At 42.1% G+C, this 72,089-nt stretch overlaps 1 protein-coding gene across 1 annotated transcript; it reads left to right on the forward strand.

Annotated features, from left to right (window-relative positions):
- The first annotated feature begins 2,972 nt into the window (after positions 1–2,972).
- EPYC (epiphycan) lies at positions 2,973–52,038 on the forward strand. Its single transcript, XM_048499189.1, has 7 exons — positions 2,973–3,072; positions 10,723–10,904; positions 38,574–38,727; positions 43,991–44,149; positions 44,418–44,620; positions 49,458–49,553; positions 51,175–52,038. Exons 2-7 carry the CDS (start codon positions 10,737–10,739, stop codon positions 51,343–51,345), a joined length of 951 nt encoding a protein of 316 aa, XP_048355146.1. The 5' UTR covers positions 2,973–3,072; positions 10,723–10,736; the 3' UTR covers positions 51,346–52,038.
- Positions 52,039–72,089: the final 20,051 nt, after the last annotated feature.

Here is a 72,089-nt window from a genome sequence, read left to right on the forward strand (position 1 = left end):
ATCACACATACCACACTCCGTGGCACCGCAGTTAAGCAAAGACCTGCTTAAAAAGCATGGATTCCCATGGATCCTCCTAGTTTTTTCACTTGGTCACCCAAAATCACTAGCGCATCACAGATCAATCCCCTTGACACCTGTCTGAACACCACAATCACTCCTCCCACGCTCCGGATCCATGACTTAGAGCAAAAACCAGGTGAATCCATGAGGATTCATGTTTTTCAAGCAGGTTTTTGGGCCAGTTCTGCACCACAGAGCGTGGGAGGAGTGATTGTTGTGTTCAGACAGGTGTCAAAGGGCTTGATCTGTGATGTGCTGGTGATTTTGGGTGACCAAGTGGAAAAAACCATTTAAAATCCATTTAAAATCATCTGGATTTTGCTGGTGTGCATGGTTGCTGTGTTCAGAAATGTGGCTAAGGGCTTGAGCTGTGATTTGCTGGTAGTTTTGGGGTGATTAAGTGAGGAAATCAGGAGGATCCATGAGAATCCATGTTTTTCAAGCATGTTTTTGTGCCACTGTGTCGCCATGGTTCAGGGGATGAGTAATTGTTTTGTGCAGACATGTGTCTAAGGACTTGCACTATGATGTGGTGGTGATTTGGGGGTGACAAAGTGAAAAAATCATGAGAATACATGAGGATACATGTTTTTCAAGCATGTTTTTGTGCCACTGCAGTGTCACAGAGCGTGGGATGCATGATTGTTTTGGTGCTCCCTGTAGACTAAGACATGTTCTATAGTTTCATGGTGGTTTCATTTCATCCCAATGAAAAAATCATATGAATTCATGAGGATTCGTTGAACTTCAGGGAGATTCTTGGGCAAAGTGGGGGAAGAGAAACTCCCAGGAAGGGGGGATTCATTAGTTAAAGTTATTGTTAGTAAAGTTAAGTTATGATTGTTAAAAAGTTTAGTGCAAGTGTTGTTTTGCAACCTTTTAAACTTTTTTGGGGGGATTCTGTGTTTTGTTTCTTTTTTTGCCGCAATTTTACAGCAGCAGCAGCAGCAGCAGCTGGCAGCCAGCCAGTCCAGCAGCAGCATCAAGCCACCGATGAGAGCGACTGTGGGTGAGTGGGGTATGTTTTTTGGGGGGGTTGTTTTGGGGGGGTGGGAAACTGAGTGGGAAGCATGGCTAGGGCGGAGGGTGGGTATTTTGTTTTAAGAGTTTTTTGGCACTGTGGGAGAGAAAGTTTTTGGTTGGGGTGGGGGAGACTTGAGAGGGAAGGTTTTTTCTTGTTGGGGAGTCGGGGAGTCGGGAGGGAAGGATTTTTTTCTTATTGGGGACTTGGGAGGGAAGAGTTTTTCAGTGTCATGGGAGGGTTGTTTGTTTGTTTGTTTTCTTTTTAGATGAATTGGGCCACCAATCTGAACACCATGCATTCGGACCTGGCTCGGTCTGAATGCTTTCAAATCGGGGGCGATTTGGACCAAATCACTGATTCGGTTGATCTGAATCACCAACCCTAGATCTGAACATTTACTAATATTAAATTATTATCATTCCAGGATAATGAGAGAGCTTGGGCTACATGATTACAATTGGCCAAGACAGTGACAGTGATGCTAAGACACGATTCTATCAGAAAGGCTTTTGGGGGTTAGTTTCTATGCAAGAAGGCGGTAAACATTATAGCCCTCTGTAAAGGGCTGGGTTAGGAGTTATGTCTCTTGTAGCAAAATTATATTAAAACCCTTAAGATTATCTATAAAGTTCACTCTACCCTACTATATAAACATCTTTTATAACAGTGAGGTAAGGGCTTCAGCTTATTTATCCTAGTGTCAGTTTAGTTCAAACAGCTGGCTTAATGAGTTGTTGATGTCATGGAACATGCAACCATTCCCAATTCCTGTGTCCTTCTTCCACAGGCCATCAGTTAATATTTACTTTAAATTACTCTAGAGGTACCAAATTCGATCCTGGTGCCTTTCCAAATTACTTTTGGGAGATTGGAAGTTTAACGTTTGATGCTGCAATTATAACTGGAGGCCATTTCTCTATTTCTGGGGAAAACAACAATTGAACTGTACTGCTATAAGCAGATGATGTGGCAAATAAGGCCATAAAATGTTCTTCCCAACTTCTGCCAGAAATGTGACAAGAAGACTGGGATATAACTTGTTCACAATCATAACCCTAATGATTTTACCACTGTTTTGCTCAGAAGTTCAAATCAAATGCTTCCAAAAATGCTTCTCAAAAATCCACAAGGACTCCACTCCACTCAGACCCATTAGTTTTCCTCAGAAACAGTTTCACAGTATTTTTAGTATTATACTGTTCTTTTATCTTTTCGACTTGTAAGCAATCTTGAGTATAAATATACAAAATGCGTGAAAGATCATTACTTGGTTACCACTTGTGATTACTATATTTTTGCTGTTCATTACCAAATTCATTACATTCTTAAAGTCACATCATATGTAAAGTGTAATGTGTCAAGTTTAGTTATTACAATGATCAGTGAAGAGGAAAAAGTGTTGTGGTCATTAGACAAAATTTTGTTACAATTTTTAGGTATGGATAATTGAGTTCAAATGGTTCATCTGTGAGCTCTTTGGATGGTCTTGAGCAAGTCATTTTCTCTTAGCCTCAAATGAGAATGTTAACCTTTTTCACAGGGTTCTTGTCCAGATGAATGAGCAAATTATTGCAACACATTTTATAAAGTCGCACTGACCTGATAAAAATAACTAATAATAATTTTATAAACAACAAAACTCTATCTTATGTAAAGTATATGAATTTAGACACTTCCTACTTTTTTCTGATCTAAACCTTCCCTTGTATATACAGGTTCTGAAAATGGTGTATTTATTGGCTGATGCAGTAATGATTTTTTTTTAAAACAACATCTTTAAAATTGCATTCAGTTGCAGACTGGCTGTGGCATTCTGATGTTTTTTAGCATATGTGATATGAAAGTGTTTCAGAAGTAAGAAATTTGATTTGAGCTTCCTGTTCCACCCTCCCACCAAGCCAGCATCCCATTGCCATTGGTTAGGGTCAAATGCCAGAGACTGCATTCCGAATAACTCTGTGCCATTTGAGAAAGCAGGAGCAAAGGTAAGATTTCTGTTTCTTTCTCCCCTATTAATTAGTAAAGTGGCATTTTAGAAACAGAACTAATACTTAAAGGCATGTGTTTAAATCTTTATAACAAAATGGTAGCATAATTATGAAGCTCACTTTGCTGTTTGCTTTTTACTGAGAGCACTCCTAAGAAAAGTAAATAACCTCTATCAAAATATTTGACAGCTCTTGGAGATGCCAGTATAGTTACAATGTGTTCCAATATCTTGCATATAAAATAGTATATCTTGCATATAAAATAGGAACATAAACTCAAAGGTTTCCCAAGCAGTTTTATCAGAGTAAGAGGATTTAAAGAAATATATAGAGGATTATATTTAACGTATATAGCTAGATACAGGTGTAAGTCACTGCTTTAAGATGAAAACTTCTCCAGCCAGATATATTTTAAAACTATATTTCTGTGATAAAAATGTCATTAATTCCTGTGAATATTACTATAGTAATAACTGCTGATAGATTTAGTGCCACTTCCTAATATACTTTTTACTCTGCATAGTTTATACTTTTCTTTTTCTACTGCATATTCAGCAAACTGGTACTTGGGTCTGCTCTCTGTCAGTTCATGCATTTAAGGCACAGTCGCTCAGTTTCAGCTTTCCATGTCCATGTGTGCCATTGGTTCAGTAATGAAGTTTCACAGAAGTGCTTTGTGGAAATGCCAAGACTAAGACACCCAGACAATTAAAAGTCCTAGGCATTGTGAGCAGTTGTAGTAATGGTATGTACTGGCCATGATAGGAACTAGCAAGAAATGTCACACAGTTTGAAATTATAAATTTTTAAAGATATTTAGAATATCAACTTAGAATTGTCTTCTATTAAGTATTTCAGTAATTTACAAATATATCTGTGGAGCCATTGACAGGTGTGTGTACTCTAAATTATTCAGTAAACAACAGTAATGTTTTAGGCAAAACCAAAAAATCTTAAGTTTTGTTGAAAATTAATGAGTACTGCAAAATGAGTACTGCAAAATGAGTACTACAATTAACCCTTAGTTAAAGGCAATGAGAGCTGCCCGTAGATTCTGTGTACTAGCATAAGAGAAAAATGAGAGCCTTGTGCTATTCATCATTCCCATTGGAATTTCATGCCTTCATGTGTAAACCTACTTCACAAAGGACTTCTTTCAAGAGGCAAAATATCAGTTTGTCTCAGTCTAGGCAGCCTCAAAAGGAAAAGCTTTTCATGAATTTCTAATATCATACACAGTGTGCTGCTTTTTAAGCAGTTTGTACTTGAATAAAACCATGTGTGTGATCCTCAGTATTTAATCCTTCAGTTTTATATGTATATCAGCACACTTTTTCATACCTGTGATTCCACTGATCATTACTGGAAGCTATCAGCAAATAAGGATGTAGTGAAAAGTGATAACTGGTTTCTGAATAGGTATTTGCATAGGGAAAGGTTGTTTAAAAATCAGGATTTGCAAAAGTTTCAAAAAAAATTAAAAGGGCATATTCTAAATTATTAGAATTATAAACACAAACTGAGTCAATTCAATATGCAAGTTACTGTTTACCTGAAAGAGCCATGTAGGCCAGGTCATCTGAACCTGCATCCAGGCTATGGGAGCATCATGCATATAGAACCCCCCTCCCCAATTTCTCACTGTCAGTAAAATCCAAAACATGATTGAGCCTGAAGTTCATGGGCAAATAAAGGTGCAACTGCTTAGAACTGCAATATGTTTCAAGTGTATGCTGTGTTATTGTGTGGTTATCTCCAGCAGTTATTTAGCATCCTGGTCCTACACATGCAGAGGTTATTTCATTTTAAGTCATACATAACATACAGCTGGTTCATATCACTCCATATAGCCATACTGGGTACATGTGCTTAGGAGACAGGGTTGTCATTCCACATGGTAAAGGCTGGGACACCCAGCTGTCAACAGGTACATCCCACTGCCACTTGGCTGGACAGAAGAGGGAAAATTGTCCAGAAAATAGGGGTCAATGTCATGGGCTGACATCATCCTCCATATAAATGGAAGCACTGTCAGTGCATCACTACAGATGTTCTAACACTTGAACAAAGCTCTAAACCAAAGGCTTTTGCCCAAATGTGTGAATTTCAAGCGACATGCTGTTGGCATTTCTGGGTCCATGGGGAATGAAATCAGTGTGTAACCAGTTACATGATTATGTTGCTGACAATTCCCTCCCACAGTAAGTCCTCTACCAGCAATCATATTAGGGGATCTCATGCTTGAAGACAGCAGTGCCTACAAGAACTGGACAGTTTATTAGGAAAGGGAGTTCGATAGTTCAGCCATGCAATGACTTTCTGAGACCAGCAACAATGCATGGTTGCTAATTCCACAGAATCACACTCAACAGTCTATATATCTCCTGCTTAGCATCTTCCAAGCCTTATAACATGATATGATGGCTTTGAGTCTTGATGTCCATACTAGAATGAGCTAACCTCTTATTGTCTTCAATAAGCAAAGTTCCTAAACAGCTAGTTTGTACTGCTAATAGAGAAGTAGATTATGCCTTACATTACATTTTCCATAAAGTTTACATGTATCATATTCTGTATTAAAATAATAGGAATATGTTAGTCATATTTACCAATTTATTTTCTCATAAATTCTAAACCAAAGACAAATAATAGTAACTAGAGCAGGGGTCCCCAACTTTTTGGAGCTTGCTGGCACATTTGGAATTCTGACATGGTGTGGCAGAGCACAGCCATAAAATGGCAGTCACAAAATGGCTGCTGCAGAAGATAAGAGTCAGGCACAAAATGATTGTTTCCACAATGAAGATCTTGTGCTATGGTGGCAGTTGCTGTCAAAGTCATATCTTTACAAATCTGCACAGCCATTCATATCTCCAATAGTCAATGAGAAGCCTTGCTGGGCAAAATGCCTATGCCACCCTGCCCACTCTCTAAAATACTTCAGAAAAGGTGACCAAAGACATCACATTGTGACCATGGTGACCAAAGACATCACATTGAGAAACCCTAAATTAGAGTTTTCAAATCTTGAAAAACATACATCTGGAAGGGAATAGGGTCCTCATGTATCTGGAAAGGAATAGAGTACACCTGTCCAGGCAAGGATGGGCTGTAATTAAGGTCATCAGAGAAAGTCACAATAGATTGATGGTCCAGGGGATGACCCCCTGTACAGTGGCCACCTTGATTATGCTGGCCCCATACAAGGCAAGACCCTCCTTGTCTGGTCCTATGTTAGGTGAGTGTGACCTCACCTTGCTTGGCCCAGTCAAGTTGTGACTCCTCATCTTGCCCAGGCAGGTTCCCCTTGAGTTGAGATTCTCCTTACCTTGACCAAACCAGTCCCTTGCAAGTACAGACTCTGCTCACCTTGCCTCACTTGGGCCATGACTTTAACAGATAAGATCTTTCTTGCATGCCCTGTTCAAGTCAGACTCTCTCCCACCTCACCAGACCAGTCTCATAGCAGTCCTTAACCCTGACCGCCCCTTTTTCCTTTGGTGAAATGGCCAGCCAGATATGTATGTGATCATCTCAAGGGCATGACCCTTTTCCAGTTCTGTTTTGTCTTCCCAATCTGCTCCTGCACTCCTGCACCTGTGAAACCATGGTACAGAGACCACATCCACAGGGAAATAGCTGAATGGTTAAAGGGAAAGAGCAGTTGCAAGCCACCATAGCCACCTTTTGTTGGGGAATTGTTTCCCTATTTGGGTAATAAGCAGAGTGAGAGGAAAGACCAGGATACTTTTGCTGTGATTATAAAAAAGAAACTTTACTTAACTAAATCAGGTTAGGGTACACATGGAATAAACATAACAAATCCTTACTATTCTAGTACAAACTTAGTTGCAGAACTTAGGCACATGTGAGCCCACATGTGGCCTAGGCATTTACCTCTTAAGGTGAATCCATCTTACAGGTACAAGAAAAAGAGAATGGAGTGTGAGACAAAGAAATATAGTTAAATTTATAACCTCTGACCTACGTGCTCTGCCTCACCTAAGCAATGTCGGATTAACTGCCCAATGACTCATCAATGAATTGATAGCAAGACACTGACCTCACTAGCTAATTAACATGCACACAGTTAACCCCTTGTTGTCAGGATTGTGACAGACACTTGCAAATCCTAACACCATTGCCACCTGGGAAGGGCACGGCGGAGAGGTCCCATGGTGACTGCCCTGGGAAGGGCAAAGGTAGGGCCTGTAGCCATGCTTGGAAAGGGCAGGGATGTCACGATGCTGACAGCCATGATGTCATCAAGGAGGGCCAGCAGGGGGCCTATATAAGGCCTGGCCCTGCCTCAGGCCCTCCCTTTCCTGCTGTGAGTACTGGAGAGTTTCCCACCCACCTCTCCCCCTTTGGTTGATGTTGTTAATACATGTGTTTTCTGTCATAGCCAACCTGGCTGTGAATGGGACCTGATCTGATGGTGGGGGTGGGGAGCTGGGGAGCTACCCTCTCTGAAAGAATATCCTTAGGAGGTTTGGGGTGGAGCAAGCCACAAGCCAGGTTGCCCAGCCGGAGGCTACTGAGGCTTGTGTTCCACAGTGAAAAAGCGGTTCTTCAGCAGAGCTCCTCAATGGCTGCACAAGGTTATCAATTTTCCTCCAACAGGGTAATTGGAGGAAAGGTTACACTGGGGGGCAGCAGTTGGGCTGCCCAGCATTCAGATCAGGTCCCATGCTGCACCTCATGTTTATTTCATCACTGTCAATAAAATGCTGTGGCTATAGCCAAAATATTTTACCCACAGATATGAGTGAGGTGTGGTTATTGGGGTATGGGGGACTCTGAGCAGTACTGGTCCCACCCTCGGGGGAGGGGGGCAATGGAAAACACTCTACTCAGTTGAGGCACATGGCTATTCCATGTGCTTGTAAGATCCCCTGATGCCCACATTCTTGATAACAGACCAACAAAGATAACTATAACGCAATCACACAGTACTAGCTTAAAGTTCATGTAACTCAGATAGCTAAGAGCACTGTAATTGACATATTTACTTACATTTAACCCAATACTGAAGATTATTAGGAAAGGAATTGAAAATTAAATGGCCGATGTTGTAATGTCCTGATATAGAGTTATGATGCAGCTCCATTTGGAAAACTGACTGAAACTCTGGGTCTTGTATCTCAAACAGGCCATTTAAGAACTAAAAAAAACACAGAACAGGGAAAGGAAAATGATTAGGGAACTGGAGCACACTTCCAATAAGGAAAGGCTGTAACTTATGCATAGAAAGGCTAATACAAAGCTCAATTTAAAGGAGCTCTGTGTCATCTTAAAGACTTAAGCATTTCTTGTTGCAGGGTTCCACAGAGAGGGAAAACCTTTTCAGGAATAGGTTTGTAGTTAGAGGGGGATAGTTTAGCGGTAGAGTTCACTCTTGGAATACAGAATGTTCCCATGTTAACAGTATTTCTGAGAAAGATCTGTGGTTAAGACTCTGACAACCACTGCCATTCAGGAACATGCTAAATAGATAATAGAGTCACTTAGTAAAGCAGCTTCATATGTTCAAGCCTTCAGTCCTATGTACATGGAAATAAGTCTCATTATACACAGTAAGGAATTATTTCTAAGTAAATATGCATGTGACCAGACAGAACATTGCTAAATACTCAGGGGGATATTGGGTTTGCATTTTGAACCTTTTTAAAATGGAGATAGCAAATCACAATTTGAAAAACAAGCAACCTTATCTGTCCAGGCACACATTGGGTTGCCTGACTCCAGGTGGGGCCTGGAGATTTCTCAAAGTTAGAACCAATTTCCAGGCTACAGAGATCACTTTTCCTTAAGAATGCCAACTTCCAGGTGGCATCTGAGGATCCCCTGGAATTACAGTTCATTTCCAGACTACAGATATCACTTTCCCTGGAGAAAATGGATGCTTTGAAGGGTGGACTCTATGGAATTGTATCCCACTGAGATCCTTGTCCTCCCCAGGCTTCATCCCCAAACCTCCAGGAGTTTCCCAACCTGGATCTGTCAACTGTAACCCCCATCCTCCACTAGTGGCTAGGGGAGCTGGTAACCTTAGTTCCCCTGGGAAAAATGGCTAATTTGGAAGGTGGACTCTATGACATTACACTCCACTGTGATCACTCCCCTCCCCAAACCCAGCCCCCACCCCAACATTTCCCAAATCTCCAGGAATTTCCTAACCTAGATTTGGCAACCCTATACACACTGCTCTGCCTTATCCTTCTTTCTCCCCCATCTCCTTCTTTCTCTCTGGCTGAAGAAATATCAGGAAAGAAGAAGCTTATTTCTGAAACACAGAAATGCCTCCATAAAAGTTTTAAAAAACTTCTGGCAAGGAGAGACTGCCAAACTCTTAAAGGCACAGTGCAGCAAAAGGCCCACAATTATTGGGCTGGAGGGGGGAAAGAGAGAGAGAATGAGAGAAATCCATTCTGCACAACACAAATTAAACATTTTGAGGTCTGAAAATAAAATGTATCCTGCAGGATGTCTACACATTTGCTCAAAATGTTTGAAAAACATTTTATTTTCCCTCAAATGTTTTTTTAAGACTAAGCTAGTGACTTTTTCCTCTGAAGTGTTTTGAAAAGTTTCATGTTTGCTGTGCAAAGAGCAGGAAATGTTTTATTTGTAACTGCTTTTGTGTCACTTGTGATTCTTTGTGCCACCCACAATTTGCAGAGTTTTCCCCAGGAGCATTTCCTCTGTTGACATCACTACTGGGTGATTTTTCATTTAAGTACATGAATCAACTTAATTTTTCCTGCTGATTTCAGCAATGTGTCACTTTCCCTTTTTTATTTTCAGGGAGACAGCTTCAAAGCTACAGAAACTCAAAATGGCAATTCTCATATCAAGTCTCTGTAGCTTTGAAGCTGTCTCCCTGGATTTTTTTTAAAGGGGATAGCGACAGGTTACTGAAATCAGTAGGCCAAAGCTGAGTTGATTCTTGTACTTAAATCAGTGTAAGGTCACCCAGCAGCAATGTCAACAGAGGGAATGTCCCTGGGGAAAACTCTGAAATGGATGGCAACACAAGCAGCACAAAATGGTGGGTGCAATGAAATGAAAGTGAGAGCTCTTGCCGTGGGCAGCAGGTTGGAAAAAAGAACTGTTTTTGCCTAAAATGCTTTATTTCCCCACACTGCAGGAGAAAAAACCCCAAAAGGTTTTTTCTTAAAATGTTTCCCAAACATTTTAAATGATCTGTGTGGAAATGATCAGAGATGTCAGCTGGCTACTGATGAGAAGGAGCAAAATCCATCCCTGCAAGTAGGAATCCAGGACACTTGGCAACTCTAATAGTAACATAATTTGGAAAAAGATTACTGTACTTAGAAAAATGAAGTATACTGCTTCTGTCTGTTGGATATGTTTTATTTCATGGTTGGTAAAAAAAATCATTAGAAAGGTTCAGGAATGGAGGTTTTCCATGATTTAAAAATGCTTTACCTCTGAAATTGTGTTCTGCTGCTTTTCATCTGTCAGCTTGAATGGCTGATTAGCCTTTATAAGGGCATAGAATGTATTTTTTTTAAAACCCTATAATTATCAGAGTTTTAGTTAAAATGGTTAAATATTGTACATCTAAAATTATATAATTTTACCACTAGATTTTAATCACATTTTTATGCTTTCTTTTGCTAGAACAAGATAGAAGAATGAAGAATTTGGCAAGCATTTTTGTGGGAATTATAATATTTTATGTTATTGCAGCTGCTCCTACAATGAATTCCATAGCATATGACTCTGAAACATATGACATTGGTTTAGAAGATCTGGATAATCTATATGACTATGATGAAAATCTGTCAGTTGATCAGGCACAGGTAATTCACAAGAGGTATATTTGATTCTTTGTACTATGTAATCTATAAATAACTATGGATTGTGAGATTCCTGAAGATTTTTGGCGTGGAGGTGGAATTTGGGGAGGGGAGAGATCTCAATGGAGCAAAATGCCATGGAATTCCTCTTACAAAGCAGTCATTTTTTTTTGCAGGGGAACTGATTTATTTTACCTGGAGACCTGCTGTAATTCTGGGAGATCTCCAGCCACCACCCGGAGACTGATAACCTCCCCGCCCCTCTATCATTTCAAAGAACAGGCCCCATCTAAAGATTGGCAATCCTACAACTCTAGTGGCTGTTCCACAACTCTAGCGGCTGTTCCATAAAATATAACTTTAAAATGGAACTATCAATCCAATTGTATAAACAACCATTTGTCATTCTTTAAAGTAGCCATTCTCTTCAAGGGAACTGTTTGACAAGGGAACTGTTTGATCTCTGTTAAAATTTGGGGAGATAGCCAGGTTCCACCTGGAAGTTGGGAACCCCAGCATCAGTGCAGGTTCAGGACTTTTTGAAAGCTCTTCTTTGTGACAGGACATGGAGAGGAAAATTACACTTGGCTGTTCATGCAAAGTAATTTACATGAGCATGAATTTAATCTCCCTTAATAACATGTTCCTTAAATTAGGTACAAGGGAAGCCGAGGTATTTTTCAGGGGAAAAGATGGATAGTTTTAAAAGCATTAAAAACATTAAATAAACCTCACATTTATCCAAGCCAGTAGTTTTGTACTAATATATTATGTATCCTGTCTCTCTGAAATATATGTTTGAGTCATCTCTCAGGTGCTAAGGCATGTTTACATTTTGTGTTGGTCGCCTTGCATAGAAGAAATTCAGCCTCTAGTCTTGGAAACCACTTTCTGATATTACTACAATCCTTTGAAAAGAAAATTAGCATCTCTTAATACATGTGAATTTATTTTAATCATCCGAAGGCAATAGCTTTTGGATAGAATAATACTAGAAGTGAATCTTTTGGAAGTTTTGACTATTCTGTATAAATGTGCTGCTGAGGTGAATGTCTGGCTTTCATTTCTCCAGGAACTTGAAACTTTTTTGAAAGAATTCATCCTAAGGGAACTTATTGTTGAGAAGAGTCTTAAGTAAAGAAAAGTTGCTATTCAAGTAGTGAGATAATTTATGTGGCTGTTTCAGAGGAGAGACAACAGGAAAAAGGAAATGTGCAAAGAAAATAAACATGAGAACAAGGAAGATATGGTTAGGTCCAGCAGGAGAAAGGGATTAGGAAGGAGTACATTTTTAGCTGAATCCATTTTCATTAAAGGTTTTGTGTGTCTTAGAGCTCAGCTTGTAAATGTAGTATTTTTGTTTCATAAGCATTTCTCTCTTATTGGGTGTAATGTAGCAGACATATTCCAGAAATTTAGCCATGTTAGCCTGCTAACTGCTAAAAAGTTATTGGAGAGGGGACAGTTAGTGCATCACATTTGAAGCAACAGACATGAAGGTTGCCAAAGTAGAATTCTGGGCAGAATGCATGATGAACTACAAACCTACAGAATTGGGTAGTGAAGGAATTCTGCTTTCACACTTTTGACTTGCTCCTAAAATAGATGAAATGGAATTTGAAGTGCTGGTCAAGAGTCTAAACTTGGGACCAAAGCAGAGGCGTAGCTCCAAGGGGACGGAGGCATGTGACAGACCGGGCGTGCGCCCCTGTGGGGGTGTGGCAAGGGCATTCCAGGGGCATGGTGGGGGCATTCCAGGAGTGTGGCAGGGGTGTTCCAGGACTGGATGGGGTGGAGGATGCACCGGTGCACCGGGTGCTTTTCCCCCTGCTACGCCTCTGGACCAAATATAGGCCATATATGGGTTGGAGCAGTTTGGGTATAAACCTCCTTTGAACTTTAACAATATTCAGTTCAGGGAAGGGGTATTTCCAGTGGCTGTGTGTAGAATGCACTGTACTTATGAATTCATTAATTTATTCACATGCATACATGGGTTGAAGTGCAATCATTTAAAAATATTGTACATTAGTTCTTTTACCTCAAGTATGAAAACTAAAGTAAATGGTTTTTACCTTAGAGCCAGTGGGACATACTTGTTTGTTTGTTGGACTGGAACCTGGGGAATTCTGGTTTAAATCCCTACTTTGTCATGGAAGTTTGCTGGGAAATGTTGGACCAGCCACTTGCTCTTACACTTGCTCTTAACCTAGCTTACCTCACAGGGCTGTTGGGGGAGCAGAAAATGACACTTCTTTGGGTAAACATTTAGGACAAAATAGGAAATAAATGTTTAAATAAAAACAGGTGACCTGTGGTTTTCATTCATTGTCCTTTAACCCATTACATTATTTATGCCTGATTTTGGTAATGTAAGCTATTTCCTTCAAAACCTCACAGCCCCATAAAATAATTATAAGTTGCTGCTTAACATATTATGTGCTGTATCAGATTAAGTCTCAGTTTGTTTTAGAATTATGCTGTGTTTATTTTCATAGAAGCAGTCCTTAGATTAGTGTGATAAAATCAAAGAACAAAGTTGGTGGGTAAGAAAGTTGGATATTCAATAATAAAATACTAATCAGTGAAAGCAAAAGAGTTATTAATCTTCCTCAGAAAGAATCTTTGAAATGAGACTTGAGTTGGGATAGCATGGAAGTAAATGTCAAGGTTCCTTAGATTCTGCATATTTAGAATATTAAAAGGGAATGTAAATCCTAGTGTAATTCTCTGATCAAAAGCCTGACTTAAACACAATAATTTCCTCTGCTTTGGCATTCAGTAAAACAAAGTAGCATCTGTCTGGATGGAAGAGATATTTTTTCATAAGGAATTGTATAAAAGCCTAATTGTAGAAGAAAGACAAACTTATAAAGAAGCAAAGAACTTTTGTACCATTGCATGGAAGAAACATGTGTTGATTCTACATACAAGGATACAACCAGTTACTCAGATAATGCTTACCTTGGGACTTTTCTGTGCACAATGGGCTTATAGAGGGCTCTCCTCACATTATTTACACCAAGGAGGCAGCCCAGTGCCTGCTGTGCAGCTGTTTATCAAAATCTCAACCAGCTTCTCCTTTAGCTGTTTCAATTAACGCTGCCCATCAACAGCCTTAAAGGCACTGCTGATATTTTCTTCCCCTCCCTTCCCCTCCCTTCCCCTCCCAAACACACTCCCACTCCTACTCACTCACCATCTCTCACTGCTGAGGCAGGAGAGGCTGGTTTTCAAAATAGAAGTTTGTCTGAAAGAAACTTTTTAACAGCAGAATGGGGGAGCTGTAGTGGAGCCTGAAAGAGACCTTATTTGGTACCAGTATATTGATACAAACATATAAAGAAGCAGGAAGGGATACTGTATCGTGGGATACTGTTTTAGAATGTGAATTTTAAACTTTTTATATGTTTTATATTTGGTATTATATTGTTCACCGCCCTGAGCCCTTCGGGGATAGGGCGATATATCAAATCAAATAATAAACAAACAAACAAACAAATAAGGAGTCAGCAACAGGGAGGGCTGTGAGGGGGAAGCATGCAAAGCAGCATGAGGGAATGGTGGGAATGCTGGCTGTGGGCAGAGAGAAGAGGTTTAGGGCAAACTTGTGACCACTGACAAATTTGCCCACTCAGGCTGCGAAGCAAAATTCAATTTGCACTAGAAGTGGTTTTGTTTGCCATGGGGAGAGCAGAAAGTGAAGGTAGGGCTTGAGAAAATACACCTATACAAGAAATCTTGCAGTGACACACATTTGCTCCCATCACACTGCTGATGCCTTGTGAGTAATTAGCCTACAGGTCAGAAAGCAGCACTTTGATGAGGTTCCCCAGGATCTCTGCACTATGTGAACAACCACTTCGCACAAAATATATGCAATTCAGATTTTTTAAAAAAACAGCTCTGTATCACACACACACACCAGTTATATAACTGGGGATAAATTTCACTTAATTTCCACACTGAAACTATTGTTGAAAGTGTTTATTTAAGCAAGAAGATAAAGAAATCTGAATTTGGTGATACAGGTAGAATACATGCTTGAAAATCAAGAGACACTTTTCCATGAGGCTCCTGGATCTATCATTTTCTTTCCTGTTTCATGCAGGATCTTTCTCCTTGCTGTAAGATTGCTGAAAACAAGATCAGGGAAGAGAAAAAATAATGTTGGTTGGTTTTTTAAAAAAACTTTTATGAAATGAAACCAGCCAACTCAGTTCTGACGCAGATTCATCCAATAGTTAATTGTTTACAGCATTTCCAGCAGCCATCCAGTTCTCTGAATTCAGTGACTGTAGGAGATGATCTCAACTGTTGTGCTAGCTTGACCTGGAAAAAAAATAATGTGACTATGAATTCTTGGGTATAACTGAAGATTTTTTGACAAAATTGTTTTTATATTACATTGACAAGTAAATGAACCAAGTTTATATTTACACTGGCAATAAAGGTTCTTTTGCAAAAAATATAATGGGCTCTAGAAAACTTTTGCTTGTCATTTCTGTCATTGTTCATGAAACATTAAAATTCAACATGTATAAGAATTTGCAGGATGCTAATCTCAAGAGACATGAATTCCCTTTTGCTTGTGTGCCTGTGCAGGTCTTTTAAAAGTTAGTTGTTGCCAGTATTCTTTCCCTTAATTGTAAATGGCAGTTCTCTGTAGGCGCCACCCCTTTTATGTTATACAACATGCTCGCATCAGCGCAGCCTTCCTCCTCCACTGGGGAGTATGGCCAGCTCTTTAAAAACTGAGTTGTCACCAAAACACTTTTTATATAGATAAGATATTGCGGTGAATGTAAAGGAACAGCTGTTTTAGCAATCAATAACATTACCCAGGTGCATTAACAAAATTTGTAATATTAGAATGTTGGTCAATATGCTTACTTTTGAATGACACAGCTCCATATAATCTGTGGTTTCTGTTGCAAAAGCTAATGGGAAAAAAATGAGTGCCAGTTATGAAAAATGAGCTTCCATGACCATCAACCACGGAGACTAATTTCTGCAGTTAGGTTACAACTTGTTTATATAATGCCATGCAAACAGGAGTTTCTGCTGTCACTGAAGAATTTAAATTCTCTAAGGCATCATATGAATATATAATTTTGAGACTTTCTGGATCTCAGTCTGAGTAAATCAACAGACACTTAAGAGAAACAGCTAATGAAACCGTTTCAAAATCGATTTTCATTTCACCAGCAAAACTAAAATAACAGACGTCTTTGAAAGAAAGTGCAAAATATCCAGTTAGCTGAGTATAGTTGGATGGAAAGAAGCATATAAGGTGATAGTCAATTCTCACAATTAATAATGTTTAATATTTTATTTTGCAGTTTCACTCATAATATGTAACTGGGCCTTGAATAGACATTAAATTAAAGATTGCAGCAATATTATTTATTTAGGTAATATATCCTCTGCCAATTCTTTCTTAAAAGAAAAATATTAAAAGCAACTTGCAATCACAACACAAACCTATTTTGTAAAATGCAGAGTTAAGTGTCCAAACAAATTAACAATAGAAATCAGTGCAAATATAACTTCCTTCTAGAACAAATAAAAGTGTCAATAGGGATGTCCTTCGGAAAAAAAATAATTATAATGTTAAAGATATGGTTTTACTATTTATTCTTGATTTTGGGATAGGACAGTACCAGTTCTGGATTCACATGTTTTGTTTGTGGGTACTCTCTTCTTTCACAAAGTATGGAAGGTTTCCTTTGTAGAAAACTACAACCAACACCCCATCATGAAAAATATTTGGAATTTTAAAAAAGGAAAGAAAAAAGCATATGCATGTGATTGCACGTGATGAATCAATCACCTAAGTGCTTTGAGACTTTGCCTTCCTGCTGGACGTCCAGTTTAATTACTACTACTGTTCTACCCCCCATGTGAATCTATTTTTGGTGCCCTGTACTTGGTTAGGATAGAGTGGGGGAGACACAAGCCAGGTTCAACAGTTCAACAATAGGTTTATTACTTGAGAGAATCAAGACCCTAACTCCTCCCTTGGGTCTATCTAAATCAGAGTACTTGCTTGTCTTGGGCAAATTTGAAGCTGTAGATTGTGTCTTCTCTTGGCTGCTTTCAAGAAAGTCTACTGTGTCTTGCTTCCTTTTAGTTCTTTCAGTCTTTGTCTGGTTCTAATTGCTGTTAACCTTCACTTGTTCTCTGAGGACCACCATATACGTCACGAATATTCCAGTCTCCAGCTACCCTTGGCACCTCGCTCTGACTGACTGACTAGAACTAAAACAGGGATTGCTGGGTAAAGAGGGAAACTGCCTATTGGGAAATGTCTTAGGGACAGGTGCTAACTAAAATACCCTCCCTTAGAAGACTTAACAATGAACTAAACCCATGCTAACTATGGGGAAACGAAAGCATAATGGGGAAATAACAAAAGCCACTGTGGAGGCATGATAACTATTTTAAGGAATTCCTGTTGCAGGGCAGGAGGTGTCTTTAAATCCTCTCAGAACAGCAGATGTGGACCTTAAAAATTCCTACTCTGGAGCTTGAGTTCAGTGATGCTTGACTAGGAAAGCTCCTAATCCTTGCAAGGATCCAATTGGAACAAGATAAAATATGGTGCCTGATGCTGATGATGACAGAAAGAGCCCAAACAAGAAAAGACAACATTGATTTTTTCAGGGGTATTTTTCATAAGGACTAAAAATGCTACATTTGTCTTTGCCATTCCAGAAATCAGAGTAATGACTCAAAAGTCTGAGCCCTGATAAGGCTGGTGAGGGCAGAATATAAAAATAAAACAAGACAGCAATTTTTGTACATATTTTAGCTCAGGAATTTCAGGAGGTAGAACCCTATTCACCGAGATAAAAGAGGTGGTGCCAAATTAACCTTGGTGGTAGATATGTTCCATATTTTGGAAGCGACAGCTGAAAGCACCTCTCTTATATGCCTACCAGTCTAATTTCAGATAATGTAATGGTTCACCATCAGCACACTCTTGACAATTTCATGTGTGTGTGCGGGGGAGGGCTCCACATATCTTAATAAGCATAATCAGTGCACAATCAAAAGTTAAAAAAGAAACCTCCATAGAAAATCTACTCTGTTTGATGTTAATTAGATCCAACCTAAATCAAAACATATTCATTTCAACAGGGGATGATGGTAAAATTATATTTCATAATCTAATCAGACTCCACCCCAACATTTTATCAGATCATATTCCAATGGCATTTTAAATTAGGAAAGAAAAGGAAAGGGAGGAGATTTTAACTTCCATGGTACATATTTCTATAATCCTACAATTAAGGAGTCATGCAAAAAGCATTTCTATGGATTTCTTGAGGTTGCACAATCATTAGGTCTCAGCATACATTTCTACAATTCAGGAACAGCACATCCAAATCTAATAAGAGCATCTAATTTGAATTGGGTGACATATTTTAATATCAGAGCAGAATCTTATGATTGAACCATATGCCAGTTCCCTCTTTTGCATGCTTCAGTGGCCTAAGGAAGGAGGACAACGCGCTTGAGTGCCATAAGAGTATCTGATAAAAGGAGACATTGTGATACTTACCTTAAAATTACCTTAAAAGTCCCTGTGTTGCTGGTTACAAGCAGCATGTGAAAATGCTTTTGCTGCAGATGGTGAGACCTTTCTTCACTCCAATAAAGACACAACAACGACAGGCTGGAAAAGGAATGGGCCGCAGCCCAGTTTATTAATTATTAATCAATAACATGATCAAACTTGAACTATGTACAAATGAAGCTGGGCGGCAAACGGGTCGCACATCAACATCCCAATCTCCATTGGGAAACTGACGGGAAGGGAAGCCCCAGAGATATCACTCCGGCTTCCACCCTTCCCGCCTTTGCTGAGGAGATGGGCACCGGCTAAGCCCATGGCCGCCCACCGGCCCACCCTCCTCCTGGACTTGCTGGGGTGTTGGGCACCGGCTAAACCCTCGGCCGCCTATCGGCCCGACCCAACCCCACTCCCTGGGGTGTCGGGCAGCTGCCCGGCCTGCCGGCCTGCCAGCCTGCCCGCCCCACCCCCCGGCCCTTCCACAGGGCACAAGCCTGGGAGAACCTGCCGGAAGGCTCATTTTCTCCCCAGATGTGCGACACCCGTTGACAAACCCGCCACGAGCTGCCCCTCTTGCAGCTCCCCGCCCAAGCTTCTCAAGCCTGAGCCTGTCTGATCCTCACCAAGCGGAGGAGGGTAAAACGGACCGATTGTAACCAAAGGTCCAAGCCCCACCGGGACAGGTGGACACCGTCCGGCTCATACAGGTCCTTGTTGTCCTGGGTGATCTCTGTGTGGTCCGCCACCGCTCCCCCGAGGGAGGGCACCACCTTGGCGGCCGCCTTGTTGACCTTCCGGTGGGCCCTGTCCACGGCCGTGGGGTCCAACGCTCCCCTCCAATGTACCCGCTGCAGGAGCTCAGACCAAACCAAGGTCATGCCCGGCCGGTGCCTGGCCAAGCTCCTCAGCGTGGTGGCCACTGCCCATCGAAGCTCAAGGCCCGACCTGGCCGGGAGATCTTCCTCCCCCAGGTGGATAACTAAGATGTCCGGAGTGGCCAGTTGGAAAATGTACTCTATCAGCTTGGCCTCAAGCTCGTTCCATAACATATTCCCCTGCCCCAACCAGGTAATCCTCACGTGAGCCGCGAGTCCAAGGTGCCGGCCCCAGTTGGATGAGCAGGCGTAGTCCCCGGCTTGGTTGACAAAAACTGTGCCCCACGACCCACACCTGTCGAAAAACAGTCTGCGGCGTCCCTGGAGGCACTGCAAAGGGAATCAACAAGTTAGGTGAGGGCGGATGTAAGCCCGAAATTGCACCCGACCGCCACCTGCCCAAGGTGTGGATGTCGTCCTGGGCCCTGCCCTCCTGCGCCGCGGTTGTGGCGGCCCCTATTCTGAAGGAGTGCAGGCCGAACTCGGCGGCTGGCAACCCTGCCCGAGCTAGGCACGCCCTGAACACCGCCAGCATCTGAAACCTGGTGAGAGGGGACCCGTCCTCATGCACCAGGAGCATCCCTCCTTGCCGTGGCCTATGCCGGAGCCAGGTGGTTAGCAAGGCAAGGGGGCAGGTTGCGTCACCCGGCAGCACCGGCATGGTGACCCAGGCTCCATGGCCTTCCTGGTCGGTTTTGGAATGGGCAAGCCATGCATAGACCATGTCCCCGGACAGGACAAGATGCTGCCTTTGTAGCACAGTGCTGGATGGCCGGTCCCTGGTAGGGGCAACTAGCTCCCCCAGCCTGAAAGCCCCGTGATGCGCCAGGTGAAAGGCGGCTGCGAAGAGCAAGCGCTCATAGCGTGAGGCGCACACCTGCCGCAGCTCCCCAGTGACTGCTCGCAACACCTCCCTGGTGACTGGGCGCCTTAGGTCCCCTTGCCTAGGGCCCACCCGCAGCCAGCCTGCCACAAGCCGGCGGACTACAAATGCCTTAGTAACGTCTGGGAAGCCTGAAATCCTGCAGTAGAATGCAATCCCAGCCAACTGGACCCCCATGGTTTGCGGATGCATCCCCCGCCCGTGAAGTTGAACCAAGTACTCAAGTAGGAGGCCTGTGTCCACCCCACTACGGACTGAGCGCCCTGTCGTCGCTGCATAGCTCTGGAAGTCCCGCACGGCTCTGTCGTACTGCCTACACGTGGCCGGTGCCAATGAATTCAAAACACCTGTGATGACGGCTCGTTGCCAAGGTTCCACAGGGACGCCGGCACTGTCGCCGGGAACAGCTCCGCCCCGGGGGCCAGGCGCCTGAAGCGATCCACCTGCTGGCGAGATAATACGTCAGCGATCTCATTCTGCAAACCTGGAACAAAAGCAGCTTTGAAGGAAATGTTATAAGTCAAGCAGGTAAGGACAAGATCGCGCACCAGGCGCATGACCCGTGCGGATTTGCTGGATTGCCTGTTCACCACACGCACAACAGCCTGGTTGTCGCACCAAAAGAGCACCCTCTTGTTAAGCCAGCATTCGTGCCAAATGTGCACCACCACCAGGATGGGAAACAGTTCAAGAAAGGTGAGATCCCTGGTGATTCCCAGTGCGTGCCAGGATGGGGGCCAGAGGCCCTGTGCCCAACGACCCTGGAAGTAAACACCAAAACCAAAGGCCCCTGAGGCATCAGAGTGCACCTGTAGCTCCATGCCAGGTTCTACAGACAACTGCCACAAGGAGATGCCGTTAAAGCCATGTAGAAAGGATTGCCAAACCTTCAGGTCCTCTTTCAGTCCCCTTGTAACCCTAACGTGATGGTCGGGGGACCTGCAGCCGGACAATGACCTCACCAACCGGGAGCAGAATGCCCTGCCTGGTGCCACCACCCTGCAGGTGAAATTAAGGTGACCCAGTAAGGACTGGACCAGGCGCACCCTGCATTTTCGCAGGGGCATGATCGACTGGATTAGGTTGGCTAGGGTGGTCAGCTTGTCTCTAGGGAGTGAGGACGTGCCGTGGACAGTGTCCAGCTGTATGCCTAAGTAGCTAAGGGCGGGTGAAGGGCCCTCCGTCTTTTTGGGAGCCAAAGGGACCCCTATCTCGGCTGCCAGTGCCTGGAAGGCCCCCAGAGCGACCTCGCACTCCCTGGTGCCCTGCCGTCCAATGAACAGGAAATCGTCCAAGTAGTGTGTCACTAACCCGGAGGGCACCCTTTGCCTGAAGGCCCATTCAAGAAAAGTGCTGAAGGCCTCGAATGCGGCACAGGCTATGGAGCATCCCATGGGCATTGCCTTATCCACATACCAGTGCCCTTGAAAATGGATGCCCAGCAGCTCAAAATCTAGGGGAGAAATGGGCAGGAGCCGGAAGGCGGACTGGATGTCGCATTTTGCAAGTAATGCACCTGCAAGTAATGCACAGCTAGTCTGATAAGGCCGATGGCCTCGTCTAGGGTGGCATACCGCACTGTACACACCCCAGGGTCTATGAAATCGTTCACTGAGTCGCCCCGGGGATGGGAGAGGTGTTGTATCAGGCAAAACTCCCCCGGGGCCTTTTTTGGCATCACTCCAATGGGGAGACCCTCAGGTTGGGTAGTGGAGGCTGGCTGTAGGGACCGGCAATCTGACCGGCCTTCACTTCCTTATCCAGCTTGTCTGCCACCACGTCGGGGTGATCCAGAACCGATTTCAAGTTGTTCGCCTGGTAGGCCCTCCTGCACCCCTGGTAAGGGATTCTGAAACCCGCTGCAAAGCCATCCTCCAAAAGGCCTGCTGCATGCTTGTCAGGATAATGCTGCAGCCAGTCTAACAGCACTCCCAGCTGGACGGGTGTGGGCGCCAAGGTCTGCAGCAAGGCTGGAGTTTCAATGCTTCTGGGAGGCGGCAGCGCCGCCCTGGCCGCCGGCGTCCTTCTGAGAGGGCCCGGCGCCAGGGGGAATTCCGGGCTCTGGCCGACCCGAGGGAGGGCGGCCGACTGGTTTCGTGCAGACCATCCTGCTATGGTTCCCAGAACAATTGGAGCAAACATGATCATACTTGCATTTTGGTCGCTGGCAAGCGCCTCTATTAAATTCCCAGCAAGTCCCTTTCGCCACCCCCCGTCCCAGGTAGCTTCTGGGAGGCCTCTCGAGGCTCCTTTCATGGCTGGCTGGACCACGACCATCCACGTTTGGTCGTGGATGAGGTCCCAGCGAAAGCGGCTCTTGTGGGAAGCGTTCTTGCGAATAGCCTCATCATAGGCTATGGCTGCGGGTTCGCCGGCCAAGGACCGAGCCCGCAGCACATGTGCCATATGGGCCGTCAAGTGCCAGGCTCGCAGAGGGTAAGCGGCCGCTATCAGGGCCAGGTATTCAGTAAAGCCCTGCAGCCAGTTGTTAAAGGTCCGCTCTGCTGCTGCAGGGTCCTTCCTTTTTTTTTATCGGCCTCGCCCCTGGACAAGCCATGTTCCCCCTCCCGCCTCAGGCATCTGAATACGTCCACGTAATACCCGTTGAGAGCCTGCTCCCGGAGCTTCCTGGGGAGATGGGACCCGGGAGGGTTCCCATTGTTATCGGGGACCGCGCCGGTAGACGGCGCCTCCAACCCCCGAAGGCGCCTGTGTTTTGCCAGCCGGGGGGGAGAGCGGGCACCTTCTCCCCCTGGAACCAGAACTCCCCGCTAGCCTGCATTTCATCATCCTCAGTTGACTCACCCGATGAAGAGGAACTGGGCAACCGCCTGGAGGACCGGGAATGTCGCGACGACCGCTTCTTCCTCCAGCCCTCCTGCTCGGAGGGGCCCATGGATGCGTCCACAGACGTGGACACGCTCACGGGAGGAGACAGCTGGAGTTCTTCTGCCGGCCCGCCCGCCGGGCCCGCTCCCTCCGCGCCAGCGGCCGCCGGCGCGGGTGGCTCTGGGTCCCCCGATCCACTGGGGGTCCCGGGACTCCCGGACGATCCGCCGAGGGCTTGAGAGAGATGAAGCAGCGTGTCCGCCAAATTCCGGACCAAGGTGGGATCGGGAGTTGCATCACCGGCAGGTCCGGAGGGGGCGGGAGCCCCGCCAGGGCCCTGCTGTGCCCCGGGGATCACTTCCCTGGATGAAGAGGGCTGCTCCGCCGAGCCCGCCAGCCTGCCCCTGCCTATGGGGGATAAGCCCAGGGCCGCGGCGGCAGCCGCCCGCGCGGCTGCGCCGATCCGCCTGACCACGGGGCCTTCCCCCACAGCCCCGGGCCCCATCTGGGCACGCACCCTGTTGAGGAGGGCCCGGGCCCTGCCTGAAGGTGGCCGGTCCTCCTGGGAGGACTCCTTGCTCTTCGCCCGCTTCGGACCCATAGCGGCGAAGCAGAGACCTGGCCCGCGGCCGAGAGTGAAAATAGAAGAGGAGTGGTGGAGAGGAAAGGAACGGAAAGAAAGTAAGCACAAGTAAAGTCGGACCAAGAAGGAGGAGCTGAGAAGGGTGAGGAGTAGACCAAGCAAGCGGGAGAATGGCCGAGACCAGGTTCCTTCCAGGCCTTACGCTCGACTCAGTTCTGCACACCACGCCTTTCTGAGTCTCGCCGCCGGGAAGGGCGCGGACTGGGTGAGGCGTTCTTATATACCCTTGGCTCCTCCCGCCTTTACCGGCTGGGAGCCAATCATTGCACCCCGTTTCTGCAGCATGCCCCAAGCCATGCATGCAACTTATTTTTGCTCCTTGGCTCACCCCGGCAGCAATGGCTGCCCCCGGTTATTCGGTTGCAGCTTTTTTAAAAAAAAGATACTCACTTTTTATGAGTTCCTAATTGTCTCACTTTTTAAAGGAACATCATTACACTGTTCCTTCGGAATTTCTGTAGAAGTTCAGAGGAAAGCAGTGCATTGCCTATGGAAGTCTGTCTATGGAAGACTTTAATTGCCTAAGGAATTAGGCAGTGCATTGCCTAAGGAAGCCTTTCTCTTCTGGGTTCACTTTATGTGGCTATGATATCATAGCTTCAACATTCAGTGCAATTCTAAGCAACGTTACACCCTCCTAAGTCCTTAGAAGGGTTGATGTTAAGAGTCATCTTACACATCAATATCAGGCAGCAATCCTACATTGGTTTGTGGAAAAGTAACGCCCTATGTGTTCAGTAGAGGCTAGTCCCAGATAAATGTGCATAGGATTGTGCCCTCAGTTTTTTAAGATTAGAATTCAGAGACCTTTATTAGGCATATGCAACAAAGGGACAGAATAGAAAAGTAAATCCAGTACAAAACAGTAAGGGTAATGTGAGCAGAAGCCAAGGATACCTAGTTCAAAACACGCAGTAAAAATTTGGCTACATTTTCAGTTATTTCAGCCTCAGGATTGTTGAGCAAAAGAGATCCGAGAACTGAGGCTAAGGCAAAGAAGTCAGGTGTAAAGCTGTTGTACTTCGGACAGAAGAGCAAGTTACGATCACAGGAGTCAAAATAAGAAGGGCAGAAAGAGCAGTGTCTCTCATGCTTAGGGATGTTTGAGAACCGGCCTTGAAGTAGTCACCATGGAAAGGAATTGCATCTTGCTCTTGAAAATGCCCATCTGAGTTTATAATTAAGGAGTTGGTTCAGATAACAGGCAACACAGAGCTTTGGGGGAATAATCCCAAAGTGCAAGGCTGAATAGGAACTTTGTGCCTTGCTGAGAAGAAAATGATATTCCTGCTCAAATAATTTGTTTTTAAGATGAAGATAAATCTCGTTGACAGTGAGCATGAGCAAGGAGTCCTAGGAAAGGCCCAGTGAGGAGATCTTAGCCTTGATTAGTAGCCACCAGTCGCAAGTCTGGAGTTCACGCATCACACACTGGACCAGACTGTGCGGGTTGGAATGGAAAAAGAGGTGTACCCAAAATTTGAAAGTGGTGGCCCACGCCCTGGTTTCCAAAAGGTTCTGTCTTGCCTCAAGGCAGAGGACTACATAGGGAACACAGTGTGGAACTCCAGAGATTTTATATAAGAAGCTGGACTGCAGCTGTTCAAGCTTGGGTTTCCCTGCATGGATCCATATAGGAACCCCATACAAGAGGTGTGGAATACTTTCAAGGCCACCAGGATGATTCTGCCGCCATTGAGGGTAAAAAACTTCAGAACAGCAGCAGACACACATTTACTACCCTTCAAAGCTTTATCTCTGTGTTTAGCCCAGCCAGGCTTATGTTGGAAGACAACCCCTGGATATTTAAAGGATCTGACTTGCTCAATAATTGAGCCCTGGATAGATGAAATAATGGGGGTGCGAGCATTTAAGAAAACCAGGACCCTAGATTTTGTTGGGTTGATTGAAAACGGTTGGATACACAGTAGTTGTTGCATTTGAGGAGTAGATTATTAAGGGACACCAGGAGGAGACCAGAACTGAACCATTGGCATATAAAAGAATTGGGACCAAAACATTATCCAAATAAGGACAGTGGGAATTTGTGCTATGCAAGGATTGGGGCAAGGTCATTCAAGAAGAGATTAAACAACATTGGGGCTAAGACACAACCTTGCTTGCTTAACTCCCCAGGGGATGATAATTTGGGGGGTTAAGTGGCCTGAGGGATTGATTCTAATTTGGCAAGTAGGATTTTTATGCAGAGATATTATTAGCATGAGGAGCCTGGGGTCAATTCCGAGTTTTCTCAATTTAGACCACAGAAGGTTCCTATCAACAGAATCAAATGCACCTTTTAGGTCTATGAAGACTGTGTAAAGGCTGGATTTACCTTTCTGGACATATTTTGAGATGAGCATACTCAAAATCAGACAGTGATCTAAGGTGGACTTCCCTTTCATAAAACCGATCTGTTCAATGCCGATGATCTTTTCTGCTGAGATCCAAGAAAGAAGGTGATTTAATGATTTGGCATACAGTTTGCCAGAGATTGTCAAAAGGCTGATTGGTCTATAGTTAGCTGGCAAATTGTGATCACCTTTTTTTGAACAGTGGGATAATAGTGGCATTTGTCCAGGAGGAAGGGACCTGATCCGAGTTATTCACCAAAGTGAATAGGGCAGCTAATGGGGGGTGGTGGTGGCTCCAGTCAACAAACAATTTATAAATGTTGGCAGGGATGACGTCGGGGCCAGGTGCCTTATTGGGTTTAAGATCATTAATTAATAACCTTATTTTGTCTTCAGTGACTGAAGACCTATGGGGAACATCTCCGGTAGTGGGGAAAATTTCCCTATTGGTGACATCTGTTGTGACCTCAGTTGCCTAGCCTGATAAACATCAACAGACATGCAAAAATGACAAAATCTCAAAACACATTTTTTCCCAATTTTGTAATAATTTTAGGACTGGAAAGTTGACTTGAAATCAAAGCAAGTCAAAGCAAGTCAAAACAAGTTTGAAATCAAAGCAAGTTTTATGGAAAGGTAAAATTCATATTACAAGTCTTATGCAACAGTACTACATGAGAGAACAAAACCATAAAGTTGTGAAGACTGCACATAACCTTATCTGAAACATTTATTTATTTATTTATATTTATTGGATTTATATATCTGGATGGGTTACAACAAGCTTAGAACATTAAAATATGGCTCTCAGCTCAAATTAGCTGAACACATCATTAACAACCAGCGACCCATGCTGAAAAATGATACTCTTCTCACAGTCAACAGGATGCAAACCTTTTCTTGCCCAAAGAAAGTCTCCAACCGGGGCCTGCAACAAACCAAGATCTGACCTCATATCCACTCATTCACTTGTTCATTTGCCAGTGTTATACATGCCCTCAAATGTCAGAAGTGCCCTTCCATTCGAACATTGCACATCTCTCCTGTCTGCGTGATCTCCGAGGCTTCAGCTGTCCATTCCCTGATTGACCACTCCATGTTTTTCTCCAGTCTTCACTGAGTTCTTCAATTTTATTTTTTTTGTTTCACATTTCCCGCCAGCTCCAAAGTCTGCTCCTCTCATTGACCCTCAATCTGTCGTTTATTACAAACCATTTCAACGGTATATTCAGAAGTCTTTGTTGTTTCTTTTATATAATTAAGATTTTGTAAAAGCTTCTGTCCTCTTGTTTTGCTTTTCAATAAATGTTTTTGATGAATAAATTGTTTTTCTTTTTCTTTTCTTTTTCAGTTGAGGGGGTGTGTGGTTTTCACTTATCCAGATAGACAGTTAAAAAGCCAATTAGCCATGTTATCAAGTAATTTGAAGAAGTTATTTCCTTTGTTATTGTGCATCTTATTTTTATGTTGTTGGGTGTGTTTTAAAGGCTCCTCTCTCTCTTGTAGGTGTTGTTTCTTCTCTTCACTCTCCCCCTTGTGTTGCCTTTTGTTCACTGTTGTTTCAGGCACCTTCACTTTTGATGTTTTCTTTTTCTCTTGTATAGTTCCACTATTTCAGTCTTTACCTTGCTGATTTTCTTTTATTTCTAAGATAGTATAGGGGGTTTCCACTCTCCTATAAGTTTAAGGTTTGTGAGTTGAATCGGAGTCGGAGCTGCTAAGAGTGCAACTGGTTTCATAGAGGCTTAGATGGAATCCAATTTGGTATGTTCCCTTCTGCATAGTTAGAGTAGAATGAACATGCTTTGGGAGGTGGCAGAATCTTGCACATGCATGCACACATGCACACGCTCACACAAATGTGTAAAAGCTCTTTGAGGCATTATGCTCATTGCACTAGCAAGGGAGTAGGGTTGACTGGCACAAGCAAGCAGAGCTCCTCTTCCTCCTAGGCCTGTGCATGTAAGGCCTGTGCAATCCTTTTGAATCCAAACATTCTACTTAACATAAGTATAATTCCCACCAGACTGAGCACATATTTCAGAGATCAGAATGTATAGTTCTTAGATTACATGAATAACACATTCGTACTCAGATGGTTTGGATTTCATTTGGATAGAAGTAAAATTCTGCACCAGCCATAACAGTGTACACTTATAAAAACAGATGTGTAAAAGATTCATGTCTTCATGTAGCAATACCTTTTTATTGCTATCAACTTTTATCATAGTATCCAGAACACACAAATACATAAAATATAGCAGTGAAGCAGATGCTGGAATCTCCCACATACTGTGAAACAGAATAAGGAGTTGCCATAGAAGGAGTTCTTAATAGCGTTCTGTTTGGAAGAAACTCTAAAACAATTGCACTGCTGATTGACATGATGACTAAAAGTTGTTTCCAGTGTTTTATACCAATAGTTTTAGCTAAGCAATTTTTTTTCAAAGCACCCATGTTATAATTTAAATTACATCCATTATACCTTTTTCATTGTGAACAGAATTTCATCATAGATACATTTATTGTCCATAATATATTTATTTCACATGTACTCATGATTTGTCTTTGTGAGATTCATGACAATTTAATGGATCATGACACCCTATTAAAAACCCTTTGTTTCATGTTGTTTCTTGCTTCTTTTGTATATACACATTATTTGAATAACTTCTGTTTTAGACTAACAAAGGAAATGCACAAAGAAAAAGGGGGGAAAATTTTAAATCGGATATGTCATTTTTTCTGTCAGTATCAAATATCTGACAATTAAAGTGTTGCCAAAGTCAAATACGTGGAAGATAATGAGTCATTTTGTTCATTGACTAATCCAGAAACATCTTTGTCTTGTTAGGCTCTTGTTGATGGATCAAATGTATAAAAGGAGGAATAGAGGACGCTTAGAAAAATACTAACGAGAAGCAGATTTTTTTTTACCAATAGGCCACATGCCTTCAGTATGTTAATGCATAGTGGTACATTTAACTGTATTTTAACCAGTTATTATTGGATTTATGTCCGCAAGACTAAACCTAAACAACATTCTTGCAATAGTTTAGATTGAGATGATAGCATTGATCGGAACACTTTGCAAAGGCTTCCGCACAGTTTAATTTTGGTAGGTTTGTTTTTGAGTTGCACTGTATTCAGAAGGAGTAACTAACAGCCCGATCTAAAGAGAGGAGTATTATGGAGGCTGGAGATGGTGCCATCTCCAAAAAGGAAATTGGCAGCATGGGCACTGGGGGAGAAGAGTAAAATATTAGTGGGGAATTGTTCCTGGGCTGAAACTCCACAGGGAGCTAACTAAATTTCATTCCATCCCTAGGAATGCCCCTGCAATGCCCCCTCCATGCCCCTAACCCTAACCCTAACCCTGCAATGCCCCCTCCATGCCAGTGCAGGGCCCAACAGTGCCAAAGCAATGACATGGGCATATTTCTGGATTTGGGTGCCATGAAGTCATGCAACACCCCGCTGCTGAGTTAAGTGCCTCTGTGTCAGCATCTGTGCCACTTTGTGCAATGCTTGTTGCAATGGCACTGGCACAGGAGTCACATTGCTTCCAATGCAGCTTTGACACCACAACCACCCCCGCCTTTTGGATTGCTCAGTAAGGCTCTTGCCCACAGCATAAACATGATAAGGATTCCCATATTGTGGACGTGGTGCACTACATGTGAGGAAGATGAACTCTTCAGACTACAGCCATGAACCCTTCTATTTGCCATTGTTCTTCAGCAGAATCATATTCCTCTTTAAACGGGAACATGGGAATTGTGCTATTGCTATAGGACTGATGTTGCAGAAGGAACAAGGAGGAACTACATTTTATGGGTACACTGCTTCAGGACACTAAAGCTTAAATATAAATGTCACTATTTAACATGGTTAAAGAAAAAAATACCAATAAAACACATGTGCTATTTAATATTCTATATAGAATTAAAATACATCTAGGCCCCTTCCGCACACACAAAATAATGCGTTTTCAAACCACTTTCACAACTGTTTGCAAGTGGATTTTGCTATTCCGCACAGCTTCAAAGAGCACTGAAAGCAGTTTGAAAGTGCATTATTCTGCATGTGCGGAATGAGCCCTAGAGACCCTTTTACAAAATCCACAAAGGATATAAATACTACCTTCCTTTTTTGGATATCTGTCCATCTGTATGATGTTTTATAAATATGCTACAATGAAAGAGTTCCTGCTAAAAATCTTTGGTCAAAAGGTAATATTTTCCAGTACTGCACTGAGGAAAAATAGCTTGTTTAGAATGCCTACCACTCCAGTTAGTAGGTTGCCATGTGCAACATGCATATGCTAACACTTTGGCCTGGTGCTAATGCTGGGCCAATATGTCTGGAACGTATCCCTCCCTCTAGGCTTCCTCCATGCAGAAAACATCTGCCTTGATTTCCTGAGTTCTTCAGGTCTTCTTTTGATTTGTCCCCAAGTCCATTTTTCATAAGCTGTCTTACTTTTTTAAAATGACAGATGGGAACAATATGTTGCTGTAATCCACATATAATAGCAGTCTCCATCCTTTCTCTTGCCACCCTAGAGGGACAGGAACTGAAGTAACAGATATTTCATGAATTGTTTTCTCAGTAGCTTTATGGTTATAAAAGCAAAACTAAATAGCTGTAATGCTCAACTACAACCAGAAGTCCAGGACATCAACAATTCAATTTTTTGGTGCTGGATTGGAATTAACAGGTTTGCAATTATCCCCCTACCCAGGTGTGAACAGGGCCTGTGGCTTCCTACCCAGCTTAGCACAATTTTAGCCCAATATAATTCCACAGGATGGCTAAAGACGGTGCCACTGCCAGACCACTGGGCTACCTCCAGAAGGCTTCCAGACTGTGACATCAAAATAGTCCCTCATCAGGTTTTTCCATTTAGGTTTTTTCCGTTCAGTTTTTCCTCCTCTGATAGGATCACATATACACTGAATAAATTAATATGAGACCTAGGTGCTAGTGAATGTGGGATCCTATGAATGTCCTCTCTGATGTTTAATGTATTGTTTTTGATTGTTGTAAACTGCCCTGGGCCTTCCAAGGAAGGGCGGTGAACAAATCAAATAAACAAATAAACACAATACACATGCTTTGAGTTGAGACAAGTGAAGCTAAATATCACTTCTTCATGATTGTTAGAAGAGAACCTCTGAGGAGTTGGCCAGAACTGAAAGCTGGAGGAAACCTATCACGCATGTTGAAACGTATTTATTCATTTTATTTATTTCATTCAATTTAATATCCTGCCCTCCTCGGCTAGAGTTGTGCTCAGGGCAGCAAACACACATTTTAAAACACAGTCTTAAAATTCAACATTAATAAATAATAATTTAAATATTCCAATATGTAAATTATAAAGATGGTGATATTAACTGTAGATACCCAGATATTACCCCTATATTAATCCCCACTCTCTTGAACTTTATGATAGGAAGGGCAGGACAGTGGGTTCAGGGGCCAGTTAATACAATTTGGACTGATATCTTCAGTTGTAAGCCCAGTGGAATATTGTGGTCTTACAGAATTGATTTATATCAATTCAGAATTGATTTATATCCCACAGGCCCCTAATGTCCACTGGAAGAGAATTCCACCAGACTGGGGCCAGAACTTAGAGGGCTCTGGCACTGGTGGAAGACAATCAAACATCCTTGGGGCCACAGACCAAAATTACAACTGAAGGACTGGAGGGTCCTCCATGGGTGATATGGGGAGATGCAGTCCAAAAGATACAAAGGTTCTAGGCTGCTCATGGCATTAAACCAAATCCTTGAAAATGATCTGGAACTTCAGTCCGTGAAAATGATCTGGAATTTGTTTACTCTATCCCAGTGTTATTATTCTTTTATTATTAATATTTTGTTATTTTCTAATATATATTTTAAGAAAATAAATTGAATTGTTTATTGTTGACTTAATATTCTAGATAATATTGTATACAACAAATGTAGTTGAAATAGTGGGGTGCTGCGTGGTTTCCGGGCTGTATGGCCGTGTTCTAGCAGCATTCTCTCCTGACATTTTGCCTGCATCTGTGGCTGACATCTTCAGAGGATCTGAATAGTAGTTGAAATAATTGTACACAATAGAATATTTGCATCGTATATATAATATATTAATTGCATTGTTTCAAATCTCAAGATTAATGTTATAATATTGATTATAGATCATTGTTCAAGTAAAAAAGGAGCATGTGTTGTTTAAAAATATAAACTTAGTTGATGTCACATTATGTTCCCTGCTAAAGCCAAGCATAAAAAGGTTCCTTCAAATACAGTTTTTGAAGAAGTAGTAGCTCAAAAAATGGCTACAAACTTTGCAGAGATGATTAAACTCAGCAGCTAGGATGTGTCCCTTATGCTCACCCAGCTTCCTACGGTGGTTAATAAATGGGATGCGGCCAAAGTTAATTGCAAAGAAAACTGAGTCTATGGTTATTGGTATGTGAGCCACTGCACATCAGCACACAAAACAATTTCAAACAATTTCTGCTCAAATCAGTCAATCAGAAAATAATATGAAACAGGAAATTAAAAACTTAGGACAAGAGATTAAACAATTAGAACTTACTATTAAACAAGAGGTGAGAAGGAAATTACGGAAAATTAGACAAGGGATAGCTTCAGGTTTAGCCACCTTAAAGGAAATATCCAAGAAAACACACAAGAAACAGTGAAAAGAAAACAAGCACAATGAGAATTTGATTGTCAACTGGATATTCAAGATAAATGATTAGTGGAACCTTAGGAGAGAATTGAAGTCTTAGAAGTTCAAGGAAGAGGTAATAATCTATGAGGAGATTTTAGAAGAATATATCCCCATTGGTGGTGATTTTCTTGACACTGGACAAATTTATAGAATCAACTCGAGATTTGCTGCAAGAAATAAAGTATCAAGAGACATAACAGTGAAATTTCACACAAGAAAACTAGAGCTTCTATTCTTAAAAGGCAGTGATCTCAACCACTTGTTGTGGAAAAGACTGAGATATATCTTCCAGTATTCACCAAGCACACTTTTGAAGTAAATGAAATAATTCAATTTCTTTAAAAAAGTTCTACGGAAAAAAATTAATCAAATGCTAGTGGAATTTTCCATTTACACTGGAAGTGCTCTTACCTATTAGGAAAACAATTATAAAAACAGTACTACTACAAGCCAGACATTTGGTAATGCATCTCATTAGAAGATCACAGACTTGACTCCATAGAGGACCAATTAGACCAAAAAGAAGACAAATTTAGTGAAGCGGCAGCTCTCCTTCTGAATAAGTGATCATGAAGATGTTTTCACTTAATGTCAACAATTTTAATTCTCCCTCAAAAAAAAAACACCCCAAAATATCCAACCACTTATAGAAGCGAAATGCGGATATCATCTGTATTCAAGAAACACACATTAAAGCTCAACATGAACACTTACTAAATAATAAGAAATTAGGCAATGCATATATAGCTTCAACAAATACTAAGAAAGGGGTGTTGTTGCCTATATTAAAAATCAGAAGATTTAAAAATCAGAAGATATTAAAAATCAGAAGAATTCAAAGACCCAGAGGGAAGATTTATTTTGTTAAAACTTAAACATATATGTCCCAAATAATTCAAGAGAAAAATTCTTCAAAAAACTCTTTCAGGTTTTAGATTTTCAAGAGGATGAAATAATACTAATTGGAGATATGAATGCCATATTTGATCCGAACAATGAAATATCTACAAAAGCTAAAGAAGGCAAAATACCCAAGAACATGTTTCAATATATGAAATTATTGAACCTGACTGATGTATGGTGAAACATCAATCCCAAAATGAGAGACTATACATTTTTTTCACATCCACATCAAACATATTCAAGGATTGCTACGTGCTGGATTGCAAAGACGTTAACTACAAACATTGAAAAAATAAGTATTTACCACAGACCGTTGCAGATCACAATCCACTTGAACTTTTACTGAGAAGCAGAAATGGACAAAGAAGATGGCGAATGGACAATAAAATGATGTTAAAGAAAAAAGTGGTGAAACAGTGTCAAGAAGATTTAGAAGAATTCTTTAAAATCAACAAAACTGTGGGTGTGCCAATTTAAAACAGTCTGGAATGCAAGTAAAGCATATATGAGAGGTAGATTAATTGCTGTAGCATCCAAACAGAAAAAAGACAAATGCCAAAAGTTAGAAAACATCATGGAGCTGCTAAAAGATTTGAAAATAAAGCATAAAAAGGCACAGAATAAAAAGGCACCGAATAAAAAAATCGTAAATGTAAGGATATGTCACCGGCAACCAAGATCAAGTTAATTCATGCCATAATATTACTATTACTATGTATGGGTGTGAAAGCTGAAAAATAAAGTTGCCAGGAAGAAAATAGAATGTAGAGTTGGAAGAGAGTATTATGGATACCTCCCCCCCACAAAATTGGTTCCAGATCAAATTAAGCCTGAACTGTCCCTAGAAGTTAAAATGACTAAACTGAGGCTACCATACTTTGGTCACATTATGTGATGACTTGAGTCTCTGGAAAAGACAATAACACTAGGAAAAGTTGAAGGCAGCAGGAAACGAAGACTCAACACAAGGTGGATTATCTATTTAAAGGAAGTCATGGCCTTAAGCCATCTATTTTCACACTCATCAAACTACATCTTCAAATGTACCCTCAGTTACCTGGTATGCTCTTTAGACTGCCTTCTCTTTGTCATGCCATCTTGTAGGACTTTCTGTATGGACTTTCTCAGTGGTGGGTCCAGTCCTACCAGATGGAAAGCTGGGGCACCTGCTGTTTTAGCTTGTGTCCTGTTTGCTCCACATGGCACATGTAGACAGAGAAAAGGAGGAAAAGGTTCCTCACTACACTTTCCATGGATGAAACTGGAAGAGGGAGGGAATTTAGAAACTGTTTCTTCTCCCTCACAGCACCAAACAAATGAGCATTTTTAAAGGTGAATTCCTCAATGTACATCTGATTGTGAGTCTGACTGCACACCTACGACCCAACATGTGTCAGACATAGCATGTAGCTTGGCCTGAAGTTAGAACCATCCCAATTAAATATTGTTGAGAGCTGACATGGTGAGGTGGTTGAAGTGTTGAACTAGGCCCTGGCCTGCTGTCATGGAAGTTTATTGGGTGATCCTGGACCCATCACAATCTCCCAGTCTAATTTACCTAGGTCACAAGATTGCTGTGAGGATAGAGTAGAGGAAGGAGGGTGATAAGATGCTTTGTGTCCCATTAGAGAGAAAAGCAGCTTGTCAATAAAAAATCATTATAAGTAAATATTATTATTTCCAAAGACTTTCATAGCCACAAGCAATTGACTGTTGTAGGCTTTTTGGCATGTGTGACCGTGGACCGATACTACATTGGCATCTCACTTTTTTCTTTTGTTTGAGCTTCAGAACTATCGAATGTGGTAAGTCAAGATGACAGAAGATGACTTACCTATGGCCAAAAGCTCAGTATTTAGCTCTTCATCTTCAGTGCTTTTCAAGCAACATCCTCAAGTATTGTTGTTGATTCTGAATATTCACATTGCGTGCAGATGGTGTAGACCCTTCCCCGGCAAATAATCACACCAACCAGAGCTTGGAAATAGATTGGGCCGCAGCCCAATTTATTAATTAACAAACATAAACACTTAAGAAGCTGGGCAGACAAACGGATCGCAACATCAACAGGTCAGCACCGTTGCTGACCCGACCATGCCGTCCCCAATCCCTATTGGGGAATTAGGCAGGAAGCCAGGAGCCACTGGGGTGGATACCTCTTGGTGTCAACCCTTCCTGCTGGGGGTAGCGGGCACCGGCTAAGCCTACCGGCTTGCCTACCGGCCCACCCCACCCCCACCTGCTGGGGTGGCGGGCACCAGCTAAGCCTACCAGCTTGCTTACCGGCCCGCCCCACCCCCAGGCCTTTCCTTAAGGGCATCAACCATGGAGAAGACCGGCCGCCAGGCTCAGCTTCTCCCCACAGATGTTGCGATTCCATTGCCAACCCGCCGGGCTGCGACAAAATACAGTTGTACAATAAACACCGTTTACAACAAGTCAACTATTAACAATTGTAGCTAGGGAGGGTGGGTGGGTCACGTTGCTCTTAAGCCTCAGCTAGCCAAGAAGGCCAAGGCTCGGGGCGTGGCGCTTATATGCGCCTTTGCTGCTCCCTCCTTTTTCAGCTCAGGCCAATCGTTGCAGCTCCCTGCAACTGTGTCCTATGAACTGAATGCCCCCTTCTCTTTGCCTTGTGTTGCTCACCTCTGCTGCAATGGCTGCCACCGCCGGTGAATCGATGGCTGCTATTTGTTATAACCTTCAGTTTGATAATAAGTATTTATTAAAAGTAGCTTTTCTCTTATTAATGTTGTATCTATATGTCATACCAGATTCTGAATTAACTCAATTTTTTGTCCATTTATGCATGGCAGCAGAAACGGCTGTCGACCAGCATAATTAATGCCAGTGGACACACGAGACCATTCGCATGGTCTTGTGCAGGCAGCCCTGAGGCTGCTGTGATCTGCAGAGCCAGCTCCATGTGGATCATCTCATTCATTTACCTCTCCTCCCTGCACAGCTCTGGACGGCTGGAGGGACACGCCCACGCTGTCCTCCAACCTTCGGGGGTTGGAGGGCAGCGTGGGCATGTCCCTCCAGACATCCAGAGCTGTGCAGGGAGGAGAGATAAGTGAACAAGAACACCGGAGGGGCCAAAAGTGGTACCCTTACACCAGTGCACTTCGCACCATGCCAGAGGGAAGACACTGCTTTTGAAAAAATTCGCTCAGGGAGCAAGCTTCAAAAGTGGTGTTTTCGTGCCAGTTGGGGGGGCTGCTGTGATGTGTGCCAGCTGTGCGATCAGTGCCCCAGGGACAGTGTTTTTATAATCCATAGGCAATGTTTTTCAGCCATGCAGAAACAGCCTATCTCTCCTTTGTATACTATTGATCGCCAGATTTCTCCAGGTTGGTTAGTTTAGCAATGGTGAGATAGAAAGCTTCACCAATAAAACTTCCTGTGTATGCAAAATCTGTGCTTGCTAAATGAAATAACTGAGACATGTGTCTGCTTTAAATGGACAGTGAATTGTAGCATTGTGTTTTGGAGCATATGTGCCATCTAGTGGTGAAACAGGATTGTCGTCCCCCCCCCCCCAATCTTTTTATTGCAATTATCTTTGTTGGATATGTGTAAACCAGTTCCAAAGAGCTAATTTTTGTGTCTTGAAAACCAGAGGTAGGCTCAGTGGGATTTTTAAAAACTTGAACAGGGTCACATCACAAAACGCTTTCAGAAGGTTCTACACAGTGCAATCCTAAGCAGAGTTACACCCCTCTAAACCCATTGAAGTCAACTATGCTTAAGATGGCACTGACAGTCAAAAAAACATTTGCCATGTGGTGCATACAGCTGCAATTCCATAAATTCAAGCCTAAATCCTCCTTCTCTGAATCTTAGGGTAATTATGTTAGCCAGGTGTTATAACAATGATAATAAATTAGAGAGAGCCAATATGATATTGGGTTTGGAATGTTAGGATGACCACAGGGACCTAGAATGAAATCTCCATATGGCCACACTGTTGGCTGGTATCTCTTGCTCTGCCTTAATCTGCCTTTCTGGGTAGGCATTTGGATCATCAGAGTTGAAGAGGTTAATCGACTTTTTTCTGAGCTCTTTAGAAGATAAAAATGCCAGTCAGATAATGAGATTGCATAAATATAATTACATAACACAATCTATATAACCTACACAATCTACAATAAGGAATTATAGTGTTTGTTGTCAGAAGATGACACAGTTGTTTGGAAGAAGCATCCAAACAAGAACTGAAGAGAGTTCATGGAACAGTGCGATTCAGAGTCCAACCCAGCCAATGGTACAAATTTGATTCAAGGATATGATCATTACATGAAGAAAGAAAGTTAGGGTAGCAAGTAGAAGAGTATTATTTCTCTTTAATGAAGAATTTTGCATTGTTGAATGTGAGTTCTCCAATCAAAGCTGGGTAGGCCATATTTTTTAAAAAAATAATAAGTATTACAATGCTATGATTATATAAATAAAAGTTATGTAATACACAGGTTAACAGCCTGAATAGCCAAAACTAGCCTGAACTTGTTCAAGTTTGCAGGGTTGGCCATGGTTAATACTTGGATAGGAAACCACAAGACCTGGGTTACTATGCAGACAAATATCACTGGCCATAATTACACCAACCAGAATACTCCAGTAAGGGAATGGCCAAAGTTACAAAAGAAACAAGGACAGTGAGGATTCATCTTACAGCTTAAAGAAGCTATTCAAGACTTAAAAAAAATTAAACTGATGAACCTAAGAATTTCATTTACATTCCTATCTCGTAGAGATACAGCATTGTCCCAACTGCAATCAAGCTATTAATGTAAATTAATGGCAAACCGTTCTTAATGCAGACATCTCATGCTACAACATTCCCTATGTGTGCATTTCGTTCCTTTTAGGTAGGGATTGAAACAATGTTACCATCCATATCTGGGGAAATTTATGTGCCTTCACTACTGCCAGATGAACCTGAAGAAGAAGCATCTACTCCCAGACTTATTGATGGTTCTTCACCTCATGAGCCAGGAGTTCTTGGTCCATATACCCACGAAGGTTTGTTGAAAGAAAACTGGGGTGTAATTACATTATATTTACTCTGCTGGATTTGGGGGCTTTAATTCTAACCATAATTATCTTGTAGCTCCTCTGTGGGCCTCCAGGTGTCTTCTGCATTTCCACTTTGTCTTTTTATTGCATACTAAATGCTCTTAGATTTTCACTGACACATCAAAGTGTTACATTACTGTAAAGTTCCTGATATGTCTGCAGGGTTTAGTTATATTAAAGGTTATTTAAAGGAATGCTTGACCATATGATCATACACATCCATTAAATGAGCTTGAGAAGTCCTGCTCTTTGGAAACATCAAAGACAGAGCTTTTTGTGTCATAGAACCAAGCCAGAAATTCATCTGGTTCCAACATGCTCATATTATATTGTATTTCTCTAAAGGGACTGGTTTGCTACTCAGGGTGCTATTAGATCCATATCTGCAGACAGAGGTTCAGGTATAATCTGTGGAACATAGAACCTTTATGAGCTACAGTTCTTGTGCCAGTTGTGATCTTTCTTACAAAGCAAGTATGGTCACAGTTATCCATGCTATGATCACATCCAGGAGTAAGGAGAGGAATTTCAATAGATAGAGTGAAAAAGATGTCTGAATCCAATCTATTAGTCCTAAGCAATCCAAGATGCAGTGCTTAGTTTCTTACTGCTAAGAAGAATACTTCAGTGTAAATGTAATATCAATACAAATGAGTAGCTTGCCTGAATAAACAAGCTTTTAGGAAAGTGTAGATGGTACTTTAGGACTGTCGCTTCAGTTATCAACTCTGGTGCATTATGGCAACTGAAGGGACACATAGTTAATAGCAATGAGAACTTTAATAGGTTAACATGAAGGCTTCAATTGAGAAGGGGTGTGAAGTGATAACTTGTTAAGTCTTTACTAGGCCTTTTAGGCTTGTCAATTAACATGCAAGAATGCCTTCCCATTTTCCAGGATCTTCTTCCCAAATGTCTCTTGTCACAGTCTTAACTCAGATCTTCAGTTTATCAGTAAGAGTCCAAATCTGCTGCTTCAAATTTCACAAGCCCTACTAGGGTCCTTGCAGTTCTCACAGGCCTGTCTATCCTACAGCTTTCCCCTCTGACCACTCTTCTCTTCTCTTATCTCCTTTCTTTTTTTTGGCCACTTTGGTCATTTTTGCACTGTCAAAATATCCCTGGGTGAGCACGGAATTCCGCATGGTTCCTGAAGCTGCACAGGGTCTGCCCCAGTGTTTCCCTGCTATTTTTCTTTTGCCCCATGACTTTAAAAAATTGCCAGTTTGGCAGTTCTTTTAAAAGATCCCGGGGTGACTCTGCTGCTGTGCAAACACCATGGGTCAGACCTGGTATATTTCTCCTGTTCCCTCTTGCCTTTGGAGCCGGCAATGCCTGGATTGTGCAGGGGAAAGTGTGGGGAGGAAGACATTCCTTTTGCTTTTGGAGCTGGTGATGTGTGGATCATACAGGGGAAAGTGGGGTTGGAGGAAAGCCATTCCCTGTTGCCTTTGAAGCCAGTGATGCGTGGATCATGTAGAGAAAAGCGGGCGGGAGCCATTCCTCTTGCCTTTGGAGCCGGTGATGTGTGGATCGTGCATGGAAAAGCAGGGTGGGAGTATTATGGAGTATTTTTAGATAGTCCCAATTACATTCCCAATTAATACTCACAAACGCAGCAGTCAGCAGTAAGTAGTTTATTCAAGAACACGTCTGCAGAGGTGGAGGGCAACCGCACCGAAGTGTGGCTCCCTGAAGTCTGCATCGCAGTGCAGCTCAATTTAAAGCGTCCCTCTCTGTCTCTTGAGCCAATCCCAAAACACCACACGGCTCTCGGGCCTGACCCAAGGCTCACAATCTTCCCATCAAAATACAATACAATGATCTCATTATACCCACCCCAAAAATCCCCAAAACTTGTTTTTCTGCTAGTTTCCATAGTTTAAGCAACAGGTTATTAAGCAGTGGTTATTTCCAGCCAGAACAACTGTTATTTCCAGAGTCCACGTAAGTGACCCCCACATGATAGTGCCACTTCCATTATTCTTGTAGGCGTTAAACATCCGTTTTAGTAAACAACTTCTATAGCAAGTGGGGCAAAGTTTGCTCTTATATTTGAAGCATATAGCTCTGCATATATTTCTGAATATTTCATAAGCATATAGCATATAGTTCCATATATCTTTCTGAAAACCTCACAACTTATCAATATTTTCCATAACAGGAGGAAAGCCATTCCCTCTTGCCTTTGGAGCCAGTGAGGCTTGGATTGTGCAGGGAAAAGCAGGGTGTGTGTGTGTGCTTTTCCCTCTGTCTTTTGTCACTGGGATAAATATAAAAGACCTGGGCTGTGCAGAGCACACTGGAGTATTGCCTCCTAGTCCTGCCTCGGCTCCTAGAAAGAAACGGGGAGGCGTGTGGAGGGAGAACCCGGGATTAAATAGCTTCGGTATATGTGATCCTGGGTGTACTCTGGTGTAATTGTGCTGTGCAGAAACAACCTTTGTCTTCCCTTCAGGAAAAATACAATGTTCTATACCAAAGCTCATCATGGTGAAAATATCCATGGAAATAACTTGGATAAGTTCCCTTATAAGCATAATGATGATCACCTACAGACTATTTCCCAAGTGTACCCACATCTATGTATATCCAAATTAAAGGATTGGAGAACACTTGTACTTAACAAGTATTTCTGCAAACTTGGGAATCCATAGATCTGCAAAAAAAAACTAACTTTTTTTAAATTGGGGAATTTGAATCCCCCCAAAATAAAAGAGCAGTCTCTGCACAAGTGCAGAGAACATATCTACCTCAGCTGGCATTGTCCAAGAGACATGCTGTGCCCAGCAGTGATAACAGCACAGTTTGTGATCAATGGAAGGACCAGCAGGAAAGTGGGGAGGTAGGTTAAAGGAGAAGAGGAAGATTAGTTTGACAGAGAAGGGGTGAGGGCAAAAGAAATGGAGATAGGTTGACAGATAAGGGGAGGAGAAGAAAGAGGGGGAAGATTGGTTAACAAGGGGGAAGTGGGAAAGAAGCAAAGAGGAGAAAGGTGTACACCCCCTGTAAGTTTCTTGTGAGTCCCCACTTGTCTATATACTGGACAAACATGAGGAGCAGTAAATAGGCAAGGCAGATCTTTCTACTAACCTGGAAAACATCCCAGGCTTGCAGAAAAATCTGAAAAAAGCCCCACAGTGATTAAAGGAGCTTCTGTAGCTTTAAGAAACAGAAGTCCTCAGAGACCATTACTAGCCATCCAAAGCATTCCAGGCTTGGTTTTCTTCAGTGAAAAGCAAGGGGAGGAGGCAAAACCTTTTCCAGGGTTGTTTTGGTCTTTGAGGGAGAACTAATTGGGGCAAGCTTGGCTGTGTTGAATTTAGTTAATTATGGACCAGCCCAGTAATGTGTGTGAGTGCAATTTATAGAAACTTCCCAAGAAATAAATGTAAAAGGAAAAACTTACATTTATTCAAGTAGCTTCACTTCACAGCTTTGTTTTAGGTAAGAGGTAGATAGAAAGAAACCCTAATCTGAGAAATTACTTTCTCTAGGACAAGTGGGCACTCTAATGCGCCATAACGTGTGTGCAAGAAAGAGTTGCTTCTGTAGAAATGGTCCACAGAAGCAAAGAGCCACTGTCCATGCACTTAGGACAAAGGACAGGAGAAAGGTGACTGCAGCATGGAGAAGAAAGGACGTAGGCAGTCTCCTGGCCCAGACAAGGAGGGCAAGCAAGAGAGGCAACAACATAGTTAGAGTGAGACACACAGCATCCCCCAGTGTCCAGGCATGCAGAAGTCGCTCATTCCAACATTGTGTACAGAAGTCGCTCATTCCAACAGGGTAGTCAGCTCCAGATTGGGAAATTCTTGGAGCTTGTGTGGTAGAATCTGATGATGGCAAGGTCTGGGGATGGTAGAATCTTCAGCCAAATATAATGTCATAAAGTCCACCCTTCAAAGCAGCTATTTTCTGCAGGGGGACAGACCTCTATAATCTGATGTTCAATTGTAATTTCAGGAGATCTCCAAGCCTCATCTGGAGGTTGGCAACTCTAGACCTAGCAGCAACCTCTAGGTAACTTGATGCCACCTGACTTGCATGACTCAACTAGGTCCGATGGCTTGCTACTATTCAACAGCAAATGAAAGCCAATGTGGTTATAGTAGTTAGAACTTCAGCATAGGGTCTGGATGGTCCAGAATTAAAATCCTATCTTGCTGTGAAAGTTCATTGGCTGATTTTAAATCAGTCACATGTTTTCAACTTAATCTACATTACAGTGTTGCTGTGTGGATAAAAAAGAGGAGAGGAAAATAATGTTAGATGCTTTGGTGCCCACTGTGGAGAAAGGTGGGGTATAAATGGAGGAAATAAATATGAAATATAGATGAAGATGGGAGGCGGCTAAAAGGTGGGTGGTGAATGGCTGAAAAAGAGAGAATGGGGCAAGGGAAAGGTGGAAGAATATCTGGGTTGCCAGGGGGAGGGAAAGAGAAATAGTGTGGGATTGGGGGTACAGAAGAAAGTAAAATACTACAAATTCTTGAGGGTTCTCTATGATATAAGTAAGCCTATCCATTGACCACACAACTGAGCCACAGTTTTCCTAAGTAGAAGCTGCTAAGGGGTGACAGGGAAAGCTTGAGATAGAGTTGAAAAGGCAGATAAAGGTAGATTGGGTGTTGGTTGCAGAAAAGGGAAGAGGCTATAGGGGGCTTTCAGGAAAATGAAAGAAGAAATAGTGGCGGCAGAGGAAATGAGATGTCTCGCACAAATCCTTGCAGGTTTCTCCTTGTTCAGATATATATGTGAATTAACTTCAGTACTGTCAGTTGCATGCCACACATGGAAATGAACACAGGAGCCAATTTGCAACATAGTTCTGTGTATCCAAGGAACATTACAGCAAAGTTATTTAAAAATTACAACCAATTGTCTTATTAACCTTTTGTGCATCTCTTCAGTGCCTTAGCACTTCAGATTTGTCATCAATCTATTCTTTTAAAAAAAAAATTTTAAGAATGCTTTTTGAAATCCTAATATGTATATCTTGATTGTTCAAAAGCATAGTGTTGGATTTGCAGTGTGTATTTGTACGTTTTCAAAGCTGACAGCAAAATAAAAGACTGTGTAGTCATTCTACACTTTTTGAAACAGGGCCATTATTTAGGTTAGTGCAATTTACAGGTATGTGAAAATATATATACATGTGTGTGAATTTGTGCCCAAAAGTAAATTGTTTTTTCATTCCATGTTCTAGGCCTTCCAACTTGTCTGCTATGTACTTGTCTGGGTACCTCTGTGTACTGCGATGACCGTGAACTTGAGGCTCTTCCACCCTTGCCCAAGCAAACCACCCATTTCTACTCCCGCTACAATAGAATCAAAAAGGTCAACAGGGATGACTTTGCTAACCTAAGTACGGATTACTGTGCTGACAAAAAACTGCTTATTATTTTTATTTTAATACATGCTATGGAAGTATTTATTCATCTTGAACAATCTGGTAGTATATTTTTTCAACTGAAAATTAATCTCCTGTTAAGCAATGAAGTTTAATACTTTAGAATTATTTATGTCTATGAAAATGGCTTTTATTAATTTCTTTTTTATGTAGGCAGAAATACAATCAAAAGAGTTCTTTTTAATTTTATTATAATATTGTATTATTGATTTTCTCCTGCCAGGCAGCTTAAAGAGGATTGACTTGACTTCTAATTTAATATCTCAAATTGATGATGATGCCTTCAGGAGTCTACCTCACCTTCAGGAACTGATACTACGAGATAACCAGATAAGACAGCTACCGGAATTACCCCCAACACTGACATTCATTGATATTAGTAACAACAGGCTTGGTCGCAAAGGGATTAAACAGGAAGCTTTCAAAGTGAGTTTGGAATCTGATTGTTCACTTTTTGAAATGTTTATGCCAAAAAAGCATAACAGAACTCAGGTGGTCTTCTTGTGAGACAAGAGATAGCAGCTTCATCCAGCAGTAGTCTTTGGGTGCCATTGAAGATGGCAAAGTAGGATCTAGACAAAGGTGGACTAATACAACATGAGTTGTTGAAAGTTTATCTAGTTTTCCTGTGCAACGTTTCTTCATTTTAATGATATTTGGATAGAAAAATGTATTGATGGGTTGTGTTCCATATTAGACAGAGAGTATGTTTGTATAGGAAAAGGCAGTGTGAAAAGAGAAAGACATAGCATGAGATGGATTGACTCAATAAAGGAAGTCATGGCTTTCAGTTTGCAAGACCTGAGCAAGACTGTTAGTAATAGGATGTTTTGGAGGTCATTAATTCTTATGATTGCCATAAGTTGAAAGTAACTTGATAACACTATAACACCCATATGTGTGTATAAATAGAGTACACTTTGAATTTGCCCTGTCAGATACTCAAAATACTTTGGCCCCTTCCGCATGGAGGCGGAAGGGGTTGGGTCGGCGTGGGTTACGGCATGGACGGTCCCGGAACCGGCTGGGACGACAGCGCAGAGCTGCGCCGTTGTCAGAGCGACTTACCAGTCCCGTGGCCCTCCGGCACATCGCTGAGGCAAGGGGACATGCCCCCCTGCCCTGCGCGGCTGGGGGTGGGTAGTGTGGTGGCCAAGTTTGCAGATGATACCAATTATGTAGGGTGATAAGAACCACAAAGGATTGCGAAGAGCTCCAAGCGGACCTTGATAAATTAGGTGAGTGGGCTAAGAAATGGCAAATGCAGTTCAATGTAGCTAAATGTAAAGTGATGCACATAGGGGCAAAAAATCCAAACTTCACATACACGCTACAGGGGTCAGTGCTAACAGTCACAGACCAGGAAAGGGATTTGGGCATCTTAGTTGATAGTTCCATGGGAATGTCAACTCAATGCATGGCAGCTGTGAAAAAGGCAAACTCTATGCTGGGGATAATTAGGAATTGAGTTGATAATAAAACTGCAAGGATTGTCATGCCCTTATATAAAGCAGTGGTGCGACCGCACTTGGAGTACTGTGTTCAGTTCTGGTCGCCACATCTCAAAAAGGATATCGAAGAGATAGAAAAAGTGCAGAGAAGGGCAACGAGGATGATTGAAGGATTGGAGCACCTTCCTTATGAGGAGAGGCTGCAGCGTTTGGGACTCTTTAGTTTGGAGAGGAGACATCTGAGGGGGGATATGATTGAAGTCTATAAAATTATGCATGGGGTAGAAAATGTTCAGAGAGAACTTTTTCTCTCTTTCTCACAATACTAGAACCAGGGGGCATTCATTAAAAATGCTGGGGGGAAGAATTAGGACTAATGAAAGGAAACACTTCTTCACGCAACGTGTGATTGGTGTTTGGAATATGCTGCCACAGGAGGTGGTGATGGCCACTAACCTGGATAGCTTTAAAAAGGGCTTGGACAGATTTATGGAGGAGAAGTCAATCTATGGCTACCAATCTTGATCCTCCTTGATCTCAGATTGCAAATGCCTTAGCAGACCAGGTGCTCAGGAGCAGCAGCAGCAGCAGAAGGCCATTGCTTTCACATCCTGCATGTGAGCTCCCAAAGGCACCTGGTGGGCCACTGCGAGTAGCAGAGAGCTGGACTAGATGGACTCTGGTCTGATCCAGCAGGCTAGTTCTTATGTTCTTATGTTCTTAAGTCGCCCGGTGGGGGGGGAAGGCACTTGGAAGCCGCTGCTGTTCGCACGGCAGCGGCTCCAAGCCGGCGTTCCCAAAAAAATCACGCTGGGGAAGCGTGGTTTGGGAACGCCGGCTTTGCACCGGTCGGGCGGCACGAGGGCGGCACAGCTGAGCTGCAGCTGTGCCCCCTGTGCGAATGGCAGCCTGGGGACGGCATTTTTGCCGTCCCCAGGCCGCCATATTCCACCCGTGCGGAAAGGGCCTTTGAGAAGCTGTTGGATAGAATGAAAAGAAAGTTAATCTTTAAGTTAAACCCTGGATATCAGCAAAATGAAATCTAAAATTATGTTCATCTTACTATAATGTGACCAACATTGGTATAAGAGCCCTGTTGGTATTCCTATGTTTGTTTTTGTATGTTTAGCACCAGTGTTTTTAGGTCAAAATTCAAAGTTATGGTTGAAAAATATTAGTATCATGAAGCTGAGTTGTTTGTACTCATAAGAACATAAGAAAGAACCTGCTGGATCAGACCAGAGTCCATCTAGTCCAGCACTATGCTACTCGCAGTGGTCCACCAGATACCTTTTGGAGCTCACATGCAGGATGTGAAAGCAATGGCCTTCTGCTGCTGCTGCTGCTGCTGCTGCTCCTGAGCACCTGGTCTGCTAAGGCATTTGCAACTTCAGATCAAGGAGAATCAAGATTGCTAGCCATAGATTGACTTCTCCTCCATAAATCTGTCCAAGCCCCTTTTAAAGCTATCCAGGTTAGTGGCCATCACCACCTCCTGTGGCAGCATATTCCAAACACCAATCGCGTGTTGCATGAAGAAATGTTTCCTTTTATTAGTCCTAATTCTTTCCCCCAGCATTTCAATGTATGCCCCCTGGATAAGAGCCTCATTCTCCAAAGTCAGGTGGTATGGCTGCTGTCCCAGGTGATGCTGGCAATTCTGGACCCTGACATGGGGCCCACATAGGTTCAGTCCATCATTTATGCAGGCAGCAATCAAGCAAAAGTGTTTGGAGAGCTCTTATCCCCTTACCCCACATGAAGTATAATATTAACCCATGCACCCTGATTCTCATATTCCCAGGTCCTTTTTAAGAATTTCATCCGAACTGAATTGAATTTTAACTTCTATCACATAATAAATTGGCTGTGAACATCCTGTTGTTCAGAGTTCAAAGTCAGCAATTAGAGTAACTGTGACATTTCCATGACATCATCACAGATAATCTATTTGCTGCAAAGGCTATCATCACTACCAGCAATTCCCTCAGCACATTCCAAGATAAATCAAGTGTGGGAGTCCTGTTGTGTTGCTAATCACTGTTCACTCTCTAAAGGCTGACTTCATTCAAGACGTTTTTTGTATCTTGCCCCCAAAGCACAATACAAATATTGTACAAGTTGTGTGCCTTCTTTTCAGAAATTGTTGATTCAAAATGGGGAAAAATGTTTCTTATTCGGGCAAAAAACTTTTGCATCAGTTCTTTCCCACCATAAAGAAGAGCAGCCTTCCCTTCCAACTATTGGATAGCACCACAGCTACCCAATAACAAGCTGAGCCACTACTGAATCATCACAATTTTTTCAAAGTTTTCATTTCTTTGGTTCCTGCAAAATGTTTTGATTTTTCATAGCCAAGGTTTGGCTATATGCTGGGTCTGGCATCATGCAGGGGCTGCTGGGTATGGCATCATGCAGGGGCTCAAAGGAACTCTGACAGGTCACACATTCCTGGGGCGCACTTTGCATGGCTGCCACCTCCAAAACAAGGCAGCACTGTGCTTTTTACACCCGACCGGCAGGGAAATGCTGTTTTTAAAAATTGCTCAATGAGCAATGTTTTTCAAAAACATCATTTTACACCTGGTGCCAAGCAAACGGCACCAGCTGGGAGGTGCTGCTTTTAGGTGCGTCCTGTTTTTTTAAAAATGTACCTTCTCTCCCTGCGTAGCTCTGTGGGGATGGGGAGACATGCCCATGCTGCCTCTGACCCCCGAGGTGTTGCTGTGGCTGCAGGGGGTGTCTCTTCATCCTGTGGAACTGCGCAGGGAGAGAAGGTAAAAATTTTTTAAAGGATGCGCCTCTGTGTGGGGGGTGCCTCTGCGGGCCACAGCAGCTCCGGAGCCGCCCGCATAGAAACATGAGAATGGTCTGAGGTCCACCAGGTAATTTACCCATGTGTGCAGCCGCTTCCCTGTACAGAAAATGCTCTGTAATGCCCAGTGGTCACTGTGGTCCCCCTCACTCAATTTCACCTTCTCCTTGCTCTTGGCCAAGTTCATGGACAATGTCCATGATGCACAAATTTTTGCAGCATCTGGCCTCAAATGCCTGTTGGCTGCATGACCAGAGGACAAAGGATGGTGTCAAGGGCAGTAGTGTGGGGGCAGGCCAGCAAGTAGAGTTCCTTAAGCCTGATGGGCATCATTTCATCCATGCTGGATGACCACAGATACCTCCGTCTCCTTTATTTGCTGACACCATAAATCAAGGACAACCTGCCAGACCACACAGCCTACAACCAAGCTTACTGCCTGACAATCATTGTCACCAAGTAGGCATTTGACAAGCTGAAAATGTGGTTCTGTTGCTTCCACCGTATAGAAGATCATCAGGCAATACCGCCACTGGCAGTCATCAAGGTCTTTGCTGTCTGTGCTATGCCATCTGCCTACAGCTGCCCCCACCCCTTGCAGGGGGCTTGTTGGAGGGTCCCTGGGTCAGGAGTATGATGATTCACAGTCAAAAGGCAATGGCAAGACAGCATATCAATGGTCACAATGAGGGTAAACAGACACAGGAGCACATTTGGGACAGTAGATGCCTATTTTTTTGGTGGGGGTCTATCCACTCATGCCCTTGGAGGGGGATGACCCTACGAACATGAATAGAACCCCTCCAAGCTGGTGAAGCCCATTCACAGTGCTGAAGTCTTCATACAGCTGTGGCCCTGATATTTATGGACTTCACCCAAACTTTGAAAGGAATGGTATATTTAAAATGCTACCTATAAATATTTGTACTCATGACTGGCTCAGAATAAGACAAAATAAAATCACCATGGTATTTACATTTTTTTTCATTTTCACCAGGATATGATTGACTTACACCATCTTTATATCACTGATAACAACCTGGACCATATCCCACTTCCACTCCCTGAAAGACTCCAGTCTCTTCATCTCCAGGTAGATTACAAATTCATATAAAATATAGATTGTGTTGTAGATTACTAGCAAGAGGACTAGGTACTAAGTGGCTGGGTAGATTTACCTTGTGGGTGTTATTCAAAGACAATGGGACTGTGAAATGATCAACACATTTATATTTGAAGTCAGCGATCTAGGATGTTGTTAAGGGACTTTGAAAATCAGTGAAAATTAAAGGGAAATTTAGAGTGATAATGAGGAAAATTGTTTATGCAAGGTGAGCTTTACACAGCTTTACAAGGTGAGCATTAAACAGCTTCCATGTCTGCGATTCTACTTTATTGCCACAATCAAACATGGAGTTAAGCAAAACCATTTCATTGATTTAATTGTACTGCATTAGATTATGGATGTTTAAACCAAAGTTTAACTTGTAAATGCATAATTCAGAAGCCTTATTGATCTATAATGTGATTCTATAATGTGGTTCTATAATGTGGTTCTATAATGTGATTCTAACCAGTACGTCATATCAGCTCTCACTTAAAGCCCTGCATCTCTTACTGTAAACTACTGCATTCCAATGTAACCCTTGTCTATAGTGGGCACTCGTATCAGTTGCCACATGACCACACCCACCAATATTTTGGTTCCTCTTTTATTATACTATTTGAGATAAGGCCTAGGTTAACTTTTGCATAAGCTTGTACACAAATATGCTTATTCATTATTTTCTCAATTGTGGTCTCTGAAGTATATGTCAGTGATGGCGAACCTATGGCACGAGTGCCAGAAGTGGCCCTCAGAGCCCTCTCTGTGGGCACACGCACACAGAGTTCATCATGTGGGGGGGTGGAAAATCACCCCCCCACACACACACACATATATCTAGGCTGGCCTGGGTGCCTGTGCTCTGGGTTGCTGATGTCTGAGGGGGGGCAGAGGAAGTGGAGATGCTTGAGAGGTGCAGAGATGTGCATGGGACTTACTGGAGGCTAGAGCAGGCTGGCCCCTGCTTGAGCGGGTGGGGTGGAGGCACTGGAGCAGTGCAGGGCAGAGTGGCGCAGGACTAAAGCCTCAGTATTCAGGTTAAATTGCTGTGTTGGCACTTTGTGATAAATAAGCGGGTTTTGAGTTGCAATTTGGGCACTCAGTCTCGAAAAGGTTCACCATCACTGTACTATGTTGTGTTCTGCACCTATTCAGGGGAAATTTAAGGAATTGTGTAGCTATCTCAAATGTGTCAAGAGTGCATGTCTCAGGTGGCAGGGCAAGTGTTCTGTTGCTCAATTCTTATCTAACCTACTATGACTGTAATTAAACAAAATTATATACCATAAAGAGGGGAGCAGCCTTGGTGGCACCTGGCCTTAAAAGGGGTGCAGGTTGATATGATGGGCTCTGCACCACAGGTCTATGTGGCCCTGCTTTTTGGTGCCCTGGTGGGGATAACTAGAAGCCCCTGTTGGGCAAGGCGTCCCATCTCTTACTCCTTCCCATCAACCAGTGGTTCCAGACAATCTCCTCTCCATGCCCCCCCCCCAATGCTGCAAATCATGGCCCCAGGAAAGTCAGAGGTAGAGCATGTTGGACTTCATTGAAGAACAAATAAATGCTGATATTAGTTAGGTCTTCACAGATGTTCCTGTTTTCTTTTTAGAACAACAACATACAAGAAATGCATGAAGATACTTTCTGCAAAATGAAAGATTATTCTTACATCCGTAAAACTCTTGAAGACATCAGATTAGATGGAAACCCCATTAATCTGAGCAAAACTCCTTATGCTTATATGTGCCTACCACGTTTGCCTGTTGGAAGCCTTTTTTAAGCTTGGACAGTAATCACAAATGTCATGCCACATTGCTTCTTTTGAAAATGAGCATGTAATTGCTTTCTGAAATGTACTATTTTAAAAGCTCATGAAGGTGGAATATAGTTTCATTAGTGTAAAATATGGAGCAAATAGCCACAATCCATAGTGTGCAATGCTCCATAGAAGCTCATTTTTAGTGAACAACACTATGCTTCTATGTGGTATCCATCCACAGCAGATTGCAAAAGAGTGCAAAGTAATGGATGAGCATGGCAAAAGAGGTTAGTAAAGAGAAATATTAAAAAGTTGGGTGTTTATTATTCTTTTTCACAATTTTATCTTCATTACTGATAGTAGCAAATTTATAAGAATTTTATGTAAATAGCAACCAATTCATGATACTTTGGGTTTTAATTAGATTCCCCATTCCTGATATGTGCCAGTATTTTCTATATTTTTGTGTCATATAAGATCAGGTCATTTTTCTGAACTCTTAAAAATGAATATCTTCCTTTGTAAAATGTTGAACACTGCTTTGCACCAGAGAGAAAATGTGGGGAAATTACATATACATACATATAAAAATGTACGCATGCTTCTGTAGTAATGACTGGACCATGTAATAGTAAATAACACTAGTTGCCACTTCATGTATCTCTGCCTAATCAGTTCTTCTAGAGCAACAATAAAACAATGTTGTGAAATGGTTTCAAAGTGTTGAATATTTTTCACATAATGTAGAGCAGAATGAACAGTGATAATATTCAAGAAAATGTGCAGAGTATTTTATTTACTTTTTTAGTACCACCATGGGAGAGTGTTAAAAATGAATTCCTCAGGTTATACTTGCTATGAGAGACAACCTAATAATTGATCCCATAGCTTAGTATTCTTTTATGCACATTCACTTCTCTCTAGCACCCCATTATCTCTGCAAGGCCCTTCAACGTTCCCGTAACTGTTGCTCCACACTCTTAATTCTTGAATTAGACAATCTCTGGTTCAGTGATAGTGTGCATGCTTAACTTACAGGAAGTCCCAGATTCACAGTACCATTCTGAATGGAATTACAAGTCAACCTAAGATGGCACTTTCAGTTTCTGTCATCTCCAGATGTAGGATCTTACACAAACTGTTGTGGGAAAGACCTTTGGAGAGGGGAAGGTGGAGAAAGACCTGCTTCACTAATTCCTTCTACAGGCCTTTCTGCTGGACTCAACCCAATGTTACTGAGCAGTGTGGTCAATTGGATCTGCTGCTACATGGTGGTATCAATAAAGACAATCAAAACATATTTATAATTCTTAAGCCCTAATTCACTTTTAATCACTCTAGACCCTGTTTTTGGATGCTCTTCACACTAAGAGTAATGTGATGGGTTCTTTTGCTGGGTGTTCCAAACATCTGAAGTACAAATAAATATCTGTAATCATATTTCATCATGTGAATGTCAAATATTCCCTGTTTTGTTGTCCTGATTTCATTGCTGCAGCACAGAGCTACAAAAGCTTCACTCTGGTGATTGAGGTCACAAGAGAACATCCCTTTTCCCTCCATATTATCCCGTACCTTTTCCAGGGCTTTTCTTTTTAAAATGGCCACAAACAAGAAGGCACGTCCAATGGAGTGTCAGAATTTTTACTTGGCATGTTGACAGATATAATGTTTTCAGATGTGCTCTATACATAATAAGAATTAAAATACTATCCACATACTTGGGGTATAAAATGACACCAAAGTAAACATATACACCTCTCTTTAATCGGCTTTCAGCTGGTGAACAGCTCTTGTTTCTCTTCCTTGGGGCAAGGTGGGAAGCAGACCATGGGAAACCAGCCAACTTTTTTGGGGCAGAGGGAACACATACAAATAATACAAAGTACTTTGATGGTTCATTTGTGCACATTTATCATTTTTTAACAGGATGCTACTGCCATCATGTGTTGAAGGATAGTAATAACTCGCAAAAACGTTTTCCTCCAAAATAACCTTGCATTTCCTGTGCTTTTAGAAACAGGATTGGTGATGCTGTGTGGTTTCCGGGTTGTATGGCCATGTTCTAGCAGCATTCTCTCCTGACATTTCGCCTGCATCTGTGGCTGGCATCTTCAGAGGATCTTCAGAAACGTCAGGAGAGAATGCTGCTAGAACGCGGCCATACAGCCCGGAAACCACACAGCACCCCAGTGATTCTGGCCGTGAAAGCCTTCGACAATAGGATTGGTGATCTTATCACAATAGACTCTTTATTCTGACTGAAGTTCCAACTTAGATCTACACATGAAAATTTTATAATACTGTCTAATGTATCTCACTCATCTTCATCTTCTTCTTTGTACATAACCTGGAAAAGAAAAACAAGCTTTCCTGCTTTTCTCAGTTTGGAATGTATAAGTCCAAAGGAAGAGGATATTCTTTCTATGCCAGCAGAAGAAGCCACTGCTGTTAAAAATGAAATCCTTACTTCAGCAGTCTCTAAATCCAAATGCTTAATAAGTTACCTCTACCACCAGTTTACTGGTGTGACTTTCTGCTCTGGCTCCAGCCTGGTGGAACTCTCTTGTCAGCTGAGGGTAGGGCCTTGCAGGACCTGGCTCAGTTCCACAGGGGCTGTAAGACTGAGATGTTCCACCGGGCCCAGAGGTGGGATCCAACCAGTTCTCACCACTTCTCTAGAAGTGGTTACTAATTTTTTCTGAGTGCTGAGAAGGGGTTACTAAAGCAACCTCCCTGCCCAATAGGGACTGGAGGTGCGTGTGTGCGGCGGCGCCACTGTTTGAATCCCACCACCATCGGAACCTGTTATTAAAATTTTTGGATCCCGCCACTGACTGGGCCTATGGTTGAGGAAGGTCTGGTGCATGTAGGAAGAAACAGCCTTTTACATTCTAGAAGGGTCAGAGAAGCAGAGAGATTGCTGTGACTTGGGAGGAGCCAGATCTCTTGATCTGCAGTTTGATGCGGGGGTAGTGCATTTGTGGTCCAACTCATCAGTCTTTAACTGAAGAATGATCCTGGAGTGGGGTAGGGTTAAAATGGAAAGCAGGTGTGGAAGAAGATGTTTTAAGTCTGCTTTTCTGCACCAAATTACCCTATCTAATTTCCACCCTACCCACACTTAAAAATGCTTTTTGTGGGGGGAGGTCAGACATAGTTTGAGCAGAGAATTGACAGGCAATGGAAGGTTTGGACCCACCCACAAACATACACACTGCTTCTGTCCCCGAGATACTGCTGCAGCACTCAAAATGGCAAGTTTGGCCAGCAAAAATTAAAGTAAGAGGTTTGACTGGGAGAAATAAAGTGTTTCTTGCCTGCTTTTGTTCACTCAGCAGGCAGGAAACATCTTCAACCCAGGTTGAGGGAAGACGATCATTAGTTTAACAATTTTCCAAAAACCGAGGCTGAGAGAAATAGAAAGTTTGGAAGATGTTTTAGTAGAAGAGAGCTGTGCTTTTAAAATGCTTTTAAAAATGTCCTAAACATGCTTTATTTCTGCTATGCGGAATTCTCCATAGTTTTGACCAGTACTCTATAATGAATTAACTCATATCCACTCATGGGCACACTCTACCAGTTCAAAACTGAAACTTTGACCATGATTGAATGAAAGCATTTGTAAAATGGTCTCTAGCCCTAAAATTAGGGCAAGTATAAAAGATTTAAAAACATATGGAATCAGGACATGTTACTGAGATACAGGAAATAATGTAGCATTTTCTTGTTTTATTGGTTTAAACATTTTTATCTCACACCAAAAATCATTTTAGGAATTATCTTTATACCTATACCACAGTAGCTAGAAAATATTATGTTATTTAAATATGTCCTTGAAACCCCTTGTATTCTCTGCTTATTTGTGACTGGGAAATGAACTAGACAGACTTGTTTTTCAGTCTTCTGTTTCAAAAAATAGAATTAGTAATATTTGTCAACACTGATGAAATATTTTAAATCCAGGATGGGTAATACAGTTTAAACAGCAAGAGCAAGAATTAGCATTTGTACTGATTGTTGGCTAAGGTTTTGGATGCTAGAAGGAGGGTCATGACTTCATCAGATAGCACCTTGTGCTGAAGTCATAATGGATTCATGTGGCATAGCTTAGGATTTCAGTGATTACATTGAATTGGGCTATCTGAAGCTAGTATTTGGCTTAAGCTTTCTCTAGATAAAATATGTTCACCACTGTGGAGACATGATAGGTACATGGAGCCAGCAGTGTGGGTGACTAAAAGAGGCAGAGCAGTTGATTTAATAAATCCTTCCCAACACCACACAGACCACCTCAAGAATCAAGAGACAGTAGAATGTTCAGTTACAGCCCCACCCATTTATTTATGATTGGTTCTTTGTTGCCTGGGCAACTGTGGTACTTTAAAAGTGTACAGGACTTTTGAGAGAAACAGATGTCACCACCTCTGTGGTATGACCTGTTGAATTTGGGTCCAAACAGCATCTCATAACAAGTGTCTCATTGTGTTACTAGCGGTGTCAGTGAGTAGACACCACAGCCACAAGACAGTGAACAACTGCAGAAAAAGGGGAAAAAATCTCCCTGGAAAATGAAGAGGAGGTGCCCAGCTTATTAGAGACAGCTGGAGCAAACCACATTACACGAAGTGAAGAGCAACGGCTGTGGCTGTTGCATAAGGGAAAACACCTGGGAAGGCTGCAAGTACCAGGGAAGATAGTTGTTTGCAAAACAGGATTCCAAGTTATCTTTCACCAAGATGTGGAGACAGGGATTACTATGTTATCAGCAGCTTTGTATGCAACAAGGTTGCAACAGACAATGGCCTCTGATGGTCCCAAATGTGGGAAGAAACAGAATGTTTCACCGCTGGCAGTGTAATACTAAAGTGCAGCAGCCCAAAATACATCACCCTGTGAAATGCAACAACTCTACAGTTATTCCATTCTGTAACCAGTGGAAGAAAAAGAGAGGCTACTGGAGGAGATCACACAGGAAGAAGCAAAGCAAGTGTTGGTGTACTGGACATCACCAAGATAGATGCTGTGGGACCTGGCAATGCTGCCACAGCTACCACTCTAGCCGGAAACAGTTGTTTAGAAGATGGAGATTGCTGGCATTTATGTGTGCAGCCATCAAGGGAAGGCTGCGTCCCATGAATGTTTGTGGTTGGAGAGCACCAGGAATGCGTGCCCCTAGGAACACCACACAGTTCATCATCCATCAAGTCTATCAGGACATGCGCCAAGAACAGAAGAAAGCAGCTGCCGCAGCTGCAAAAAAGAGAGATGAGGATAAATCAGAACTGCAGCTTTCCATAGAAGATAATTGCTGGGAAATTGTAGATGCAAGTACCAGTTGTATTGCTACCATTTCAGCTATGACCCCACAAAGAGGTTTTTTCCCAGATGATGATGGGGTCAGAGAAGGCAAGAGCAGCTGGAGAAGTCAAACCAGTGAGCATGTTAATCCAGAATCTCACCTTAGCATTTCATGTGAACAATACATATACAAAATTCACTGAAGTCAAGACCACACAAAAATCCAACATTTCTATTCATCAGTGCTTTAGGATATACCTTGATGTCCAGATCCTTAAATAAATGCATATTCTGCTCTCACATTTAAGTCTCCTAGTAATTTACTTGTTGATAGTCTGTGAAAGTTATTATTCAGGTTCTCTGGACTGACTTAAGAAAGCACTTAAATGAATTAAGTACTATCATGCACAAATTGGCCATCTAAAGTTAGTCTTGCTGAAGTTCCATTAAGATTTCACTGAGATTGTAATGCTACGAAATTTAGTTAAACAGCAACAATTGATTTGGGGAACAATCTGGAGAAAGCTCAGTATGCTTAAGCTCCATAAAGAGCAATCATTCTCGAGAGTTTTATTTCTAATTATGAGCTTTAATGCTGGGCATGTTTCCTCAGAACCTCTACTGTGTACAGTGAGGCTAATTCCCATAGGGTTGCAGCATAGCTGTTTAAGCTCACTTCCCCATACCAGTCTCACAAACACACCAGCTGCAGTTTCACAGTCACTGGGGCTTGTATATGCCTTCCTACTATCAACAGAAACATGAAAAGGGTGAAAGATAATTTAGTAGTATGGGGAAAATGTATTCCACACACTTTTCAATTTATGTAAAATGGGGTGATTTGCAATATAATAAAATAACTAAAAACAATCCCATAATTAGCCAGTAATAAACCCAAAAATCTACTAAAACTCCTGCAGCTCAAAACTTGGGTATCCAGCTTATGTTTGGTAAATTCCTAAAGATTTGGGAGCCATGCTTGGGAAGAGGTTGGGAAGGGAGTTTTCAGCAGGGATGCGATGCTGAAGAGTTCACCTGCTATAGCTGTCATCTCTACCTGGATAATGACTCAGAAGATCAGAATAATTCCAGGAGAACTCCAGGTCCCACTTGGATGTTGGCAATCCTAATCAAATCAGACAGAACTATTCAAGTACAATGAGATAAAACATAATCCAAGGGAAAACAGCTGAAATAAAAAAAGGATTGGCCTGATGCTGGAAGATCTTCACTGATAGTTCTGATTCAGGTAAAGTCAGTGAACTCCTTAAAGAGAAATAAGAGCGAGTATAAAAACCAACTCTCTTAATGTTTTTAGCAATAGTTTCTCAAATTGTTTGTGTCCCTTCTTTCCAATTTACATATGTTTTCCCAGAGCTTTCTCCTCATTTTACTGTTCACTCTGTAGTATGATGATATATCTGCTGCCATTCTGGCTGTTTTGTAATTCATACTAACAGTACATAATATAACATCCTTTTTCATATAAATGACAGAGAAATTGATCTCTGGATTCTATTACATTGACAGTGTTCCTATAAGATGCCATTTATTGCTAGAATAAAAACAATATTTTAATTCACATTGAGAAATATTCACACTGTTTAAAAGCATATAGTATGAACTCAACCACTTGGTGGCATTATTTTCAAATAATAAATAAGTCCTACTGTTCCATTTATACACAACTTTGCAAACAGTTTTTTCTTACGCTTAGGACAGATTAAGTTAATCTCTCCAGTATAAACATTCAAGAGTGAAATGGTATATTTCAGCCAAAACAACTGGTTTAAAACAATGGTGGTATGATAGTGGGAAATTGTCATATAATGATTTTTGAAAGTTTCAAGTTTGGGACAATTTGAAACCCACAACAGTCAATGCAATATATAATAGAACAAATTGAAAAAGTTGGATCCTTTTCAGACTACAAAATTAATAGGAAGAATACTCAACTAATTTTGAAATTATTAATGAAGCAGGAGGAATATATAGTAGGATTGTAGATCACAATGTGACCATAAATCCAGTTAAATATTTGGAAATAAATCTGATGAGAGAAAACGGCACACTATTTAAAAATGATTACAAAATTACATGAATGAAGACAAAGGAAACTGCAAAGATGGTCCAAGCTAAAAATTTAATGGCTAGGAAGAATTTCTACTGTGAATACTGATTTCATATATGCAGATATGATAAGATATTCAAGAAGGAATTCAAGCACTCACTCACGTGCTCGCTTGTTTGCTCGGCCTTCAGCCGCCTTTCCTTTCATTCGCTTCCTTGTCACTTGCCCTCGCACGCATGCACACACACCAGAGGGGGGAAATGGCACCTGGAGACAACTTCTTCTATGGGTGATCCCCACCCCCATGGCCTCATGCTTGGGGGCAAGGCTTGGGAGCATGGCCCCACCCCTAAGCCCCACCCCCCATCTCCGTGCAGGCCGGCTTTCAAAAGCTAGCCTGCATGGAGGCAGGGGGACTTGGAAGGCAGGGCTTGGGGTGGGTCTCAGAGGGTGAGTCCCTGCTGCTGAGCCCCATTCCTGGCCTCCATGGAGGCCTGCTTTTAAAAGCCAGCCTGCATGGGTGGCGGGGGTGAGGCTTGGTGGCAGTGAGTAGCCCAGGTGGGCCCCATGCCCACCTGCTACCAAGCCTCTCCACTTCCCTGCAGGCCGGCTCCTGTGGGTGGGGCTTGGTGGCATGCGGCTAGGGCACATGCCCATTTGGTCACATGGGGGCATCCAGCACCCCACCATGTGACCAAAATATGTGCACCAGGTGACATGGGTGCCCCCATGTCCCTAGGGCAGTACACCCTCACACACACACACACACCCTCACACACCCTCACACACCCTCACACACACACACACACACACACACACACATACAATAACTGGTTTTGCATATTTTCATTACCATGTATGCCAAACACAGAGTTTCTTTGTGTAAAAAAAGCAACAAGGAGTGAAACTGCTTATTGCACTTCTTTTGTGACCAGCCTGAAGTTAAATCTCAAGGGTGATGTTATGCATACTGCTGAAGAAATTTTCATTTTCTAAGTTGATGTTTGAAAGGCAAATGAATTTCCCATCACTTTAGTGAAGAGGTGAAGCTAGAGTTTTATGTCATTTGCTCATAGAAAAACAGATTATTTGGACTGAATCCTAAAAACATTTCCTTGGGTGTAAGCCCTATTGAAAAAAACAGGATTAACATCTGAAAAGACCTGCTGATTGTTCCTTCAAAGTACATTAATGAGTATTATATAAGGTGGATTGATTGTTACCTCAAACTCAAGGCTGAACCCTGGTTTTTTCCTACTATGCATTAAACCTGGGTCAAATTGACACAGAAAATCTCTGGTGTTTGGGGTGGCAGGAGTGGGGAGGCAGAGATTGGAGGGAAGGAAGGTCCCACCTGCATCACACTAGCTGGAGCTCCAGGAAGACCAACTTCAGAAAGGGCCTGATAAAATGCTTTGCTTCTTTAAGAACATAAGAACAAGCCAGCTGGATCAGACCAAAGTCCATCTAGTCCAGCTCTCTGCTACTCGCAGTGGCCCACCAGGTGCCTTTGGGAGCTCACATGTAGGATGTGAACGCAATGGCCTTCTGCGGCTGTTGCTCCCGATCACCTGGTCTGTTAAGGCATTTGCAATCTCAGATCAAAGAGGATCAAGATTGGTAGCCAGAAATCGACTTCTCCTCCATAAATCTGTCCAAGCCCCTTTTAAAGCCATCCAGGTTAGTGGCCATCACCACCTCCTGTGGCAGCATATTCCAAACACCAATCACACGTTGCGTGAAGAAGTGTTTCCTTTTATTAGTTCTAATTCTTCCCCCCAGCATTTTCAATGAATGCCCCCTGGTTCTAGTATTGTGAGAAAGAGAGAAAAATTTCTCTCTGTCAACATTTTCTACCCCATGCATAATTTTATAGACTTCAATCATATCCCCCCTTAGCCGCCTCCTCTCCAAACTAAAGAGTCCCAAACGCTGCAGCCTCTCCTCATAGGGAAGGTGCTTGTTATTTATACTGCTGTGAAATGGTTAAATAGTTTCATGCAGGAATCATACATGGCAAAGAAATTATGAATTTTCTATCTGAAGGAGGAGACAATTGCTGCAAACTCATACAGCCTTTTTCTTTCCAGAGACTGGCAGCTAAACTTCATGTATTAATGAAGCATAGTTTCAGCAACAGTAATGCATGTAGTCTCTGTATTCTGAAAGACATGTGCCATCGTTTCATGAATGATTTAAATGCATAAATGAATTTAAAAGTGTCTAGTCTTGACCTATGATACCTACCTTAGTTGAAAACAAGTTACTGAGCAGAAGGATCCATCTCTGTTCAGAATGCCTGTAACAGCTCAGAATCTGTATATGTTCTAAAAAGAAAGGTTCAATCTGGAAAGAGAAAGGATTAGGTGAAACTTAAGTGAGAGGGTAGGATTAGAAGTGAAATTCTGAAATAATTTGAAAATAATATGAAGTGAAGGCTATTCATTTCATACTTCAATGATTTAACAAGGTAATTTTTTTTCTATTCCCAAAGATAATTTTTTAAAAATAATATAGATTCATGCAGTTGTTTTCATTTGGTAGGAAGATGTTTTATAGCAAATATCAGAAATGTTTGAATAAACTGTACAAATATTAGAAAGAGTAAGGAGATATCAACCGAAGTAAAACAAGCTAAATGCACTAAACCATTTGAAATATGGATATGTGGTTAGGAAGAATCAACAGAAGAGTTTCACAGAACCTTGTCCAAGCCAAATCGTTTATTATGGAAGGATACGGAAATACCATAATGTGAGGATACATCTGGCAAGTAAACTCAATGAGAAACAATAATGTCTTAAACCAAACAGTTTCATTGGGATAGTCATGTGAGGCTGCAATCCTAAAGACACTTTCCTTGGAATAAGCCCCACTGAATAAAATGGGATGTTTTTCCTAATAGAATTTCATAGTCTGGCTTCCTTATTCTGTAGCAGCAAAAACAAAGGAAGATTCTGCTAATATCTTGTAAAAATGTTTCATAGGTTTTGAATGTCAGATGCATGAAGTGTTTAAAAATACAATGTGGAAGAAAAATACACTGGGGATAATTAGGAAAGGAATTGATAATAAAACTGCAAGGATTGTCATGCCCTTATATAAAGCCATGGTGTGACCGCACTTGGAGTACTGTGTTCAGTTCTTGTTGCCACATCATCAAAAAGGATATCGAAGAGATAGAAAAAGTGCAGAGAGGAGCAATGAGGATGATTGAGGGACTGGAGCACCTTCCCTATGAGAAGAGGCTGCAGCGTTTGGGACTCTTTAGTTTGGAGAGGAGACATCTGAGGGGGGATATGATTGAAGTCTATAAAATTAAGCATGGGGTAGAAAATGTTGACAGAAAGAATTTTTTCTCTCTTTCTCACAATACTAAAACCAGGGGGCATTCATTGAAAATGCTGGGGGGAAGAATTAGGACTAATAAAGGAAACATTTCTTCACGCAACGGGTGATTGGTGTTTGGAATATGCTGCCACAGGAGGTGGTGATGGCCACTAACCTGGATAGCTTTAAAAGGGGCTTGGACAGATTTATGGAGGAGAAGTCGATTTATGGCTACCAATCTTGATCCTCCTTGATCTGAGATTGCAAATGCCTTAGCAGACCAAGAGCTCAGGAGCAACAGCAGTAGAAGGCCATTGCTTTCATATCCTGCATGTGAGCTCCCAAAGGCATCTAGTGGGCCACTGCGAGTAGCAAAGTGCTGGACTAGATGGACTCTGGTCTGATCCAGCAGGCTCTTTCTTATGTTCCTAAGAAGAAAAACAAGAAAAACACCACTTTCATTGGTGTACTAAATGCTGAATTCATCTTTTGTCAGCATAAGAATAACAGCTTCCTAATGCAAAAACAAACAAACCTGTTTTCAAACCATTAGCATGATTTATCCTTTTATCTGTTGTTTTTGCAGCCATTACTAGAGTTATTCCAGGTTATGATGACATAATGTATGATGACATAACAAAATTTGCTAATAAACGTTATTCCTGAATGACAGAATAAGTTTGTACTGTATGATCAACCAACTTTCTATTCCCTAAAAAGCTTAGACTAAGAATACTTGACGAGATGTGGCAGCCTCTGGGGGGACCGAGGGATCTTTCAGAATTATAGCTCATCTCCAGACAGCAGAGATCAGTTTCCCTGGAGAAAATTGATGTCTTCTGGAACTCTGTGGTATTACATGCCACTGAGGACCCACAGGCTTCATTCCCAAATCTCAAGTAGTTTCCCAGCTTGGATCTGGCAACCATACCCCGCATCCCCCACTGGTGGACAGGGATAACATGGCCACCCTAAGCAAAGCTATGGAGTCTTACTCACACCCTTTAAGTGGGGAAAAATAAACAGGAATCTTGTGGCACCTAAACAGCAGCAAAATTTTATTTCAGTATAAACTTTGGTTAACTAGAGCCCACTTTTTTGGTTAACTAGAGCGCAGTTCCTCAGGTTCAATCATTATGCATTCTTTTTTATGTCTCCTAGGTTATTGCTCCCCACCTCCTCCCATGAACTGATATCTGTTGTCCAGAGATCAGTTGTAATTCTATGGGAACTCAAGGCCTTACCTGGAAAATGGCAACTAATTCTCATATACCTTGGATGTTTATCAGTCTAATACTTCTGAGGCAGATGACAGACTTGGCTCCCACCTCACAGAAAAAAAAGAAGATATTTAGCTATTTACTTTTTAAAAAAGTAATTAAAATAAGAAATGTTATTTATTTCAACATCTTTTTTTAAAAAATAACAGTGGCACAGGTGTCTTTCCGCATATGTATAATTAACTTTCCAGTATAACAACAGAAAAAGATGTAACTGTCAGGATATTGAAAATTGCAAGGTGGTCATATGCTGGTCTAGAATGACTGGAATGTAACAGTCAGCAGAATTGTAAAGGTCGGAGCCTCTCTGTCTGGGTCTGCAGTGATTGGCATGTAACAGTCAGCAGAATTGTAAAGGTCGGAGCCTCTCTGTCTGGGTCTGCAGTGATTGGCATGTAACAGTCAGCAGAACTGAAAAGGTCACAGGCCAGGATGATTAGATCATCTAGCTAATGATTTGCTGGACAAAACTATATAAGAAGACTGCATACCCAATTCAGTACCTCTCCTTCACCTTCAGGTTCGGGCTCAGATTGTTGTCAGAGTAGAGAGTGGATAGTTATTGTTATTTTTGTTCCTTTGAGAAACAAGAGATAAAGTATTCCTGTTGGAACTAAATCTACTGTCTGAGTGTTTCTTTTTCTTATACTGCAAGCAGTTACCTCCTGTTCTAGCAAGGGTGAGTTGGCACCTAGTCCTTCCGCTGTGCACTAGGCCAACAGTAACCTATTTCTTGAATGTTGCAATCTATTTCTTAAATGCTTTGTTATGTCACATTTGGCTGAAAAGTCACTCAAGGAATAGGTAACACACAATCATCTAAAATTCTAGTTTTTCTATTATTCCAAAACCTTATTAACTGACAATAATGTGGCATGTTGCCACTAAATCTCGCAAGTTGAATGTATTTTTTTCTTATCTGGTTGAAACAGCTTTAAGAAGGAACAACTGAATTGGAGAATGGCTGAATTGGAGAACACATGTAGACATTTTTTTGGTGGATTCTGTGCTTATCTTGGTCCTTAAATACTATTAAGAATTTGCTAATACCAATCTTGGTCCAAGGATTTTTTTTTGGAAGTAGAAGTAAACCTAGTGTCTTCTTTGATGAAGTTCAGACTCTGAGCAGGGAAGAATTGGCCAGTTGGCAATTCACACTTGCTCCTGCCTTGTAACTGCTAACTGACAGCACAACTACCTGTTTGAGGGGCTACTAAGCAGTCCACTGATCAGTAGCACTGGGAAAACTCTTAAGAAAGTCTTCGACAAAACTCTTAAGACTTCCTGTTCCTGGACATGGGGCAAGTTCACACAGAGTAAGACAAAATTCCAAATCAGTTTCCTGTAGCCAATGAGCATAGTCTTCACACAAAGCATCAAAATGTGGGTTAACCTCAGTTTAGTTATGGCTGATGGGTCTCATTAACAGGTAATTCCTCCATTTTAAGTACAGGTGACTCTAACATGCAGCCCATCGTGGCTATCAGTATTTTTGGGCAACTCCGCTATTTCTGGATTTGTGCTGAGAGGTAATAAAGCTAATCCCATCCCCAACATGCCTCTTAAAAAGCTACAGGTTTGGCTCAAGGGAGTAATCTTCTCCAGCCCCCTGCCTTCATAAGGCTATGAAGAGCTTGCTTGAGAAATCTCTCTATACCCATAAATGCCTCAATTGGCCCTATAAAATACAAAGAAATATTGTTGCCACAGCAGGACTGAATCCTTCTCCTGGGTACTCTCTGAATGGGCCTTGTTGTCATGATGGTGCCGTTGCGGGGCGGGGGGGGGGGAGAGATCGCTTTTGCAGGTGCAGTATTTTCACTTCTAGCTGTGGCCTTGGAGTTCTGCGGCTGGGAGGAGACTCCAGGCCGGACAATCAGAACTGTATCCTTCTCATGTGGGGGTGGGGATCTTATATTATCAAGAGGTTAGCACGGTTTTCACCAGAAATCTCTTTCTGTGTTCCTGGCATGTCTTCAATAAAAGCCTTGAACCAATCAAGTGATTTATTGTCTGACATTAAGAGAGTTCTCCTTTGTACAGGTTGCCAACTTTATGCTTTGATCACCGGCTGAAGTTGCAAACATCCTATCGGTGATTATGTTTCATGGATGAACAGAGGCATTCCTCCCATTGGGCAAAGTGGGCAGCTGCCCAGTGCGCCACCTTGTGGTGGGCGACAAAATTACAGGTTCGTTTGTGGGGGATTTTGTATTTTCAGTATTTTTTCTGTTTCTGGCCTGCAGGGGGCGCATATTTTAGGCTAGCAGCACCAGAATTTCAGGGATTGTTTGGGAGATGCTCCTGATGATATGTATCGGGTTTGGTGGGGTTTGGTTTAGGGAGTCCAAAGTTATGGACTCCCATAGGGAGTGCCCCATCCCCCATTGTTTCCAATGGGAGCTAATAAGAGATGGAGGCTACATTTTGAGGGTCCATAACTTTGGACACCATGAACCAAACTTCACCAAACCTGGGAGGTATCATCAGAATAGTCCCCTACTGATACCACGTAGGTTTTGTGAAGTTTGGTCCAGGGGATCCAAAGCTATGGACTCCCAAAGGGGGTGCCCCTATCCCCCATTGTTTCCAATGGGTGCTAATAGAAGATGGGGGCTACACCTTCAGGGTCCATAACTTTGAACCCCCGGAACCAAACTTCACCAAACCTGGGTGGGATCATTAGGAGAGTCTCCTAAAGATACCCTGAAAGTTTGGTGCTGCTAGCTTAACAATTGCACTCCTGACAGCAGGCACCCCCCAGATTTTCCTTATAAATCCCTTATAACCCTTATAAATCCCCCCTCTTTTGGCATGGACTTAAAGGGAGAATCTGAGCTCCCCAGTTTAAACATTGAAAGTGATGCTGTTTCAGGGTGGGGGAGAATCCACCCCAAAACAGCATCACTTTCAATGTTGTTTAAACTGGGGACCCCAGATTCTCCCTTTAAGGTGGATTTAAAAGGAGAATCTGGGCTCCCTAGTTTAAACACCATTGAAAATGATGCTGTTTGGGGGTGGATTCCAGCATCACTTGTTTAAACCAGGGAGCCCAGATTCTCCTTTTAAATCCACCTGAAAGGGAGAATTTGGGGTCCCCAGTTTAAATAACATTGAAAGTGATGCTGTTCCCCCAATTGGCGGGACTGGATACAACACCATAAAATGTTTTCATAGCAGTAATAACACATTTTGAAAGCATTTTGAAAATGTTTTCCAAAAATATTTCTGCTGTAGGCATAGCCCATTGCTGTGTTCAGATTTGTGAGTTGGGGCATGTTCTATAATGTGATGGTGACTTTGAAATGACCTGGTGTAAAAAATCATTGTTTGGTCACGGTGGGGGAGCGTGGCTGCCCATGGGGAGGGCATCAAACTCAGGTTTTGCCCAGGGCTCCAGTTTTCCAAGGTACACCACTGTGGGTGAGGGGCACTGCACCTTCCCTTTGCTAGGGATGGGGCAAACTCATCTCTTATGGAGGTAGTAACAGGTCCTGCGCACCAACCCTCTGATGTAGAAGAGGCCGTGATTGGACGGTTGCACATCAGCAGCATTTAGGGTCTGGCTGACAACTGGATTTGTAGAGGGTCTGAACTTGGGTTCACCTCCAAGTCTGATGGAGGTGACCCAGATCTGTGGATTTTCTTCAGGACTAACTTCTGAGGAAGTTTATTACCCTGAGAGGGAGCCTTTGGAACATCCTGAAGAGGTCTGGACTTTTCCTTTGCATGGAACACAACCCAGAGGTTTCTTTGAATGTTTGTTACAGTGGGGAAAAAGGAAAAAATTGGAAGTGACTGATGATTACTACTCGGACTCCGATTCGGACCCCTCGAGAGCCACTGGTATTTCGAGACAGGAGGCTGATTGGTGGAACCAGGAGAAGAGTGAATAGCAGGCTGTGATTCGTCAGCTCCATCAAGAAGTAGAGTCCCTGCAGGCCCAGGCTGGAGCAGCTGAATCGGTTAGAAGTTGGGCTGCACAGAGCAACCCCATTGGCCCCACTCGGTTCCAACTTGGGACTCAAACTAGATGAGTGACAGCTCCTCAACCCATAACACAGGCTCCCCCATCCCAGACAGTGCATTCCGGGCTTAGGGGTGCCACCTGCCCACCAAACTGCCCACTCTGGCACCACTGGTGTTGGTCCAGGCCCCAATTCCTTGGAGGCACCTGAAGGTTCAATTGGATGTCACCTCTGACCATTTGCCCTATTTCCTTGTCCAAGTTAATGCTTAAATGCAGGACCATGGGGGAGAAGCAGAGAGGGTTCACAATGTGGGTGCTCTGTTAGATGGGTGACATTTGGGTTGGTGGCTCCTCCACAGAACTAGAGAAAATCCAATCAATTTTTCCCATCAATTACTGGGTGTTCTCTATTGCAGGGCTTATGATTGTATCTGTCTGGAGCTTGGTCTAAATCTTGTTACATCCAAAATCTGGATTCTCACTCTCAAATACTGGCTACATCTCCATTTTAGAGCTTAGCCAGACGGTTTATTATTGCTTATGCTGAATGACACCTTCCGCTCCACATGGGACCAGCTAATGCCCATAAAATCAAATCCCTAGGATTCTCCCTGGACTACTTCACAACCTTGGGTGAACATCAAATCTTCAAACCCCTGAAACAAAGAGTTCTCGACATGGAGTATCAAACACTCATATCACAGGCCAACAGAGTTTGTTCACCTCTGAGATATGGCATCCAGCCCCTGAGAGGAACACTGCCAACATATCTCACTAACCTAATTTCATCAGTCATGTGATGTGCCTTTATGCAGGCTTGTTTAAATATTCTTCCCTTGGCAGTCAAAAGGAAAAGATTTTCCCACGTTCCTTTGCAAGAATGATTATGCAACTGCTCTCTCAGTCAAGTTGAGACCACTGAACACATTGTATTGTACTGCCCCAACCATAAAAAACAGAGAAGACTATTTATTGAGCCTCATATCAACCGATGCTCATTTATCTCCGACTCAGACAATATACGACTGCTTTTAAACGACAGTAATGTCAGACGAACCGAAGATGTGGCCAAATTTCTTGTCTCTGTTTTACCTAATGTATATAAACTGAACAATTGATGTTAACACCCTATATCTGAGATCTATGCCATTAAAGGTTAATGAATGAATGATAAGCCTTCAGCAAATGTTTCCTAGAGTTTAATAGTTGTGTATACAAATTTCCTTTTTGGATAAGTAACAGCCAGTCTGGAAATGGACACTACTGCTTCTTGGTCTCTCCTTTGATCATTTGCTGTGTAGCAATAGGATGCTATTCAAACAATGCAAGTATTACTTTATGACCAGAATAAATCTTTGCATGTTTTCCAATTTGCAATGCTTCAGAGTTGGGCATAACACAGGAAAAGTTCCCATTTGTCCTGTATTGTTTAGGGCACCTGAAATCACAATACAGTTTTATGCGATGAGCTGAATTTTCCATTTTGCATGAAGGAGCACTAAAGAGGAATATATTGTGAACCCTGGAGATATAACTGAAGCCTATTTGTTGCTTTTCATTGCAAACACACCAGTATAGTATTTGGCAACCAGGTAATCCCTTCTGCCAAAGAACTTAGAAAGGTTTAGACTATTAAACATAATACTCTAAATAGACAACATCATTTTAATCCCCACACACATATTTTATTCCATTAATTTATTCGAAATATTTGATGCTGCTTTTGGAATACTCAAAATAAAACTGCAACTTGTACATTAACATAGTGCAAAACACAACCATATGTACTTGGGGTGTGATTAGAAGATGCAAGTTGGGTTAGTGGAAATACCAGTCCAACTTTTATAACATGTGACCTAGCACTCACCATAAAAATAGTTAGTGTGGAGTGCCCAAATTTTATTTATTTATTGTCTCCTGTGAATGACACAGCAGCAGGACAAACCTCGTCATTCCTAGCCTTCCATCCCATGTGTTTTTTCTAGTAGAGTTGGGCCAAAGGAGGAAGCCTATCTGTCTCACAGCTGGTTCCATGTCTTTCCTAGGCAGATGGGTAACTTGGCAGTAAAACAAGCAGCCCTCCCCAAAAAGTATGTGGAGTGAAAGGGAGGGAATGATGAAACTCTTTCTGCTGCTGCATGTGCAAAAGAATCCCAAAAAATATTTTTAAGGAGCGTGCCACGTTGCAAGTTAAAGGTGAATTAGGTTGTGGTCTCCACTGATCTAACTTGGATTAAATGTAAATGTAATGTCAAATTAGACCCAAAGTAGGTATGTTTTTGTTTCACACTGTGTTGTTGGTGCAGACTCAGTGAGTGGTGGAATTTCACCCCCATTCTTAATCTTATGTGATCAGACCAAATCCTAATGGCAGAATGACTTATTGAGGTGATTCTATTCTCATTTCCAGAAAATAATGAATTCCAAGAATATATATTTCATGATTAGTACAGAAATAGTCCCTTTGCTTTGCTCATATTGCCAAAAAGATTGCAAAGGAAAAGAATGATGCTTCCACTAATATTAATATTGGACTATGCACTTAATAAAATAAATGTGAATATTTTCCCCATCATGGAAGTCACTTATATTCCTTAGGCCTAAAGTCCAAAGGCAACTTAACGGTCTCAGCTAACTTAACTTAACTGTCAACACACACAGACCAATAACTACATAAAAACTCCAAACACCATCCACAACAGAAAAGAGGCATAATCAAAACTCTAACAGATCGTGCAAAATGAATTTGTGAACCTCACCTCCTCCCTGATGAAATCAGTCATCTAGGTTGGGCTCTGCAGGCTAATGGCTAATAGCAGGCTAATGGCTACTCCACAACAGAAATCAGAAGAACTTTAAGAAACCCCCTCACTTCTGCAGGAGTCTTATCACATACCCTGCAACTGTGGAAAGGTCTACATAGGAACCACAAAACGCAGCATTCAGACTCATATAAAAGAGAATGAAAGACACTGTCAGCTTAACCATCCTGAAAAATCTGCAGTTGCAGAACATGTGTTAAACAAAACTGACATAACATTTTATTTGAGAACACTGAAATTCTGGGCAATTTGGAAGGTTACTATGTCAGACTGCACAGGGAGGCCATTGAAATTCACAAATACCAAGACAACTTCAACAAGAAAGAAGAGACTCTGAAAATTAACAAATCTTGGCTACCAGGATTTTAAAAATGGGCTGATAACCCCACCCGCAATACAATTCACTCAACCACACCTATGCATAGCAGGTTCCACCCAAACACTTACTGATTGTTTCCCCACCCTGGGACATGGACAATATACTCCCCTAAACTTTCCCTTCTCACTAGACACAGTGTGAAACAGACTTTTCTCTGTGATATGCCTCTGAAGATGCCAGCCACAGATGCAGGCAAAACGTTAGGAACAAGATCTACCAGACCACGGCCACACAACCCAGAAAACCCACCACAACCTCAGCTAAGTTTCCCTGGAAAATTAAGACCAGCTTAGAATTCTGGCAGTCTAGCCTCACTTTACTAACAGAAGTATTGAAAAAATTGACTGGGCTTTTAATAAGATACAAGCAGAAGAAAAAATTACTCCATGGAAAGAAAGTTTAATTTTCTTTATTTTTGTTTTGAAAAATTACAGCCTAGCCTACCTACCCTTTTAGTGCGGTGTGTAAAAACTACTGCCAAAGTTGTTATGAACAGGAAGCTTGGATTGGTATCTACACAACATAAAAAGATAATACTTACTTCATGGATACAACCTAATAAAAGTAAAACACCAGGACCATGGAAGGGGCAGAGGAACCAACAACATTTATCTACCTGTACCAATACTAATGCTGAAGAAGAGTTAAGATAACATAGCAACTTCCAGAGGGGTATTTTCATCACCCTGCTCTCACTTCTCAGATGAAAGTAGAATAAACAGTGTACATGATTGGCACCCAGTTCTAATTATAATAAAAATGAACACCTTCCCCTACAATAAAAGTTGGCATTTACTGATTTTCAGGGAAGTTGAGCAAGCCTATTGTGAAAAGTACAAATCTTTCATCTCTATGCATACTGTAAAACAAACATGAGCCTCATATTCCAATATTTCTTAATATCTAGAAGAATTTAGATGTATCTGTTCAGAGACCTGTTTCTTTCAAGCCTGCTGGGTTTAGTGACAGTGATATGGACATGTAACCTATGGAAGAGAGGCACAGCTATTCAGCTGAAGCATTTGCCATAAGTATTCACTGAGCTTCTCTCAGTTGTTTTGAAGTCTTAAAATTCACTTGTCAAAAGTGCAGAACAGCACAATCCGACTGATGCTTGACATAGTTCATGCAAAGTCTAGGCTGATGTCTTCAGAACTAAGTGAAACTCTTTATTTATATAAAACAAAGTTATCCCTGATTCAGAAAGGAAAAAAAATGGCACAAGAACAGGGACGGGGAGAGGGAAAACCAACAATAACAATTTCCTCCATCTCCATTTCTTCTGTTTACTTTTCTCAGGAATAAGTAGGCTTTCCAAAAAATGCTTCCTACTAATAAGCACTTCGTACCTTAAAAAAAACAAACAGATCTCATCATAAAGGCAACAAAGCAACCCCTGCAAGATTGAAACAAAGTACAAAGTATATTAAAACCTTTTTACTTGTCTTTTCAACTGAAATGTGCAGCACTGCTAATATTTTTGCTTCTAGTTCCTCATATGCTCAGCCATCTCTGCAGGATCAGGACTGACGCTAGTGTTGCCAGCTCCAGGTTGGGAAAGCTCCTAAAGGTTTGGGGGTGGAAAATGTGGAAGGCAGATTTGAGGCAGGAG

Source organism: Sphaerodactylus townsendi, linkage group LG06, assembly GCF_021028975.2.
Source record: "Sphaerodactylus townsendi isolate TG3544 linkage group LG06, MPM_Stown_v2.3, whole genome shotgun sequence".
In the NCBI taxonomy this organism is placed as follows: domain Eukaryota; kingdom Metazoa; phylum Chordata; class Lepidosauria; order Squamata; family Sphaerodactylidae; genus Sphaerodactylus; species Sphaerodactylus townsendi.

Coding starts and splice junctions, on each gene's coding strand:
- EPYC (XM_048499189.1), top strand. CDS start 10,737: ATGAAGAATTTGGCAAGCATTTTTGTGGGAATTATAATATTTTATGTT. Junction 38,728..43,990: donor TGGTCCATATACCCACGAAG/GTTTGTTGAAAG, acceptor TCCATGTTCTAG/GCCTTCCAACTTGTCTGCTA. Junction 49,554..51,174: donor TCCAGTCTCTTCATCTCCAG/GTAGATTACAAA, acceptor TTTTCTTTTTAG/AACAACAACATACAAGAAAT.